We start from the raw sequence: 72,089 nt of genomic DNA on the forward strand, positions 1-72,089 counted from the left end.
AACAAAAGAACCCCTTTTCTTCCCCGTAGGTGCACGCACCACCACCCACGGTGGCCAAAATTGGGGCTGAATTTTAAAACTCATTGAGTTTTCATTAAAATCTAGAAAAATACCTTTGAAATCATTTAAAATCCACCAAGTTCAAGATCTGTAAATTTTTCTTTTTTATTAAAAAAACTAATCAAGAAATTGAAAAAAACAAGACCTTACCCTAGCTAGTCGAGAGAAACGGCAATGACACTTTCTTGGCAATGTTCGGGATCGATCTTGCAGCTCTAGATTTTAGATTTAAGGCTGATTTTAATGAGGAAAAATGAAACCAATATGGTGGAGAATATGTTATCAAATATTGTGGAAAAAAGAAAAACAAAGAAAGAGATGGTAAAACTAGGTGTAGGCGACGACAACAATGGGAGAAAGAAACAAAATTTAAGAGAAAATAGGATAGGAAGAGGGTTAACGACTAGGGTTAACCAATATGGTGGAGAATATGTTATCACACATGGCTTTCTTTATGCCAACATTACCTATTTTGCAAGTTATAGAAAACATAAATTGTCCTTACACTTGTACCTAAATCATATATTTTCTCCTACATTTTCCCATTAGCTACCTTGAAGTTTCTTCTTGTCAGTGCATATTTCTTCTAATAATTTCGCATAGTGTGGAACTTGTTTTATCGTATCGAGTAAGGGATATTAATTTCTACCTTTTGAAATGTCTCAAGGATCTCTTTCCCTTCTCACTCCCTTTTACATTGAGCGAGCCTTCCAGGGAATGAGGGTGGTACCATGAATGGTTTCAGTCGTGTCAACTCCGTGAGAGCTACTGATTCAGGTTTCTGTTCTTCCCGTTCAATGTTGTGATCATAACTCGTGCCAGGTACTAACTCCAAAATCGTTCCATCTTTTATGGTCATAGCACTAGCATTTTGTCGTGGGTTCGGCTCGATTTAAGATGGAAATTTCCCTTGGGTCTTTAAACTACTATCCATAAGCACAAGCTTACTTATTTGTTAATCTATTTCTTGGAAGTGTGCTTCAGCCTTTTGTTGGAACTTTTCGGTGCTAACAACTAACCTATCTACTATGGTTTCAAAAAATGACTTTGGGGGTTGATACTGTTGAGGCGGAGGTGGCCTTGGTTGGTACAGTTGGTTGTAATGTTGATTTGATCCATAACTTAGATTTGGGTGATCTCTCCACCCTACATTGTAAGTATTTGAATGTGGATCATAAAGCCTTTGAGGTGGGCCTCGAAAGTTCCCAACGACATCTACTTGTGTTGTTGTGTCCTTGTGTAAAATCGAACACGAGCTTGTTGGATGATTAGACATGGCACAAATCCTGTACAACCAAGTTGGGTTCATTTTTCCTGCAATCAATTTTTTAACTACATTAGTCAGCTCGTCAATTTTTATCTACTAAGGATGGAGTACTGAGCTCATGAACCCTTCTCATGGGTTCTGTAGTTGGTCAATATTGTTGAGAATTCGCGGCCATGGTCGAAATTAATTCCTTTGCTCTTTGAGGAGTCATGTTAAAAAATGCCCCTCCATTAGCGGTATCAATCATCTTCATTTCTATAGAGAATAACCCCTAATAGAAATATTGAATAAGTGATTATTCAGTTAGGCCATGTTGTGGATAATTTGCAGACAACTGTACGCCAAACAATTAAACAAATATAAATAAAATAACAACATAATTATGATTGCAAAATAAAGTTAAGGAAATTAAATCAAATTGGTAAATCAATATGTGAATGCTTAGCCTCAACCTCGGTACACTCCGAAATCAAACCAATCCTTAAAAGTAGATTTTCTTTTCCAAACGATAAGCTGGTTATAGCAATTAAGGTTGCCCTGACTGCCAACTTTTCCTTGTGTAGTTGGTTTCGGTATGACCTGTAAACCAACCATTACTGATTATCTAACCACGTAACGCATGTCCACAATTTAAGATCTCAGCAACTTAGCGATCTAGAAAAGTCCAACTCGAATTAATGGCCTCAATCGCGTGGGTCATTTAAATTCGATCACTATCTCCCTTGACGGAATCCACCTAGCTTTTTCCAATTGAACACGCCAATTTGTTCGGGAGAATTCGAACTCGGCAGACGACCATCTCGTTTTCCCAACTGTACTCCAAACAATTCCAACCCAACCCGTGCTTTTTGAATTGAAATTGAATTAAATTTAAGGGATGATTGTGACTATCTCATATATCGGAGAAATAGCGAATATCGTGTTGAAAAGGTTTTTAGTTTTGGTTTACATCTCACGATTTTTTGTCAAATGACAATCGAGCTAAAGCTAAAAGGAAATTAGTTGAGCATGAAATTAATCATACTTAATTGGGATTTAAAAGTGGATTTGAATGGAATGGTGATAGGTGAAAAGGAGAAAGGGCTTACAAAGCTATGAAACCAAAAGTAAGAAAAAGAAATGAAATGGCAGAATGGTTTTCCTAAAGCTACAGACGAATGGAAAAATATGAGAGAAAACAAATTATATTTTATTCACTCTCAAGTGTTTCTCAAAGCCACCATACAAGGTATTTATATACATTTCATATGCTAATTCTAGCTTAATTCATCTAACAACCAACCATATAAAATCAGATTTTATATCAATTTTTTTTTAATCTAGCTTTTACAAAGTTAAATAAAAAAAATTGATCAGACATAAATTTCTCAAAATTTTCAATTTGGCCCCCTTTTATTGCTTGTGCTCCAATTTAGCCCGATTTGCTTACTAACTCGAATTTCAATACTCCAACTGCGTACCTGATAAAATTAAACAAAAATCACAGACTCAGTAGCAAAAATTAGCGAATTTGAATGTGTTAAACATAAATATTCAACTTGCCATGAGATTTAATGTTTCCATGGACTTTATTGATAGGTTACCCAAATCTTGGGGTAAATCTACTTTTTTAGTCGTGGTGCACCAATTTTCAAAGTATGCCCATTTTCTTCTAATTACACACCATTATGCAATCTTTCCAACAGTGTAAGTATTTTTTGAATACATTGTTTGTTTACATGGCTTACCTGAGACTCTTTTAATAAATATACAGTATTTACTAGAGCATTATTGAAGGAGCTTTTCCATTTGAATGGAACCAAACTTCAATTTTCCATTCTTACCACCCTGAGACAGATGGGTAGACAAAGGCAGTCTACCGTACAGTGAAAATGTATCTTCAATGTTTTGTGGGATATTTTTCAAAGGGATAGGTGGCATGGGTACCGTGGGCTGAATATTTTTATAATACTTTTTCCCACTCTGCACTACAAAAAACTTCCTTCCAAGTTATCTATGGCCGTGATCCATCTCATTTGTTGTCTTATGAGGCAGGTTCATCCAATATCGAGGCTATTGACACTGCATTGATGGACAGGGATAAGGCTTTGCACAAAATTAGAGACAAACTCTTTCGAACGTAATAATGCATATAGATTTAGGGCCAGTTCTTCATTGTTTAAAAAAGCACTTCTGACTCCAAAAGCACTTTTGAAAGAAAAGCAGTGAAGAACAAGCTGCTTTTGACTGAAATTTCTTGCTTTTCAGAAGTGCTTTTGAAGAGCTGAAAAAAAAAAGCTAAAAATTTTAGCTTTTCCTCTCCCAAAAGCACTTTTGGTGGTTAATTACTTTTTTACCTCTCCAGTAACATAGTATTTTTCTTTTTTTTCTTGGTGCTTAATTACAATTATGTTAAAATCATTAATTAAAAATAAAAAAATATTTTTTAAAATATTAATTACAAATATTTAATGGTTATATTTAAATATTTAAAATATAGTTTATATATTCTAATTAAATTTTATAAATAATTAATATTTATTAATTAAAATATTTACAATTTATATTTTATATATTAAAATATTAACAACAAGTTATAATAATTTTTTATATTATTACTAAAATATAATAATATTAACTAATTTAAATATTATTTAAATACATATTTGTTACTTGATAATAACATGTCTAAAATGGACATTTTATTTCTCAAAAGTACTTCTTGACAGCAATGCTAAATACTCAAATTTTAAACCAAACTTTTCAAAAGCACTTCTCAAAATCACTTTTCCACAACACTTTTCAAAAATACTTTTCAAAAGCAATGAAGAACTAACCCTTATTAGGGTCATAGATATATGACATTTTATGTAGATGACTTGGTTTCGCTTCAGTTGCATTCACATAGTCAACGTTCTTTTGGACCCTCGAGTTTTCATAAGTTGTCTCCCCATTCTATGATCCTTTTTTAATTATTTATAAGATTAGTCTTATGGCATATGAATTACAATTATCTTCAGACAATAAAATTCATAATATTTTTCATGTTTCTTTATTGAATGCTTTTAAATGTGATAACCCTCCAACATCATATAGACTTCCACCGATAAAATATGGTTGTATTGTTCATACTCCTGCTTCTATTATCCAAACGCATCTTAATCGTAGTCGACAAGAGCTCTTGGATTGGTTTGCCTAGTTCTGATGCCTGCACATATGGGAGGAAAAAGGCGTTAGTTTAATCCTTAAAAGTGAAATTATTTGCTTCTTATTTTATGTTACTTTTACTTTATATTCAATTTATTTTATGCTATTTTTAATTAAATTGTTTTATACCCTTCTAAAAGCATATTTTTATTTACATGTAACTAGTCCTATTTAAGTACTTACTGGAGAATAAAAACATAAGTAAAAATTTCTATTTTTCTAGAGATCTAGATCTCTCTCAACGAGTCATAAGGGTGCTTGAGAACAGTGATAAAGGAAAGACAATCACTTACAACATTCCTGTAAATCACCCAATTACTTTATCCTAATCCCATGTTCTCAACACACCCTTCCCAAATTCATTTCTCCCGATTTCTCTCCCTCCAGAAAATAAAAACATTTATGGTGCTTGAGAACTGCAATAACCTTGCACTACTTTTAAATTAACTCCAAAGCAAGCTTCCTCTGCTTGTCCCATTTCTCACCAACGCTTTCGTCCCATTAAAATTTAAATATAAGGAAAACGAGCCAGGGCATATTCACTTCATTTATAAAAGAAAAAGGATAAATCACATTCAATAGCAGAAACATCTTATAGCGGAATGTGAAAAAATAAATTCAAAAGCTTTGCAGACTTTCTGCTCATGTACAATATGTATATATTTGACGACTACTTTACCATGGTCAAAATTTGTAGTTCTAACCCTCTACTGCTAAACTAAATTCAAAATATTTATCTATTAATTTGTCAGAGGGGGCCTACTTCTATTCCACTCCCATATAACTTTGTATTGGCATACCGAATTTTCATCCTTCAGACTGTCGTCATCCTCGGGTAGAAACACCCTTCTAAAGACGGCAATCTGTGAAGCAAATCCCGGTTCCAGATCAACAGCACCACCAACCCCACTGAATTCAACCCTATACTTGTGTCTAACAGCTAATTCAGATGCCCAGTGTTGAAACTGCTCTCTTGTCCACTCAAACTTGTGGTCATGGTTGCGAAATTTACATGATTGTGACTGAATCTTCTCCTCCGGATCATCTTCATGGCTTGTTAGATTGGATTTCTGGAGTACAACATTGTACTCATAGTTGGGAGTTGAAACAATAAGAATCCTTGGACGAAAAGAACTGAGCACAATATCACCAAACAGACTGGCCTGCTCCTCCTCCATATGTTCAATCACCTATTTATTTTAAAAATGTAAGCTGCAATCAAGAACAATAGAAAGCAAACTGCATTCTTTTTATTGTTAACATCAACATGATATGATTAGCTTTCAACACTAAAGTAGAAAATATACCCCGGATGCTGTTCAGACTCCTTTTTCAATCAACCCAATAGAAAACCTTGGATAAGTTACAAATTTTCATTTTTCATAAAATCTATTATTCTTTTAAACCCAAGAAGTTGGAACTAGTGGCCATTCCGTTTGTATTCAAGGATCACATAAGCAGTGGTGCTGCACCAATCTTATACACCAAACATTAGGACCTAAAGGATTTTGTCCCAGTAGTTACACCCATGACTTATGATTAATTACAGGGGCCAAAGAGCTTCAATATATAAGCAAATGTGCATGTAAACATGCATATATCTCTTCATATATAAAATAATAGAAATATATCACAAGTAAGTATACATAAATATATATATAGGTTATGAAATTTTCTGAATAGTCCTATCAAGAAAAACCTACGGTCAAATTTTCAAAAGTTAGGCACAACCAATAATGTGGCACAAGAAGAAGAATTATTTAAGGTTTCCTATAAATATCGTCATCCTGAATTTCAAATATTTCTATTACTTGATGGAACCACTTTTAAGAAATCAGCAATCAAATTTACACTCTGTGCTTTTCCATAGTCTATTACTTGGTTTTTCGGCAACAATGAAAGAGAATACTTTCTACAGTCAGTTCCTTCCTTGGTCTTCTGTCAACAATGTAAGGGAATACGTAGGCTATGGCACAATGATTTCTTTTCATTCCTTTCCTTCGGCCAATTTAAGTATCATGTCCAATTGGTATTCATCTTCCCAACAAGTATCCACATTTATGGTGTTCAATATCTATTTCAAACATTTTTAAAGCTCTTCACCATTTAATATGTTGTTCTACTGGTGTTGCCAAGTCTTGTGCACTCTAGGCACTAAGCCATTATATTGCTTGAGGCATAAGGCATAAAGAAGTGTTTCCCTAAGTAAGACACTGTATATGTATGTATTCTAATATATGTCTATGTAGATATAATATAAGATTACAAGAAATAATTTTGATAGCAACTCAAAGCAACAGTCCAATTTATCCTAAAATATGCAAAAAAAAAAATTCTTTTGTTGGATAATATGCATGATTTGTTCATGGTCCCCCAGGTTGTTGGATACTCAAATATAGAGTTTGGAATCCCCCTTTTTTAGTATTTAAGGTAGAATTAACGAAAGAAGATACTAAAAAGATAGTCAATCAGACTGATTTTTGCAACTAACGCCTGACATAAAAGCAAGCCTAAATGCACCAAGCGTGCACCCAATCAAATGTACCCTATCCGAAACAGAATGAGACACTTTGGTTGTCCACCAAGGCACAACACCTAGGTATATATATTAACAACACTAGAGTCTACATAACCTAACATATTCAAAATTTAAGAGCAATTCATAAAACTAAGAAAATATATTATGAACTCCAGAATTTCTTGTTATAGGTAAGACGTATGTTTTAGACAATCTTGTTCGTACAGAACAAATATGTGAAATGGGTAATGCAGTGACACCACTGACAATATTAGCTTTTACATGGAAAATAAACCTATCAAATCTGACAAGAAGTAAAATACGTCTAACCAATCCAAATCCAAATTTGATCCAACTTGATTTAACCCAAAAAAAATCAACGTCTGAAATCAATAGAACTCATATCACCCAAAAAATTAACTCAAAATTGCACAAACTTAAAATAAGAATAATTAGATTTTTAGAGAACATTAATTTCACAAAATAAGAAATATAACATAAATTATTAATCAATTTTGATTTTATGATTAAATAAAATAATAAATATAAAAATATTGTTACTCTAATTTTATAACTCTAAATTATCTTTTAAAGTGCTTTTTCTTTACTACAATTTTGTATAATCTGAATAATTTTATTTTAATTATGAAAAATAGAATAATAAAAATTACTTCTACTATTATAAAAGGATTTAGTTTTTATGTTTATTATAAATATCTTTTTTCTCTCTTATTTTCAATTTGCAAACTAATTAAATAGAACAATAATAATCATTCTAAAACAAAAATAATTGAAAACAGTTCGATAAACTAATTCTGATGCTTTTAGACATTCTATTTTAAACTTCATAAGAAAATGCTACTTTCTAAAATAGCTAAAAACAACAATCTAAAATCAAGTGAAAGATAGATTATAAACACAGTCACACCTACTAACACGTAACCAAAATGTTCTAAGATTTCAAATTACAAATCCACATAAAATTTGAATATTGTTTTTGACTTGTTAGGTAATAATTCATTCTCAAAATATCACCACAGAATTTCCTATCATAAACATTCATGGATCCATATGGCCTATTGGCATTTAATATATTACATATACGGCTCATGGTTGATTGCAATCTGCTAGATTGGATTGACTTCAGAAAAAAGTTGACTTTGAGAATTTGAAATTGAAATCTTTTAGTATAGAATCTGAAATTGAGATGACTGTGCAATTTGATTAAAAGTGAAGTAGTGAACCAATGATTACATATAATGGAACGTCAAATAAAAACACTTCAGTTTAGTAAAAAAGTAAAATCACATTCTTTTTCATCTATAAAATTAACTTCAATTGAAAGCACACAAATATTCTATTTATTTTTAATATTTTATTTTTTACCTTCCAATAAAATTATAATAAAATATTACTCGATCAAAAATTCTATTTAAAATTGAGTCTAATTTGGGCTTAAAAAATAAATAGTTTGAACTCAAATGGGTGAACCCATATTCAAAATGACCTGAATCAGAAATAACTCATACCTAACCCTCGAACTAACCCGATCCAAAATCCAAACCCCCCAGACTTGTCCAGTGACAGGTCTAATGGAAAGTATATTCCAAACACTAGGCTAGGAAGAAGAATTGAACATATGTTGGTGAGCTTAAGCTTTTTACAAAGATATAACACATAACAAATGGTTAGTGCAACCACAGTTTCTTAAAAACACAATCAGCAATTAGCAGTATAGCATTAATTACCAGTGTTTTTGCATGCAAAGGTTCACTAAAAGGGTTAGTTCTTAATACCTCTAAGCATGTGGCAAGATCGAATCCACACAACCGAGAATCAAAATCTGTGATAGACCCATCAAAAAGAATGGCAGATTTTATACTCCTACATGGTGCATCAAAATCTGACTTCATGACTAGTTTTGAATGAAGAACCTGTGTAATAAAGATATCAAAGATGCTTAGCCACATTTTAACTTGCGAGAGAATAATATAGAACACTGATGATTTAAAATCCTTATCCGCACATTTATGATATGCAACAATGGAATAATTTATTTTATTCATATCTTTCAGATAATGCTGAAAGAGACCTCAAATTCATTTGGCCATACATAAAACCAAAATACACTGGAACACACCTTTGCTGCACGACTGAGGCTCTTTTGTGAAATATCAACTCCGGCAATTGTTTCCAAAGAAGTTGGATACTCCAATAAAGACTCCAGTAAACTACCAGAGCCACATCCAAAATCAACCTGCAACAGAACATAGCATGATGTCAAGCTGAACTTGTTATTATCAACGCTACAAAAACGAGGAAACAAGTTAAATACCAAAGAAGTAGCACAAAATTCTTTAATGTGTTGCACTGCATATTCGACACGTTGCTTGGAAAGTGGTGGGTTGAAAAGTGCCTGCTCCATTCTGTCTTCCGGGGGTTCTGTCACCTGTAACAAGATGATCGAGTACTCCAAGCAGCAAGCTTATGCAAAGAAAACCATGTATAGCCATTTAGATCTCTCAACCATTTTAAAGCAAAATGCTATTAAAAGAATTATAAAAGCTCCATTTATTGCTAATAATATTAGTTGCTGCGTTAAAGCTTCAAGTGATTATAGATTACAAATATAGTTGCTATTGTACATACAACTGAAATTAATGAAGCGCATATTAACTGACATTAGCATTACCACGTGAAGTGTCTCATGCACAAAATATATTTTGTTTCCCTGCTCACGTAAAACAATTTTTAATCTAAGTGATACGTTTTTTCAACACACAACATGGATTTAGACACTGCCAAAGCATTGCAGGCAATCCACATCCCTAATCAACACAAGGAAATTTATCAACTATTATTTAGCATTTAAATAATGTATTTACTCACGTGAAGTTAAGAATGCAAGAGCATTTGCCAAATCCTTAGCTGCAGCCAAAACCAAATCTTCAGGAGGCAACTCTGTATAGAAACAAGCAGACTGGCCGACAGACATCTGGGAGACAACAGCTTCAAGACAGGGAATTACTGCTCCAGTCCCCATCTCAAACTCAAACTCCTCGATACTTTCAAGAAGCTCCTTCTGAAGTTCACCTTTTGTCACTAAAGATACAGAATAACATACGCACAAAAGGGATCCATTAGATGGACACAGACCAGAATCTGTACCTTCTATATTTATATAACTCGCATCATTTTCCACCACACCATTCAATTCAGGTTCTTTCCCTCCCAAAGTTTCATTATGCTGACAGTTACAAACAGATAGGCATTTTACAACTTCCTTGAAAAAGATTTGTCGATAAAACTTAATATCAAAGACATTGGCTAATTGTTTTTCTTTCTCCAAAGACATATATGTGTCCTTTAAATATGCATTCAACCATGATAAAACTTTTAAGGAAGCACTCTGGACAGCATCATTTTGCTTCTTATACAAAACATTGGGTGCACACTCCAAAATCAAATCTTGACACTTTGAGTATATTTTTACTTCACAAGTAAAACTGCTTCCCAATACCGCCAATTTTGGGTCAACATCAACAGATTCATTTTCATTGGCATACTCCCTCTCTTGCTCAGCTGATTCTGAAACCTCAGGTTTATTGTTTGATCTTGACAACTCCGATGATGCTTTTAAAGGAATACTTGAGACACAAAAGACAGGTTCTAATAGCCGGTACTGGCGACAGAATGAACTGAGAATTTCTCTCGGGAAGGAACCCTTCCAGTTTGTCTTTGTAGTAAACGTCAGGGGCAACTCAGCTGCAAGTATTGCCTCTCTGGACAACTTGTAAACTCCACTTGGTATTTTACTTATAAGCATCCTGCCAAAAAAATTATACGGCGAATAGTGACGAACTCAACAGAAGCATCATACAAGAAATACCACTAAAGGCAGATAACTGATTGAATAAGCAGCCAAATTGCAGGTGGTTTGGCCTGATTATCAAGGGCTTGGCTCGCACATCTAGAGAGAACCCCCCTCAGTCCCACTTCTTCCAATAACTTGACAGTTCATCACCGGTCAGCGAAGCATTCATTGTACTTTACTAAGCAACTGAGTTAATGAAAAGCTTTCCAGGGCAATTGATACCTAACTCCTTGGTTTTCAATGAAATTAAAATACTTGGAATTTTTTGCCACAACACGAGCAAAATAAAGTGGTTTGAGGAAATGTATACTGAAATTCCATTTATATATCTAGGTATTAATGATTTTGGAATTTTTTTAACGGAGTTTATTAATAGCGCTAGCGGCTGGTGCTGTCTATAAATTCCGAAGTTAATCTCTAGGCTTTAATTAGTTTTTTATTTCATATTTCCTTGTTTGGGTAGTTTCTATGTTTAAATAAAGAGATTAGGAAGGTCGTTCCTAAAATTTCTCTAGATCTATTTTTCCCTTGATTTAAGGGATTAGTTTGCTGCTAAAATTGAGGTCATACCTGTTGTCATATTTCTCCTATATATTCAAGCAGTCTTGTTTTATTAAAATGCAGAGCTTTGCTATTTGAAATTCTTCACTACCTTTCTTAGGTCAGTGCATTGAGGTAGTATTGTGCTTACAGTTGCATAAGCTAGAAAGATGACATGGGAAGACCTAAACGTAGCTGTAACTATCAAAATTTCCTATGGTTTGATCTTGAATTCTATCCGGAAAGCACTCCAAAAAAGATAAGAATGAGCTTGATTGCCCTTAAAATTCAAACATATCAAGGTAAGACATACTAACAGTCTTCTCAGCTGAGGTCATTAGCAGCCAGGGGTTTCAGAAGCCCTGTGTGCTAATTTGAACCCCCAACATAGAAAAAAGCCTTTAACAGATGAAATAGTTTCAAAAGGAAGTGTGTATGCAAATGAAGAAGAAACCTGTAATAAGATTGCAAGGTGACATCTTCATGGAAAATATCTTGGCCTTTCCAAGTGTAACCAATGGATGCCAAAATTGAATCCCCATATATATCTTGACCACAAAGAGAGCTGGCCTTTGCATTCAAAGGTCCTCCAAACGGAACAACTTTAGCATTTAAAAGATCAGATGACATATCTAGAGGATATGACTTGGGAGCAGCAAAGTAAAATCTTGTTTCAGATGAAGCTTTACCAATAGTCCTGTTGAGAAATAAAGACAGTTCCTTACAGAGGACAGATAATCTTAAGGACCATACTTCACACATAGAATTGCCATTTCAGGCATCATCAGTCATATAACAGTTTCAACATACCTCGAGATCAAAACCATGTTGGCATCTGATAATCCGAGTATTTGTCCAATAACATCAAGGTAATAACCTGTTGATGATATATTAAGAATCACCGGTTCAACAGCCTTTTCAGGTGAACATGGTATGTATATGGCCGTAGTTGTAATGCTTTCAGCAACATCAGACTGTTGAGATATTGATGATTCTATGACATTAGGTGGATAAGGATCTTTCCTCCAAATCGAAAGCTGTCCCTCAGCACTAACAACCAACTCAGGTAATCCTGCAGCAGCTCTCATAATATATGATAAGACCAAGAGAGGATGAGACTCCACAGTAGGATTAATTATTTTGCACAGATTATTAAGTTTTCCGTCACATATAGCAATAACAGAAGCAGGAACTGAAGCATTAAGATCACCAACTCTGCGTAAAGCTGCTTTGAAGTGACTGCTCAAAGGATGAAGAGCTGAAAGGAACTTATTCAATGATGAAAAAAAAATAAAGATAGAAAAGATCAGAATGAAAATTTTATTTAATTTAAAGAAATAAAACTATTCCCTGACAATATTAAAAAAAAATAGATAAAATTAACATAAATGCATGATAAAGAGATGAAAACTTCATAAATGAGTAAATAAAGCAGAGTCAAGAAAAGCTGGCCATTGCAACTACATATTTTGTGCTTGGAGAGAGGACCAGCAGAAAAGGAGGCGAAGAGAAAAACAACTCTATTGAACTCACTTATTAAAGATGAGTCGGGAAGCAAATGCATTCGCTAAAAATAAATAAATAAATAAATTTCACACTAGCTCATTAAAATTGGGATAAAGTCGGGAAAAGTTATCTTACCCAAGCTCCCTGCAAGCAGAAGTATGATAAATACTATATACTGTTATCTACAGTCCTTTCTCCTATTCTAGTAGAAAGTTGTACAGTTCAATGCAAACTGATTATTTCTTGATGTACAGTGAAACAAGTACAAAAGTCCAGATAATTCCATGTTTACATGTGTCATGGTTATTGGTTGTGTATAGTTTGAGAAAGAAAAAATAGAAATAGCATATACATGCATACAGACACACAACCCCCTACTAATGCACTTGGAAATGCACAAACCCACTCCAACACACCAAACAAAAAAATAGTCCACTAACCTCATTCGAGAATATATATTTAACACGAGCTATCAACTCTCTCCATGCTTCCTCTGCTGTGGGATTATCAGAAGAAAGATTGATGCCAAGCTGAAATTTTAAAAAAGAAAAAAAAAAGAAATATAAGAAGATGAAAATAAGAAGTTACACTTCAAATTGAAGATTGCTTGGATAATATGAGAAATTAACTAATAATTTGCTCTTAAGAGTGAAAACAAGCTTAAAAAATTATTCTTTACTATACACAAATAATAGAACTGCTAAAGCTTGAAATAAAATATGATCATGTCAAATTCATAAGTTTAGTTTAAGTTTTATGCAAACAAAAACGATCACGATTCAGTTCACACTATTCATTTCTGGAAAGACAAATAAAACATGTTACATCCACATAGACTTATATATCCCAAAGTTATTATAAACTCAAAGATACAGTTCAATGAACAAGGGTCTCAGTACAACAATCTGTAAAATTCCCTGACATTGTACCTTGATGGTAGCCCCGAGAAAATAGCTTAACAATTAACAATTTATATGATCGTGCAGAAGTGTACAGGAATATGCATGAGTTAAATGCCAGCTCCAAATGCTATGGCAGTTGATACCAGATTACTAAGAAATTGAGGTAATCAGTTTCTATGTTCCTTGCATAAAATTTGGTTACAAGCTTCCGAAGAGCAAAGTCAAACTTGAGTAATAACAAATACCTGTATCACTGGGAAAAAGCTTTGAGATATTTATTTGAAAATGAAGCGTATCTAGATGAGGAGGAAGAAGAAATTTGACATATTATCATCAAAGAAAGCAGATAATAAATTAAAGCTTAATAGGATGACAACAGGATAGCAACCTCTAACTAACAAAGACTCAGAAAGGGAATCAGACCTGAAGGGACATATTCAGTATTAAAAGAGAATATTGCATCCCCTAACAATCATTTACATGGTTATAAACTGACAATGGCATTAACCTAATTAATTTTAAATATCTGTGCAACATAAAATTTAGACAGAATTAACAAGTAGATGGTCTAACATAAAAGGTGCACCAACTGCCATTGTCTTTTGAGTTACATCTGGAAGAATTTGTAAACATAAGAAAATTCTGAAATGATAAGGATCCTGCCTTATGTTTGAATACCTAACTGTTCACTTTTAAACTTCAAGTGCTGAAATAAAAAATTGACGATAGTTCAAGTAAAAAAAACTATATATATATATATAATTTCTGAATTTAAATCAATTTATCCTCAAAAACTTTTCATCAAGAAAAGCTTACTTCAAAATAATGGCTTCCAAGATACAACCTTGTAACCCCAGCAACAAACCAAGGAACACCTATTCAATAGTTGCAAATGGCATAATGAACGCTCTTTATTTTTTATCGAATTTCACTATATATTCCACAAAATATCACCAAAACTCACAATAAAGCAATAGATGCAGCTACTGGCACGTCTATCAACCTAGAATTATAAGGAAATCAGTATGGTGAGCAATGTGATTAAAACCTTTTCCAATGCAATCTGAGCAGCAGACTGCTCAGCATCTTTCTTCTTCTTAAAGGACCCAGACACAACAGTAAAATCTGGAAGCTCCAAGCTACAGCGATAAAGGCAGGGCCCCTTCTGAAGGATAGCCAATCCTGGGCATCCATTTTGAGTAGGTTCCTCTACTTCCTCTACCGTATAAGAAGCTTTGCTTCCAAACTTCTGGTGTATAATAGCTTTAGGCGTAAGCGTGGGCTTTCTTATTGCCTGTACCAATGATCCTCCAGTTTCCATGTGACCTCCAGATGTTTGAATAAATTAATCTGGAAAAAAAATTAAAAAGTTCAGAAAATGCTAATTTATAACGTATGCAAAGAAAATGGGAAGAACAACAACTCAATAAGAGTTGCATTTCATCAATAGCACAAACAAAACCCTAAACCCTAAAACGAAAAACAAAGAAGAAAAAACTAAACACATTCTAAAATCAATTGAAAAAATCATAGAAAATGAAAACATAGAAAAGAAAGAAAGACCTGTTAATTTCTTAAAATGTGGAATATTGAAATCTATCGTCTTAAGGATATGAAGTTAATTCCTACTCCAGAATCAATGTTGTGAGAATAATGAACACGATATGAGAAGAAGAGATAAAATAAACAGAGAAGTGACGGGCATGGCCATGCAAAGAAGAGAGAAGATGGGGAGTCCTTAAAAGGAAGAAGACGGAGAAGGGAAATTACTTTGAAACAAAGTAGTAGACCCATTTATCTTTCTGTTTTTTTATTTTTTTTTAGTACTTTAATCTATATAATAATAACTTGTTGGAGAAGACTGGTTCTAAATTCATATACAATTCCTACATTTTGAAATTTAGTTTTCTATTTTTTTATTTTGGGTTCGAATTTGATAAATTTTTTTGAATAATTTTTTTAATAGATAATAAAATGATAATACTATATCAAATTAAAGTAAATAAAAAATATTTAAAAGCTTTGTATAGTCTAAGAGTGTCAATTAACTCCCTAGGCACATTTTCACATATCCTGCTTCCCAGCAGAAGACATTTTGCCTATAAAATCAGTAACTTGACTACACTCCCTAAACACATGTTTTATCAGCCATTGATTTTTACTTTATAGCATTTGCTGAACTTGTCAAAGCAAAGTCGAATTAGGACATAGAGTAACTTTTTTGAATAGTTTTAACCACCTCTAAGCAATCTCTCTAAATTAAATCTCTATCATGCCCTTTTTTGTAACAAAAGTAAACATAAAAAATTGAACAATCAGCTAAATTATGGTTAAACCCAACAATCCACTCCCCAGACTAATCTCACACCAAATTGCCAGCAGAGGCTAGCCTTGTACTCATATTCCTCGCCCCATCAGTATGTAGATAAACAAAGTTACCTAACAATGATAGAATACTTTAGATCTATAATTTACTTAATATAAATTTTCAACAAAAAATATTGAATAAGATAAAGTATTAAAATATTAATGATTTTATTTTATTAAAAATTAAATAAATTACTTTTTAAAATTGAAATAGTCAAATTATAATATTTATATTTTATCTAAAATTATTCAAAATAATATAAAATATTAGATTAATAAGATTAAAATTGGAAAATAAATAATTTTTAAAATAAATATTTATTTTTATCAAACAATAAAATTATATTCTGTAATTATATTTACTAATTTACCAAATAATTTTTATTATAAATTTATCACTTATAAAATTTAATATTAAAAATTCAACACTTAAATTTTCAATTTATTGAACATACCTTCTTTTTACGAGATATGAACTTATTTGAAAATTTTAAATTCAATTCTGAATTAAATTTTAAAATTCATTTTATGGATTAAATTGTAATAACATTTTTCCATGTAATATACTAGTGTGGTGTGTCTTGTATTATTATTATTATTGTCGTCGTCGTCGTCGTCGTTATGCATTAGGCTGTAGAGATATATATTAGGAAAATAATAGAAACTCTAATTTAGAATTCAAGTTTGGTTAATTTTTATTTTCACCAATCAAACTCATAATTACCAAAACTCTTAATATGTTTAAACTCATTTTATTTTCTTCACCTTTTCTTGTCCCAACATCCCGTCGTCCCACCGGCTCCATCATCCTTAGCCCATTACTCTTATTATGCCAATTACCAGTTGTTGCCTTGCATCGCCACTTTCGTCCCAGCCTTTTCATGTCCCTGTTTTTCTCCTGGCCTCACCTACGTTCAACGTCGCTTTAGCACCGAACCATGACACCTTCCATCGTCGGGCTTCCAGCCGTGTTTTGCTGCACCAGGCCGCTTGTCGCTAACCCAGCTCCCTAGCCTTCGCATAGTGTAATCGCCCTTTAGTTGCCCGACTTCTCTTTTCTTCACCATATACCGAGCTGTTGTTTTCACCGGCCATAACAACTCCATGCAGCCTTCTAAGCTAGTGGCAGACTGGAGTTTAATGAAAGGTTCGAATCTTTAAACCATGGTAAATAATCTTTGGACGTGTTTTTCTGTGGAAAAAGTTGTGAGATGGGGTTTTGGTTTTAAGATGTTTTTGTTTAACCTAAAGACAACAAATGAAAACCCAAAGAAGTGATCAGACTTGCCAAAATCATGTGAAAGAGTTATCGTTTGCTTTCTTTTGGGATAATTACATGTCAAGCTCTTTATGGTTTTGGATGTTTATAATTGGGTCCTCTAAGTTAACTTTTCAATATTGATAATTTTCTCCTTAAATCACTCATGATTTATATTTTGTAAGAAAATATAATATCGTATGTAGTATTAATATGTCAGTAACAATAATAATGCAATACAATGCAATAGTAGTAACACAACAAAATACCTGTAATTTTATAGAGTTGAAAATTAGAAGAAGAATTTTGTTGAGGCCTATATGAACAGTTTCCTTAAGACAAATTCGACAACTCCTCAGTACTTTGAGTAACGCTGGACGTCTGTCTCCTAGGATACCACAACAAATGATCACAGTAGTAGCACAACAACAGTGATCAATCGAACACAATCTTGCCTTTCTCTATCACCGGGAGGAATGAATTTAAAAGGAATTTTTTATATTGATGGTTTTTGAAGGTGTGTTTTGGAAGTCTCCTAACTTGGCTTTATATAGAGAAGAGGAAATGAATGAAGAGATTTAGACCGATTCATGAAGAGTTTTGTTGAAAAGTTAATAGATATAAGTGAACAGACACAATCACTACACCAAACAAGCTTTTAGCGGCGTCTTTAGCAGCGTTTTCTACTAAAACGCCGCTAAAGATCGATCATTAGTGGCGTTTTATGGAAAACGCCGCTGAGGATAAGAATTAGCGGCGTTTTATAGAAAGCGCTTCAAAAAACCTAATCCGAACGACGTCGATTGCCGAGCTTTTGGGGATTTAGCGGCGTTTCTAATAAAGCGCCGTTAATGCTCAGGGATTTAGCGGCGTTTTTGAGCAAGCGCCGCAAAAAGCCTAATCCCAACGACGCCGTTTTTCTGAGCTTTCGAGTGATTAGTGGCTTTTTTACTAAAGCGTCGTTAATTCTTAGGGCTTTAGCGGCGTTTTCGAAAAAGCACCGCAAAAAACCTAAGTACAACGACAGCGTTTCTGAGCTTTTCGGGAATTTAGCGGCGTTTCTAGAGAAGCGCCGCTAATGCTCAGGGATTTAGCTGCGTTTTTGGTATAGCGCCGCAAAAAAAACTAAGCCCAACGTCATCGTTTTCTGTGCTTTCAGGGATTTAGCGGTGTTTTTAGAAAAGCGCCGCTAATGCTCAGGGATTTAAAATAATTTAAAATATTTCTTAAAAAAGGAAAAATTAAAAAACTATTATTTAAAATATTTTTAAAGTTTTTTGGATACATTACTGATTTTTTTAGTTTATATATTAAATAATTTCTTATATAATCGTAAAAGAAGTAGTATTAAATTTAAAATATTGAATTAATTATCATTATAGTATATGGTTTAGAGTTTAAGGAGTCGGTCAGGGTATGGATTTAGGGTTTGGGATTTAAGGTTTAAGGGTTAGGTGTTATGCTTTAGGGGCTAGGGGGTTAGGAATTTGGGGTTTAGGGTTTGAACGGTAAGGTTAGAGTTTAAGTTTAGATTAAATAGTTTTTATTAATTTTTATATCAAATATGTTATTATATATTTCTAAAATAGATAATAAGAAATTTAATATATTTAAATTATGAGTATATAGTTTATATTATTTAAGAGATATATAATAGATAGATGATCACTTTATGCATGTAGATTGATACATGTATCAAATACTTTTAAATATTACTTAATATTTTTAAATAATATTTATTTACGTAAAATTTAAATAGTAAAATTATATAATAAAATTTTTTAGGGGTTATGCTTTAGGGGTTAGGGAGATTTAGGGGTTTAGGGTTTATGCTTTAAGGGTTAAAGGGGATTTAGGGGTTATGGGTTAGGAATTTGGGAATTAGCGGTTATTAATTTTTATATTAAATACTTTTAAATATTACTTAAAATTTTAATAATTATTTATGTAAAATTTAAATTAAATATACAATAGATAAATAAATAAATAATAAAATTTATTCAAATTTTAGCAAATATTTATTGCATTTTTATTTGTGGCGTTTTTCGAAAAACGCCGTAAATTATCTTTAAACTGGAAAACGGCGTTGTTTCAGCAAATATATTTGTGGCGTTTTTTATGAAAACGCCAGAAAATTTACTTATATTTTAACAAAACGGCACCGTCTCTCTCTGTACATGAAATTTTAGTGGCATTTTTTACTAAAACGCCGCAAATATGGATACAATATCCGCCAATACTTATAAATAAAGTGAATATTTAGTGGCGTTTCTATGGAAAACGCCGCAAATAATATTTGAAAAATTGAATAAAATGGAGCCGTTTCATTGACGAGTTCAGTTGACCCTCAAAATTTGTAAAATTTGTGGCGTTTTCTTTAAGCGGCGCTTCATGAAATGAAATTATACCGGCATATCTCCATCAACCCAATTTAACTTAAAAATAGAGCATAAATTTAAAATTGTAATACATTATTTGAATAATATCAATAATTTATAAATTCGAATGTTGATAAAATTTGAATATTTATTTACGTAAAATTTAAATAGTAAAATTATATAATAAATTTTTTAAGGGGTTATGCTTTAGGGTTAGGGAGATTTAGGGGTTTAGGGTTTATGCTTTAAGGGTTAAGGGGATTTAGGGTTATGGGTTAGGAATTTGAGAATTAGGGATATTAATTTTATATTAAATACTTTTAAATATTACTTAAAATTTTAATAATTAGTTATGTAAAATTTAAATTAAATATACAAGAGATAAATAAATAAATAATAAAATTTATTCAAATTTTAGCAAATATTAATTGCATTTTTATTTGTATGTTTTTAAAACGCCAGTAAATTATCTTTAAACCGAAAACGCGTTGTTTCAGTTAATCATTTGTATGCTTTTTATGAAAACGCTTAAAATTTACTTATATTTTTAATAAAAGCAGCCTTGTCTCTTTCTCAGATATGAAATTTTAGTGGTGTTTTTTTACTAAAACGCCGCAAATATGAATATAATATCCGCAAATACTTATAAATAAAGTGAATATTTAGTGGCGTTTCTATGAAAAACGCCGCAAATAATATTTGAAAAATTGAATAAAACGGAGCTGTTTCATTAACGAGTTCAGTTGACCCTCAAAATTTGTAAGATTTGTGGCGTTTTCTTTAAGCGGCGCTTCATGAAATGAAATTATAATGGCATATCTCCATCAACCCAATTTAACTTAAAAATAGAGCATAAATTTAAAATTGTAATACATTATTTGAATAATATCAATAATTTATAAATTCGAATGTTGATAAAATTTTAATTATACACTCTTTAAGATTTATAAAATTTATTAAATTTTAACAATTAAAAATAATGTATTAAATATGTAACATATTTTTAAATAATATTATTGAAATAATATTAATAAAGTCATAACAATGTATTGCTTAAAAATAGTGTGATATGAATGTATCAAATTCATAAATCTATTAAAAATTTGAAAACTTATAAACTTATTAATATATATTTTAAAAGTGAATAATTAGTGGCGTTTTCCTGAAAAAACGCGACACAATCTAAATATTAGTGACGTTTTGCCAATAAACGCTGCAGATAATATAATATAAATTGAACGAAACAGCGCCGTTTCATTGACGAATTAAATATTAGTGGCGTTTTTTCTCAAAACGCCGTAAAAGTTGGAATTGAAAACGGGGTCGTTTTAAACATATATCAGTTTTGGACTAAATCCCCGCTCCCAGCACCAAATCTCCAATTTGTCGAAGTCCCTAATTCTTTTTTCTATCTGCGATTTCTTACATGCGATTCTTCAATTGAAAAGCTTCAGTGTTCCGTTGTTCAGTTTCTTGCAAACTTATAAGGATTATTTAGCTTCATTGTTTCGGTTTCTTGCTAACTTACATAACCCAGACAGAGAAGACGGAGAAGGTGGCCAGACATTCGGATTCTGTCGTCGGGGGAATCAGTATTTAGGGTTCGATTTCCCGATTCTGCGCATTTAAACATTGGGTTTTCTTGTCTTTGTTAATTTTTTTGTTTGTTATTTGTTGATGACCCTGAAATGTCTTGAAATCGTCTTCTCTGTGTATAGGGTTTTCGATCGTTTCATTTTTCTTCATCGTCGCGAAGGTACACTATAGCTTTCACTTCTTTTATATTGGGAATGCTTTCATTGGTTTGGAGTAAATGTTATGTTGTTGGTGACGACAGTCTGGAGTAAATGTTATGCTTTCATTTCTTTTCTGTTGTTGTCGAAGAAATCATGTACTTGTTTTTTTAGATGAAATTTTGCCCGTGTAATTTAGGTTTTATTTTATTAATTGATAAAAAAAGAAGTATTTACAAGTTTATGATGATTACATTTGCAGGTAATGAATTCGATTTTAATGGATTTTTATGAGACTATGTTTCTCAAGATTTTAATGATAGATTCCTTCAATTTAGGTTTTGAGGTTCGTAAGAGTAGTATAAAATCTCAAAAAAGAAATTCAAAAAATCATTCAAGAAATCAAAAAAGAAATCATGAATTTAGGTTTTGGATGTTAATTGGTTTTTGCAGCTAAGATGGTACCTTCTATGCGTTTTTGCTGCTAAGATGGTACCGCTTCTATTGATTTCTGCTGCTAAATGGGAAATAGCTCATCCATACCATTTACTTTCTCATCATAATCTTGTTTGCACATTATGCATAATCTGGTTTTCCATATCATTTAAGCATATGAGTGTATTTAAATCTCTATTTTTTAATTTAAGAATGTGAGTTAAAATATAATGTTGGGTTCTTATCTATTTTCTGGTTTGTATCTTAAATTATAGTGTTCTAACTATGACTCGTAATTGGATGTAAACTTATTCATAATCACATTTAGACTTTGCTTAAATCACAAATTGTACCTCATGTGTTCGGTTTTCTTTGTTGAAAATCAATTCTTTTACTTGGTAACAGTTCTTGTAGCTTAGAAAGGATTATGAACACAGAATTTTCCCTTTCTCTAGCATGTTTTTTCTGCAGCAGCTTCGTGCAAAAAATGCAATCATATAATTAATTGAAAAGAACTATGAGTTTTTTTAAAAACATAGGACTATGAGTTTTGATTTTTTATTTCACATATGAAAAGAACTAATGTTATAAACAATGGGGTAGTTTTTATGTAAAATTTGAAGGTTTTATTTCACCAAAAGATTGCTATAAATAATTAATTTATTAAAGAGTATACCTTATAATTAATTTTTGTTATCATGTTATCATAAAAGATAAAATAAAATATAAAAATATGTTTTCTATTAAAATTGACTATTAAAATAAAATGTTATTAGAGGATTATCATACCGTATGTTAAACTCATTTTCATATTGGCTATTGTGACTTAAGAGAACAGTGAGATGCTAGATTGAAGCAAATATATTAGGCAATAAAATATTCTTAATAATAATATTATATTAAAATTATTATTAAATATTATTAATAATTATATTAGTAATGTTATTAAATTATATATTATTTTATTAAATTGTATTTAACAATAATTATGTTAAAATATAATTAAATTATTTTTTAAATTTTATTTTTATTAAAATATATTTAGCAATAATCTTATTAAAATTTAATAACAATTACGACACTTGTACATTACAAAACTTACATAACCTACATAACTTACATAATACAAAACTCACATAACTTAAATATCTTACACAACTTACATAACCTACACAATACATTTAACTTACATAACTTACATAACTTACATAATACATAATAACTTACAACTTACATAACATACATTACTTTGATAACTTACATAACTTACATAATACACAACTTACATAACTTACTTAATACACAACTTACATAACTTACTTAATACATAACTTACATAACTTATACACGTACATAACTTACAAAATGCATACACGTACATAACTTACATACACGTACATAACTTACATAACTTATACCCTTGTAATTTCTGGTGAAAATCAGACTTCAAGATCTAAGAAATGGACCGGTCTTGGATGAATTTGTCAAGGGTAAGCGACGGTTATCGAAATGGAGTACAGACTTTTCTAAATTTTGCATTTCAATATGCAAGCCAAGAGAACATGATTCTTTGCCCGTGTAAGAAGTGTGTCAACATAAACTGGCATTATCGTGAAGTTGTATACGATCATCTAATTGTTGATGGGTTTGTTCGAGGTTATAAACAATGATTATTTCATGGAGAATGCCCGCCTAGTACTTCCTCTTCAAGGATGGATGTAACTTACCCTGATACTGCTTACCATCAATCTGATAGAGGGGATGACATGGAAGGTATGTTGCGGGATGCATTTAATATGCACAATCATGGTGTCCAGTCGTTCCCAGCGGGCTTTATGGCCTTTGATGATTGTAATATTGGTGGAAATGCTTTTACCGAACCGGGAAGTAGTGTACGTCATGAATAGCCGAATGGAGAAACGGCGAAGTTCTACACGCTTCTTAATGACATGAACGAAGAACTATATGAGGGATCAAAATTTTCAAAAATGTCCTTCTGTGTTCGTCTTTTTCAATTAAAGTGTTTGGGAGGGTGGACCAGAAACTCGTTGACAATGTTGTTAGAGTTTTTGAGAGAAATGTTTCCGTTTGCAAAAATCCCTCGGTCATGCAAAGATATGAAGAAAATGATAAAAGATTTAGGCCTTGGGTATAACAAAATCCATAGTTGCCCAAATGACTGCATGTTGTATTGGGGCGATCGGAGAAACCAATAGTGCTGTCATGTATGCGGCCACTCCCGTTGGATAAGTAGAAACACAGAAGATGGGAACGACGATGAAAATGATGCACAGTCACGGAAGAAGCCAGTCAAGATTTTGCGGTATTTTTCGTTGATACCAAGGCTTCAAAGGCTTTTCATGTCGTCGAAGACAACGGAGTCAATGACGTGGCACCATGATGGACGAACCGATGATGGATTACTAAGGCATCCGGCAGATTCTTTAGCTTGGAAATCATTTGACAATAAATTTACAAGCTTCGCAAGTGATCCTAGGAGTGTGAGGCTTGGGCTAGCATCTGATGGATTTAATCCTTTCAAGATCATGAGCACCGCCACAAGATTTGGCCATGAGTGCTTGTTCCTTACAATCGCCTCCGTGGATTTGCATGAAGCAATCTTCCCTTATCTTATCTATGATTATCCCTGGAGAGAAAAGGCCCGGGAATGATATCGACATTTATTTGCGACCACTTATTGAAGAGTTAAAACAATTGTGGGTGGTGTCGAGACATACGATGTCTTTGAGAAAGGAGAACTTTAATTTACGTGCAGCTTTGATGTGGACCATTAATGACTTTCCCGCTTATGCCAATTTATCCGGTTGGAGTACCAAGGGTCGTTATGCATGTCCTTGTTGTGCTGCACAAACATGTTCGCAATGGTTGTACAATGGGAAAAAGTTCTCTTACATGGGGCATTGTCGGTGGTTACTTGAAAATCATAGATTTAGATTTCAAAGTTCAGATTTGATTAAGATCAAGAGTTCAGAGAAGCTCCTTCGCAGACCAGTGGCTCTGAAATCTTGTTCATGTTGGAAGATATGAATTTTATTTATGGGAAGATGAACCAACTGGCAAACATGCAAAGAAATAGAAGATCCAATGATGAAGCTGATGATGACTCTGATGAAGAGGACGATCTTAATGAGGCGGAGTTGTGGAAAAAAAGAAGTATTTTTTTGAGTTGCCTTATTGGGAGCATCACCTTCTACGACACAATCTTGATGTTATGCACATTGAGAAAAATGTCTGCGAGAACATTGTGGGTACAATTTTGAATGTCGACAGAAAATCAAAGACAATCTTCAGAGTCGACTTGATTTAGTCCAAATGGGAATCTGACCTGATCTTCATCCCAATCCACTTCCGAATGGGAAATATCGGTTGCCGCCTTCTATTTTTTCAATGTCGAAGACGGAAAAAGAAGTGTTCTGCACGGTGTTGAAGGATATAAAGGTTCCAGATGCGTATGCATCAAATATATCTCGATGTGTTAGTGTTAAAGATCGAAGATTATATTCGCTAAAATCACATGACTATCACATCTTGATGCAAGATTTATCGCCAATGGCTCTCTACGATGTTGTATGTCCAAGAAGGTGACGTCTTGTATAATTGAACTATCCAACATAATGAAAGCCATTTTTGGCAAAGTTTTGGACGTTCAAGAACTTCAGAAGGTACAGGATCGAGCCGCTTTGACTTTATGCAACATGGAGAAAATCTTCCCACCTTCCTTCTTCACCATTATGGTTCACTTGATAATCCATCTCCCGTACGAAGTAATTCTTGGCGGACCCGTTTTCTATCGATGGATGTATCCCATAGAAAGGTGTTAATTAAAATTTTTAAAGTTTTCCTTCATTCACCTCTATGCCTTTAGTTTCAATAATTAAGAAATGTTGTATATTGTATTTAGGTTTCTATCCAAATTAAATTCTTACTGCCGCAACAAGCGATATCCAGAAGGATCAATTGCTGAAGGCTACTTGGCAGAAGAATGTATGACCTTCTGCTCAAGATATTTGGAAGATGTTGAAACAAGGTTAAACAGACCAAATAGGAATGCTGGAATCACGGACCATAACTTAGTCGATACTTATTTGTTCCAAAGTTTTGGAGAACCAATCGGAAAAGTTGAAATTGCAGAATTAGATCATTTATCGTGGGTACAAGCACATCGATATGTTCTGTTTCACCACGAATCATTGGAACCTTTACGGAAGTAAGTTCTACAAATTTGATAAATATTTATCAAACTAATAACTGTTTATCTTCTAACAAAGATCACATTTTTTTAACATAGTGAGTACAAACAAATATTAAGATCTCGTTCGCGCTCCCGAAGAACACAACATCGAGATATCAATAAGTTGTTTATAGAATCTTTTTATGAATGGTTAAGCCAAACGGTATGCAGTTCGAGCTTCCACTTACAAATAATAATGTTTTCTCATAACATTTTTAATTACTCAGTTTACTTTCCATTCAATAGGTTTGGAGTGGGAAGAACGTAAACGACGATGTTAAATGGCTCTCCCAAGGTCCAAATCGAGTGGTTAAAAGATATAGTGCGTTCCTCATCAACGGATTCAGATTTCATACAAAATATCGCGAGAGGTTGAGGAGAATGCAAAATTGTGGAATAGTTGTCAATTCGCAATTACAAGTTATGCTAGTGCTAGGGACAATAATCCGTCGAGGAAATGTGGAATATTTCGACATCTTATCGACATAATTGAGTTGGATTACTACGGCAAATGGAAAGTTGTCTTATTTCCTGGTGATTGGGCCGATGTTAATACAGCTCGTGGAATTAAGCAAGATCAATTTGGTTTTACAATGGTGAACTTTGATCGATTGATTCACACAGGACAACAACTGATAGATGAGCCGTATGTATTCTCATCTCAAGTCAAACAAGTTTTTTACTCAAAAGATCCAACTGGTGAGGGTTGGTACGTTGTACTTCGTAACATCCCTAGAGACTTGCTTGACATGAGCAGTGGAAGTAGAGAAAACATCGACGACAGATCAGTAACTTTGCCCTTTCCAGAACAAAACTTAAACGATAATATCCCTAGTACTAGTGCACAATTTCAATGGGTTCGTCAGGATACCGATAAAGATATTTACGAATAATGATGTAGTAAGATTTTACGATTGTTTAATTATATGTAATATTATAATTTAAATCTTGGTCTTATTATATATTTCAACTGTTTTATATGTGCTGTTATTGTTGTAATTAGTTATTAAGTTGTAAACTATTTTATGTGTATTGCAGATAAAATGCCTAGAAGAAAAATTCTAAGGGGAAGCATTGTTCAAAATGATCCAAATTCCACAGAAACAAATAGTACTGAACAACAGACAGCAATTGGATCTTCGAATGTTCCGATTACAGCTGAGGATCCTACAGAAGTTCAAAGTAAATTTAAATTTAATTTACATGCGTGTTTCTGTTATAATTGATTTATTTTTCAAATTGTTATATTATAATATACCATTTGTAGCTGAAAATGGTGGGACGCGTAGAGGTCGAGGACGTACGCTACTTAGAGAGTTATACGAGTTAGATCCAGTCGAGCGTGTCAAAGTTGGACGAAACAGTTTTGGTCAGCCTGTTGGATCAGAAGCTCGACTTCTAGCATGATACATGGGCATTTTAGCACGAAATCTGAATATGTTGCCTATCAACTACGAGTCATGGCATCAAATGCCCGATAGCAACAAAAACCAAGCCCTCGATAATATTAAGGTAACAAAATGTTAATGTCATATGTAATGCTTGGGAAATAGTTTCATTTATATTTACTTTATTAACTTGTGTTTTTTGTTTTTTGTAGGCGAGGTTTGCTTTAGAGGTCTCGGATGCTTATGTAAAGAAAGCATTGGGAAAAAGATGGAGAGACAACAAAAGTACTTTGAAGAAAAAATATTATAAGACAAAAACAACCCTCATGAGAAATTGCAAAATGTCCCACCGGGTATGTTGAGGTACCAATGGGAAGATGCGGTTAGATTTTGGCATTCGAAGAAAGGCGAGGTATGACGCACTTCCAAACTATTGTAATTATTTTGGTTTATAGTATTTTCTATTTACGTACTAAAAAATTTCATAACGTAGGATCGTGAACAAGTTGGAAAAAGCAGCAGGCAGAAACAAAAATTCACCCACACAGCCGGGTCGAGAAGTTTTGCATGTGTAGCTAAGGCGGAGGTATTTTTAATTTTTTTAATATTGTCGAATATATATAACTTTCTATTAAATAATATTTATACTACTATATTGTAGGAACTGTAGTCCGGTCAAAAAGTTGGACGCCTTCAACTTTTTGAAATTACACATAGGAAGAAAGATGGATCTCCCATGACTCCTGAAGCTGGTGAAATAATGGTACGTTTACTTAATACGATTTGACTTATTTTAGTTATTTATAGTGTTTATTTTCTAATGGTTTAATTCATTGCTTGTAATGCGACTATTGTTATGTTGCATATGTTTTTCAATATATAATATTGCGTTCCTAACTATATGATATATTTATTAGGAAAAACTAAAGGATAAAAAGGCGGAGTATGAAGCGATTGCTTCTAGTGATAGTTCTGTTCATCTTGAAGACATTGATAACCGGATTATTACTGAAGTTTTGGGTCCTGAAAGGTATGGTCGGGTTCGATTTCAATGATCTTTTGTTAGCCCAACCCAATATTTTGGATCCAGCTCCCACCAATACATGGCTTCGGGGAGTCAGGCTCAAGCTGAAGTTCAGAGGTTAAAAGACCAGATGGCTCAGATGCAAGTGACCACAGTTGAGGTTCAAAGGAAATATGAAGAACTCCAGCTACAACTTAAAGTAGAGGCGGAAGCGAGGGAAGCAGCGGCTGCAACGAGGGAAGTGGAGGTCATGAGAGAGAAGCGAGCGAGCAAAAAGTACGATTTAACTCCAAAGAAGACTTGATTATGATGAAGATGTTTCAGTTGCAACTTCTGCCTTCATAGTGTATGACATAAATATTTTTATCATTTTAACAGTTAACACTTTTTGCAAAAATAATATGAATTCGCTTTTATTTGTTGATATTAATATTATTTTATTCGTTTAATTTGAAATGTTATATAAATTTATTGTTTTTGGCTGGTTTAGTTCTGGTTGCTTTTGATTTGTTGCTACAGGAGGGCCGAAAAAAACGAAAAATTTATTATAAAAAAATCCCAAAAATAGTGGCGATTTTGTATCTTAGAAACAAAAACGCCGCTAAAGAACATGTTCTTTAGCGGCGCTTAGAAAAAAATGTCGCTAAAGACCATGTTCTTTAGCGGCGTTTTTGTTTGTAAACACCTTAAACGTTCTGACGTTTTATTATGTTTTTTGGCGCTTTTGAAGCGCCAAGAATAACTTTAGAGGCGCTAGAAAGCGCCGCTAAAGGCCTAAAAAACGCTGCTAAAAACCTGTTTTGGTGTAGTGAATGAATGAAAATATGAAATGTTAAACCAAAAGCAATGAATCTGTTCACCAAGAGATACAACTGTTCAAAACATACAACTGTTTATCAAGAGACGAACTATTGTTTAATTTAAGCATAAATTTATCATTCACCACTCAACAATTTTGAGCATATTATATAGAATATAAATCCATAATTTATTATTCAAACCTTCAATTTTATCAATAAAATATATGCCTCAAAGTTTCAAAATATCTATTATTTTCCAACATTTTTAGATAGGTAAAACACGATCTATATGTTGTCCGATCTTGATATTAATGCTTTAGCATGTTTAGTTTAGATTTCTTTTTAATGAATTCGTACATCTCTATTAAAATGAAAATTAGATGAATAGTTGAAAGCAAAACTTGTTCTAGATTGATTGCTTTTTAAGCAACAAATGCTTAGAAATAAGTTTTGACTTCTAAATTCAATTGTATTATATTGTGGTTAATTTAATTGTTTAACGTTTTTTTAAATTGCGATTCTTTGCATTCTAAAGTTATTTTGTGAATTAATTGATTTAATGTTATTTTTCTTAAATGATTAAATGATACTTTATTTAAATTGCTATATTTATTAAATGATAAAAATGTCCAATAAAACTAGTGGGAAATTCTATAGATATAGTCAACATACTATAGAGTGTAGGGGTACCATCATTGCTTATTGTTCATTGAGTGAATTGCCTTGAACGTCCAAAAATATTGTTATTGTTGCACTTTGCGCATTTGGTGTTTGGTTGGTCATTGATTAAATTGCATTTATCGTGTAATGGAGAATTGTCATTGTTTAATTAAATTCCATTTATCACACTCATGTCACGTCAAGATATTGCAAAAGAAAAAACTGCAAAATTCGATCCAATTTTTTAAGGAAAATGACTTGACAAATTGTTAATAACATTTTTAAGGAAAATGTTTCATGGATTTATTTTTGTTAAGCTCGAATTGTTTAATAGTGATTTATTGCTTTTATATCAACTTTAATATTTAGTAAAATTAGAAACTCCATATCACTCTTGAGTTGTGAAAAGCTCGGTGTTCAAGAGCAAGATATAAATAGTTCGTAAGTTCATTATTGAGTAGCATCGTGAAGAATCTTCACACAAATATTTTTTAATATTCTCCTTTTAAATGAATAGTGTAATTTGACATGTACTTAGGACATATTGTCTTATTAGGACTTTTTATCTATAGTTGATGTGTGTTCAATTTTGCTTTAATTATAGGTTTGATATGTTTTTTTATAAAAGCTTTGTATAACTTGATTTTTAAATATTATAATATTTATGTTTCAATGTGTATAATTGAATCTTTGATTGAGTGGGTAGCTCCAGCGACCACTGTGACACTCCAAATTCGACCGGACTTCTAGGCCAAGTGTCGAGGTGTTACAAATTAGTCCATCTATTTTTCAAATTTAAAAATTCAAATCCAATTGCTACCACCATTAATTTTTTTATTAAATTAATTGGTGTAACAATTTGAAATTGAAAAAAAATTATATTCACTTAACCATGTTACAATAAAAGCAATGTTGAAAATATTGATATGGGTTTTTTAAAAGAAAAATATATATTCAAACTCATCATGATAAATATTTTTTATTGGAATAGTGTTGTTAAGAAAAATTGACATCATCATTTTGACTAAAATAATTAACTACACCTAGACACACAAATGTTCATTTTTGTTTTTCCATCTCAACTATTCTCTCCTCTCTATTTTTATTCTCATCATTTAGCCACCATTCTTTCACTTCTTGTCACCTAAAACACCACCGTTGGCCACCACTCATCATCGAACCACCACCTCTACTCCACTAAATCCTCCACCTCTTCCACTCCCTACAACTGCCGCACCACCGTCGAACCTCCACTATCGTTGTGTCGCCACACTACCACCACTGTTAGTCACCATTTCTCTACGTTTCTATTCCTCTTCTCATTCTCTTGTTCGTAATTAAATTCTCATATACTTTAACACCTATATTTTAATTAGAAAGGAATTATTGACATTCTTTTACTAATCCACTTTCTTTTTATTTTTATTGTATTTTGTTAGTCACCATTCCTCCTCCTTAATCGAACCATCGTGGAAATCATGAACTCTCATATTTCTCAATATAACGTAAGTAATTGGAAATTTCTCTAATCTCAATCTTTTCTTTTCCATCTCTTTAGGTCGATTCTAACATTAATTTTTTCACACTCGTAAAGAGTTCCATTCTGAATCGCTCAGATCTGTATCCTTACTATAGGGGCGTAGGTTTACTTGGACAATTGATTAAGTAAGATTTCTTGTTTGATCTTCAATATGAGATCTACATGAAATGTCTTATTAATTTAACACATGGTATTGGTTTTATCAAATCTAAAGGATTTAAGGTCAGATCTTCTTTGGAGTTTGGAAACGGAATCGATGTAGACAGAGTTACTAATTAAGGTATGTGTCTAATCTAATACTGTAACACCCCTAACCCGTATCCGTCGCTAGATTAGGGTTACGAGGCATTACCGAACAAAATATAGTTCATCACGATCATTTATTACAATTCATGCACAAAATTATAATTACTTCTTTACAATAGTTATCAAATTCAAATAGCAACCATTCACTCATTCATATAAGTCAAATTCATATATATAAAGCACATAACCAATTAATTCAAACATGCATTATTAATCATATTACAAATATGAACCATGCTTCAAATTCAATCATATCAATGTCCTCCATTCAATCAAATTTTCAAATCAACTAACATGCATCAAAGTCACACAACACGTGCTTTATAAATATAATTTTCGAACCATATGAACATCACATTCATGGTATTCGACTACCTAAATTAAAACCAAGCATGTATCATTTCATATGTGGTACCTAGCACATAGATTATGGTATTCAATTTTATAAATCTATTTCATTAGCAAATTGTCAAACGTACATTTTACATACCTATGCACATTCGAATTATTAAGTCAAAACAAGACACACCATATGGCTTAAATATCATCCATACATGAGACATTATCAAACATTACCAAACAATTAAATATGATCTTGTACTTTTCTAATTCATGTGCAATGTACCATTTATGTCCATACCTAGATAACTATCCAATAAATTATAAAATGTATTCGTATTTTGCCATCACAAATCGTACCTAAACAACCAATATGCAAGAAATCACTTATACATAACTTAGCTTATGGGAATATATGCGTTATAGTAAGAACACATCCATCAACTAAATCGTTACTCAACCAAAACATATAACCAATACACCATACATATATACCATGAAACATACTTCCCAAAATAAGCTTATATCATGACTGAGTATACACAAATATTAGCATCATTATCAAGCCATTTTCGCATGGCCACATATATACAGATCAAAATGAACCATATCGAAACTAGCCTATACATGCCATATGTCAAAAGTACAAACTCTTAAAGTACTGAAATAGCAATCGATACTGTGACGATGATCCTTGACGATCCCCGAGCTCAAAACTAGCTTTCAAAATCTATAAAATAATGAAAAGACACACAAAGTAAGCTTTGAAAGCTTAGTAAGTCATAAGAAATTAAATTATCACAAGAACATTAATAGGTCAATTCAAATAGGCCAAATTTAATCAATCTCATACGCATATAAAATCATCTTATCAATTTCATACACATATAAAATCATCTTACTTATATAATTACATATTACCACATTAAATATTACACTTACCTTGATCTTTCATGAATATATAAACTTCTTACATACCTGAACCATTTAGCTCAATTTCATCTTTGGTCTCGTTTTGTGAATGCCCGATGAACCATTCAGAATTGTTAAGGATACACGAAAATCATATAAAGCTCGTACAATGCCATATCCCGGATATGGTCTGACATGTTAACATATTTCAATGCCACTGTCCCTGACAGGGTCTTATACGACTTATATACGATGCCAATGTCTCAGACATAGTTTTACACGTTCTCTCACTTTGATGCCAATGTCCCATACATGGTCTTACACGAAATCACATCTCTGAAGTCCTTACCTCGTACGAAAATGAACGGATCGGAACGACTATTCAACAACTTTCGACTTCCCCCGATCCAAATCCGATTTCTTCCTTTCTTGATCTAAATCAATTCAAATTTAACTTATTTAGAGACGTATTCATTCAATTTCATCCAAAAACACATAAATGGGCATTTTTCACTTTAGCCCCTAACATTTCACATTTTCACAATTTAGTCCCTATTTCAAAAAACACAAAATACTCAAAATTTCATTTAACCCATGTTTGGTCGAATATTCCTTAGGTCCCTAGCAGTCCATTAATTCTATATATTTCACATTTAAACCCCTCAATTTACAAATTTCACATTTTAATCCTTAATAAGCATTTTTATCAAAAATTACTTAGTAACACATGATAATCTAACATCAAATATTTATTTTTCATCATCAAACAATAAAAAAATTAATCTATCATCAATGGAAACTCACAAATTCATCAACCAATCCAAAAATTAAGGCATGGGCTAGCTAGAATACGAAGCAACGATCTCAAAAACGTAGAAATCATTAAAAACAGAGTTAAAACCGTATCTATTTGAGCAAAAACACCATGGCCGAATGTCAAGCTCTTCAATGGTTGTTTTAAACCCTAATTTTGATTGTAAAATGGATGGAAGATGATGATATTTGGCTTTTTTTATTAACTTAATTACCTATTTACCCTTTTACCCTTTAAAAACATTAATAATAACACCAATTGCCACTCCGCTATCATCCACTATCTCATAAATGGGATATTTACTACATAAGGACCTTCAATTTTAAGTTCTATAGCTATTTGATACCTTTAGCTTATAGAACACAACTTTTACGCTTTACGCGATTTCGTCCTTTTTACCAAATTAAACACTTAAACGATAAAATTTCTTTACGAAAATTTCACACAACTCTAATATCATGTCAGTAAATATTAAAATAATAATAAAATAAAATTTAAGACCTCAAATTTGTGGTTCCAAAAAAACATTTAATGTTGATTTATATTATTAACACTCTGAAAATATGATTGTACACGAATACATTAAATATTCAAAATGGATGATAAATCCTTTGAAAGGATGATACCCAAGTAAGTATTCATAACTGTTAAAATCTGTGATATGTTGGCTATGTTTGTGTGATATATTGTTGGATGAAATATTACGTAAATGTTCCAATAATCATGTCATGTGATTTTACGGTAATGTCTGAATAAGTGAAGACTTGATATCATGATAAATCATGAATATGGTGTTTCGTTTGATAAGCATGAAAATAAGCATGCCCATTGTATCACTTCTGTTAATAAAGATTCTGATTAGCATGTTAAGCATTCCCACTGAAATATTTGTATCTGTATGTTCACACGCATGGGGTTAGGATAGTATTGAAAGGAGGAATATTCTAACAGTTTAATGATCTGCATATTCTAGTGGTTAAACCACATTTTTTTGGTAGCTTGTCTGCAATATTTGGTGGCTTGTCTACATTATGGTGTGTTATTGGATGGATGAGTTCTAGGGAACTCTTTTATGATGTGTAGCGGAGTTGGGTAGGAATATTTTCTAAAAAACCTTACACTGATTTCTGAAAAGCTCTACATTTACATCATTATGCATACAATTATCTGTGATATTGTGTTGATCTATAAATTCTGGTGTGCTTATGAAATATATGTCTTAAATTCTATTGTTATTTAAGTTCGTACTCACACTAGGCTTTAATAACTCCCCCTTAGTTTCCTGAAATTTTAGATAATCCCTAGGTTAGACATGGATGCTGCTAATGGAGGAGTACTCAGATGAATTTCGAATAAACATTTTTGTAACGCCCCAAAATTTGAATGCTTGAGTGTTGGATACTGTCGTAATTGAGTCTCTGTAACTGTGGTTCTGTACTCTACTTATGTGATCGATGTTAGGAGTTCGAGTTGTACTTTTAGAAGTTTTGTTATTTTATTCTAAGCAACCTCAAATCCTTGAACTTCATAATTAAGTTTAATTCAATGTAAACTCGTGTCAAGAATGAGCCTATTGGTTCACTTGTTAAGCATCTGTATTCTGTTTGGTCCTGTGTTCGACCCCCGGAGTATGCAATAGGAAACATTTTTGCTAAATGCTAGGAATCTGGTTGGTGGTAAACTTAATTTATTGTTTCTATCGATGTTATTGTCTTTTGTTTTTCTTATTTTTCCCATTTTGTTTTCATTTTCTTTTGCTTGCTTCTATAAATCGTTACTAGGTTAATTGGGAGTTCTTCGTTGCTCATTGCGTCAATTGCATGGTTGTTATGCGCGGATCTTACAAAAGACGTTCCTTCATCGCACTAGATCGATTTTTCTCTTTTACGTGTAAGGTTTCGAAATACTTCTACGTTGGTCCTACTTTGAAACTATATCAGGTGCATACTGAAAACTCGAGTTTTTACAAATTTTGGATGCCAAAAAAATGACTGTTGAGGCCACACGACCGTGTGCCAGGCCATGCGGTAGGGCGTGTGGTTGGTTGTGTAACTCATTATTTTCAAAAAATAAACCACACGGGCAAGGGACACGGGCGTGTGTCAAGGCCGTGTGTGATCAGGTTAGTGTAGGGTTCACACGAGCGAAGGACATAAGTGTGTGTCTAGGCCGTGTAAATCACTGAGTACAAGATAGGGATCACACGGGTTAGGGTCACGGGCATGTGTCCAGGCTATGTGACTCACTGTTTGCAATTTAGGGCTACACGGGCTGACGACACGGGCGTATGTTAAGCCGTCTGGGACACACGTGTAGGCACACGGGTGTGTACCAGGCTATGTGGGGTTATTCGGGCATGTGGGCTAGATCTGAAATTTATTTCTAAGGCTGTAAGTGTTGCCTAACGTGAATGTCAGCTTTCTGTAGTGCATTGATGACCTGTATTAGACTGTATGTGTTGCTATCTGATAAATCTAAAACTGAACTGTGAGTATATAAATGGATACTAAATATTATGACTGTTGATAACGTTGATCTGTGCCATCTGAATATGAATTGATCTGAATGACTGCATGTACATTTTGACATCTGTGATTTACATTTGCATTGGGTGAGAATTGTGAAAAGAAAGAAGTGGCCTGTTCTAATTTAGCGGCTAGGCTACAATCTATATGTAATCTAGCACTTTAGTGCAACTTTGATCTGGCAGCCAGTCTACACACTATATGATGTGTAGGGCTGGAGGGGTTTTAAACTCCCCTATAGGTGTGTTGGGGTGGTCGGAGATAGTGTGTAGCGGATGGGGGTAGGAATCACTGTGTTTGTTTCTGATATGTTTTGTACCTGAACTGAACTCGTATTGTTATTTAATTGATGTGTACCATTGTACTAGAAAGTCTCTGATTCTGAATAAAGTTTAAACTTAGGAATTTATCGATATACTGTGCTTCTAGTTAAATCTATATTGGATATATATATCGAGTTCTCTACTGATTTCTTTAATAACTAAATTTCAGGTAACTCACAGTCCTGATTGGGCCAGTGTTGTGGGAGCTCGGTCCAACTGCTTAATCATCTCTCTTATCTATATTAATTAGTAGTTCAATAGTCTTTTATATTATGGCTTTCCAAGATTGTTGGTTTTTTTCAACTAAAGTTTATGGTTGTTCAATTTGTCAGACGGTTTTAACTATGTTATATAAGTTGGTTTTCTCAGTAACATTGGTGTAACTCCTTGAACTTGGCCTTGATGCCCAGGCTGAGTTTTGGGTGTTACAATTTTATACTGTTATTTTGGTATTTGGACTATTTTTTATTATTTTTAGAACTGTGGCATTGGACATTACTTTGGGAACTTTTGGTTAATTTCTGCATGACTTAAGTTAAAAAGAATTTTTACAATAATGCATAGTTTTGACGCGAAAAACTGATTTTCCAACAAAATACTATTTCCATAAAAATGACTCTATTTTCAACTAAAATTACTTTTTTACAAGACTTGAATTTATTTTATCCAAATAGGCGATGTTTTATTGGGATAAACTAAATAATGATTTTTAGCAAAAAGTATAATTTTTATCAAATTCCGCTGCGATATTTTGAAATCAAGACATTTTCTTCAAATGTTCAAATATAGTATTTTTTTTCTAAAATATTCAATTTTTGGTGTTATAACTCCAAAGTATGAATAAAAAATATTACGATTTATAAGAAAGAATTAAATCATTTTTTTCGTGCCAACTCAATGGCCAATGTAATCTTCGAGATTCGGTCATAACGTCTAGGCCAGATTTAGGAGGTTACATTTAGTGGTATCAAAGCCTGGTTCCAAATCAGACTGTGTTTTTTTTAAGTTTGCATGCATATTTTAATAAGGGATATTTTGGGAAAAAAAATCCTGCCACAATTGAAACTTATTTTTACAAAAGTTGTGCTTTCTTCAAAAATCTGAAACTTCAAAGTCTGTCCAATATACGTAATTATTATATATTGAAACTATAGGCTGTGAAACTATAGACTGTGAAACTGTAGATAATGAAACTATGACTAAACTATTAGACTGAAAACATTCAAGATTGATAACGAAAACTCGTTTTTAAATTATCAAATAATCGCATAAAACTTAGGAAATAGATAGCAAAATGAACACTCGTGGAGTACGAAACGGGGGTATGAGAACTCGTAGAGAGCAAGGTTATGGGACCTAAGTTGATTCGTCTGCATCTCAAGTGTGCACTCTCGAGCCAGTAGCTGAGCATGTCAAGCACGCACCTAATGTTAATGAGAGCCATCATGAGCCTGTTGACGATGTTATATCACAGGCCATGCTTAGGGTGCTATAGCAAGTGGCTGGAGCCTAATCTAGGTCGAGTAGTCGTGGGACTATCGCTGAGAGGCTTCGATCTAATGGAGCCAAGTTGTTTAAGGGCATTGCTAGGATGACCCCTACCATAGTTGACTATTGATTAGAGGCTATAGAGAGAATTTTGGATGATCTAGAGTGTACCCCCAAGCAGAAATTAAAGGGTACTATATCACTACTGAAAAATAAGGTTTACTGAGTTGGATTCCATCAAGAGAGCTAGTGATCAAATTTAAATGACCCACGCAGTTGAGGTCATTGATTTGAGTTGGGCTTTTTAGATCCAAGGCTGTCAAAATCTTGAATTGTGAATGCGTGTATCACGGTTAGACATTCGTCAAGGGTTGGTTTGCAGGTCGTATTGGAACCGACTACACAAGGAAAAGTTGGTAGTAGAGAAATTCTTGGTCACTATCACCAGCTTACCGCTTCGAAGGGGAAATCCATTTTTCAAGGATCGGTTCAAGTTCAAAGTATACCGTGGGTAAGGCTAAGCTTTAATATACATGTAATTTACCAATTTAACGTATTTCACTTTACTTACTTTATAATCACAATTTTGTTTTTTACTTTTCTTATATTATTATCTTTATCAACTAAACCCCATTTTTATTTATTTATATTACAGCTCCGCACATTGAAGTCGAGGGCACGATAGCTACCTAGACTTAGAAATTTGGCCACCAAAAATAGGAAACTAGGAATCAAAATCCCTGTGGGATCGACCCTACTACTATATATTACTATTTAGTATTATTTTGTTGTAGGAATTTATATTTGGTGGTTTCAACACCCATCAACTTTTGGCACCGTTGCTGGGGATTAGAGATATTTTTCTAATTTTCATGTGATTTCTTTATGACCGGGTCAAAACCAGGGGCTCTTGGATTTGAACCGAAAATAACAACTTGGCTCGAACACTGCAAAGAAAAGCTATTCGGCGCTATAAACAACCGCCACCCGACTTCAAAACAGGATCGTATATGGAAGATATCTTTTCATTCGATGAACTAGATGGAATGGCAGATCAAACTATACACCAGCTTGCAGTAGCACAAGATGAACAACAAGCACTATGCATAACTTATCTGGTGGGAGGAACGCCATTCAAGTTGAAATCTAGCTTAATTCATCTTTTACTGACCTTCTACAGATTGCAAAATTAAAATCCACATACCCATCTTAAAGAATTTCACATGGTTTGTACAAGCATGAAACCTCAGGGAGTGACCGAAAATGAATTAAACTTCGTGCTTTTCCATTCTCATTAGCCTAGTCTACTAGAGAGTGGTTATTTTATTTACCTCATTGTTTAGTTAATACATGGTCTGATATGTCTCGTTTAGTTCTTGACAGATTTTTTCAGCCAGCTCGGGTGGCTGAATTAGGACGAGACATAGGAATTCATTTTTCCTGTTGATTTCATTGTGTTAGATTGTGAAGCTGACAAAGATGTACCTTTTATTCTGCGTATACCTTTTCTTGCAACAAGTAGGATTGTGATTGATTTTCAAAAGGGAGAAAAAACTATGAGGGTGAACGATCAACAGATCACTTTTAATGTTTCCATGGTTCTAAAATGTGTTAATGATATTGAAGAGTGTTATGCTGTCAATTTGTTCGATTCTGTTGTCAAAGAAGAATTTGAAAAAGGATACCATGACAAAGAGCATAATGAAACCGATGATACGACCACGCCCTGAGCACATTTTTGGACCAGCTCTCTAAGCATTGTTTGCAATTTGTTAGGAGCTGAACTAGGCTCCATTTCAGCTCAATGAGCTCGAATCAGCTCAAATTCTGCTCAATTCCATTTAGACATTAATATAGCTGCTGTAATAATGATTTGCGTTAGTTAAATTAGTTAAACACAACTTAATTAATAATCGTTGTTTAATTGGTCTAAAATCTGGATAGATTTAATTATTCATGTTAAATGTGTTTTTATTGCATGTTATTAAGTTGTCTTAAGTATTCAGCTTATAAATATGTTTTTGTTATTGCATGTTTTTAATATGTCTTGTCCAATCGAATTAATTGTGTCTTAACTTAATTAATTGTGTCTAATTTTAATTATGTGTATTTAAATTGTCCAGGTTATGTTTTTAGTTATGTTCAGCTGAATGTGAATTAATTTAAATTGATTCATCTCTTTTGTAGGTTGGCTGAATGTGGGAGAGTATTTAAGCAAGATGCATGCACCCTAGACACAACGAACTTGGTGATACATGCAAGTGAATGTTCAGCTGATTCATTTCTCAACAAAACAGCATAATGCTGTTCACACTTGGAGTTCACACCAATGACTATTCGGTTGGGCATGTTCACACCTAAAGGACTCTTCAAGGCTGACTTTTCACACTTATTTTGGCCATTCACATTCTCCTTTAATTCTGGTATTTTTTCAGCCAAGAGTTTCATCTTAATGAGCTCATTTAAGCTCATTGGCTGAACCTAGCTGCTGCCATGCACCTTTCCAAGCATTCCAAGTTCATTTGCTTAGTCTAGAAGCTGCCTATTGGACTTCAGTCAGCTGAATTTAGCTACAGCAACTTAATGCTTCAATTCTGGAATTTTCTAATTTAATTTGCTTAGCCATGAAGATGACCATTCGGCTAGCTAGTACTTAGTCTATAAATAGTTTGCTATTTTATTTTGTGAAAGAACTTTTGGCCAGATTATTGAATGAACTTTGTTCAAAGAGTGAGTTTTCTCCTCTCTAAATTTGTATGAGTTTCGATCTGACTTATCTAGCGAGCTAGTGGCGTCTATCGTTCTCTTTTTGAACTTATCACCTTATTTTGGTGTGGCGTTCAACCCTTCTACAATTTCGCAAACCTACCTTAACCAAGTAGAAACCGGGGTGACACTCTTTCGTGTTGAATCGTTTCTGGAGTTAAGTCTATTTTTCCATTCCCATAAATTATCCCAAATTAACTATCCTTTGATTCATTTATTAAATTGAACCTACATCTTTCTAAACCTTCTATCATTTCAAAATTCACTTTGTAAGCTTCCGCAAAATTTTAAAACAAATTTACACCTTTTTTGGCTGCTAGAACTTCTCATCGTCGACGATCGGGCAAATTTTGTGAAACGACTCGATTATCCCAGGCCAGATCACATCATTTGGTATCAGAGCTTGCAAAACGAAGAGCACCGACGTTCGTGTTAATCCCAGAGTAGGTTCGTAAAGTGAAAAAAAAATTGAAAAAAATTTCAAGTTGTAATTTTTTTCTTTCTTTGTATTTCATCTATTGTAATTGAAAAAAAAGAGGAAATTACGAAAAAAAGAGTACGAAGTAAAAAAAATTTCGAAGTATAAAAAAAAAGAAGAAGTGAAAAGTCTTATGAGTTTTATTTTGTTATTATTTTTTTGTTACTTCCGAATATCCATTCATTTTACCATTCCTTCTACCCCCCAAAAACGCCACACATACTTTGATTTTTATTTTCCTTGTTTCAGCCTACCCTATACACCCTAAGTTATCCTTTGCACCCATTTAAAGCCGACCCTCGAAGCCGCAATAAGTATTCTTGAAACAAAATATGAATTTACGAGAGTGAGATGAGCAGAAAAAGGCACGAGTGGTGAGTACATTAGAGCGAGCAAAAGCCATTGAACGAGCGTAAACACGAGTGGAGTGCTATCCAATTTTCTTTGCAAGTGAAACGTGAGATTTTTGTGGTGAGGTATTTAATTTTTGTTTTGTTTTAATCACTATTATTTTTTAGCAATTAAATCATGTCTCGAGAAGAATTCTCTATCGATAAATATCAATACTTGGTGAACGAGATGGGTCGAATGTTGGAGGAAAAACTAATCCCATTAAAAAGACGTTTGGACCGAGTGGAGGAAAAGGCCCGACAGAAACAAAATCCACCAAGTCGAGAAACGGAGTCGAGATCATCACGACGATACGCGTCCAAAGACTACTCACTAAAAGATTCTTATCGGGATTCCTATTCGTCAAGGAATTCAAGACGTGACAGCTTTGAGCTTGCGACTTTTCGATATGACGAACGAGAAAGGACAAGTTATTCCTCGTATGGTTCAAAGAAGTCCTTCCCAAAGGATTGTTCCCGAAGAAATGGACGAGAAGCCTATGAAAATATTTTCTCTTTCTTTGAACCAAATGATTATCTTTTTGGTTCTTTTGTGTCGTCTGCACATTGTAATAAAAATGAAAAAGAAGAAAAAGAAAAAGAAAGTGAAAAAGAAAAAGAAATTGAAAAAGAAAAAGAAACCAAAAAAATGAGAGAAAAAGAAAATGAAGAAAAGAAAATTGAAAAAGAAATTGAGATTCAGAAAAAAAATTGAAAAAAGAAAAAGATGTTGAAAAAGAATCGAGAGAAAATGATGATAGTGAGCGAGAACAAGAAAAGGAGAACGAAATTTTAACTAACCCCCGTGATGTTTGCTTTTGTTCTGTTCCTTCTTTTCAGGTTCCGAGAAATCCCTGTAACGAATATCAACTTCAATATCTTCCTGACGAGCGACATTTTTGCATGACCGAAAAAGGTAAAAATGAAGTTGAAATCAAACCACACGAGCCCAAAGGTAAGATAGGTAAGGAACACTTAGCACTTGAATTTCCACTATCTTCCTTGGATGTGGGTAAACATAATGTCGAAAACTTCATCTTTGTAAAAGCTCCGTGCCAAAAATTGGTTGATTTTCCTTCATCGATTCGTGTTGTAATCTCAAATGGTGGTGAGACGAGCTTTTCCAAAACAAATCTTTGCGTTGACAAGTTTAAAGGTGAAGTCGTGTTTAATCGGCAAATGCGAAACTCGATTCTGCGTAACAACGAATTTTCATATAAACATCTCAATTTAATTAATTGTGGTGATTATGTGAACCCTTTACTATTTTGTTTGAAATCTTCGAGTTTTTGTAAATCTAGTTTGAAGGACGTAAAGAGATTTGAACATTTGTTTCTGTGGACACAAAAATCCTTTTGGGTTGACAAGTCTGGATTAATGAACTCTTTGCTACACTTTGGCATGAATAATCAAAATCAAGTTTTTAAACCTGTAATCTGTTTTGATACATTTTATGGGAAAATCAAGCATTATCGATTGTGTGCGAATAATTTCTATTGTTTTGATACTTGGTTGTTGAATAAGGAAACGAGGTATGATAAATTTGATTTCAATTTAAATTCTTTCCTTAATCCATTTCTGTGGTTGTACCTGAAGTTCGTATTTCATTTCGACAAGGTTAATTCAGCCACGAAGCTTCAACTAGACTACCTTCCCGAGGAGAGAAGGTTTGTATTAAATGAAAAAGGTACAACCGACTCTTCTTTTCCTACTCTTAAAGGTAAACAAGAAATGACTTTGGAAAACTCTAAGAAATCCTTGTCTTATTTGCATGTTGATGAACACTTTGTTGATGCTTTGATCTTTGAAAGATATTATTTTCCTGATGGTATTAGTTGTTTGTCTTTAACTTGCAATGAAATGCGTGTTTTGAATGCGCAAGATGAAAGCCCGTATAAATTGATCATTCTGACTGATCATGTTGAAAAGGTATGGAAGTGTATTGTTGAGTTTGACTGTGTGCAAAGATATTTGATTGACTATCATATGAATCAATTGAGTTCACTTGGTTGTAATAATGGCATATCGAGATTGTTTGAAAAATTGAAGTTTGCAAGTTGTGATGAAATGGAACGAAGGGTTCATAATCGAGTGACTAATTTTTCCAAGTCTTGTGGATGCAACTTGAGCTTGATTCATTTGTACTTCCTATTACAAAATATGGGGAATCAATTTGAGGAGGTAAGACCTATTTATATTCTTGAACTCAACAATGGTTTATTTGTTCAAGTCCTGATTGAAATCTGTGAGCGAGCTTGTAAGTCCTTCATTCGATATGACCCCAATTCTTTTCTCTATTATGTAGATCACATATTTAAATATTATATCCCAAAAGAGGGAGGGACTGCTAACTTTATTCTTTATCGAGAAATGTGTGATTTTCAGAATTTTGGAAGCATCGTCGTCAACCAAGGGGATTGTGATGAGGAAGATTTTTCGCGAGTAAATGGCCCGATTTGGGGACAAATCGCTTAAAAGAGGGAGGGGATGATACAACCACGCCCCGGGCACATTTTTGGACCAGCTCTCTAAGCATTGTTTACAATTTGTTGCGAGCTGAACTAAGCTCCATTTCAGCTCAATGAGCTCGAATCAACTCAAATTCAGCTCAATTCCATTTAGACATTAATATAGCTGCTGGAATAATGATTTGAGTTAGTTAAATTAGTTATACACAGCTCAATTAATAATCGTTGTTTAATTGGTCTAAAATCTGGACAGATTTAATTATTCATGTTAAATGTGTTTTTATTGCATGTTATTAAGTTGTCTTAAATATTACAGCTTATAAATATGTTTTTGTTATTGCATGTTTTTAATATGCCTTGTCCAACCGAATTAATTGTGTCTTAACTTAATTAATTATGTCTAATTTTAATTATGTGTATTTAAATTGTCCAGGTTATGTTTTTAGTTATGTTCAGCTGAATGTGAATTAATTTAAATTGATTCATCTCTTTTGTAGGTCGGCTAAATGTGGGAGAGTATTTAAGCAAGATGCATGCACCCTAGATACAACGAACTTGGTGATACATGCTAGTGAATGTTCAGCTGATTCATTTCTCAACAAAACAACATAATGCTATTCACACTTGGAGTTCACACTAATGACTATTCGGTTGTTCATGTTCACACCTAAAGGACTCTTCAAGGCTGACTTTTCACACTTATTTTGGCCATTCACGTTCTCCTGTAATGCTGGTATTTTTTCAGCCAAGAGTTTCATCTTAATAAGCTCATTTAAGCTCATTGGTTGAACCTGACTACTGCCATGCACCTTTCCAAGCATTCCAAGTTCATTTGCTTAGTCTAGAAGCTGCCTATTGGACTTCAATCAGCTGAATTTAGCTACAGCAACTTAATGCTTCAATTATGGAATTTTCTAGTTTAATTTGCTTAGCCATGAAGATGACCATTCGGCTAGCTAGTACTTAGTCTATAAATAGTTTGCTATTTCATTTTGTGAAAGAACTTTTAGCCAGATTATTGAATGAACTTTGTTTAAAGAGTGAGTTTTCTCCTCTCTAAATTCGTATGAGTTTCGATCTAAATTATCTAGCGAGCTAGTGGCGTCTATCATTCTCTTTTTGAACTTTATTACCTTGTTTTGGTGTGGCATTCAACCCTTCTACAATTTCGCAAACCCACCTTAACCAAATAGAAACCGGGGTGACACTTTTTAGTGTTGAATCGTTTCTGGAGTTAAGTCTATTTTTCCATTCCCACAAATTATCCCAAGTTAACTATCCTTTGATTCCTTTAGTAAACCGAACCTACATATTTCTAAACCTTCTATCATTACAAAATTCACTTTGTAAGCTTCCGCAAAATTTTAAAACAAATTTACACCTTTTTTGGCTGCTAGAACTTCTCATCGTCGACGATTGGGCAAAATTTGTGAAACGACTCGATTATCTTGGGCCGGATCGCATCAACCAAGCTAATTATCGATCAATCTAGAAAGAGGTTTGATGCACTAGATTTATCTGCTCAAACTTTCAGCCCTTCTAAATCATCCATAAAAGAACCATCCACCTTGGCGTTAAAACCTCTACCTTCACAATTATAGTACGCTTATTTAGGAAAGGATAACATGCTGCCTGTGGTCATGTCTACTGAGCTAACTTATGAGTAAGAGGTTAAGTTGTTAAATGTGCTTAAGAAATTCAAAAAGTCGTTAGGATGGACATTCGTAGTCATTAAAAGAACCAGCCCCACACTCTACATGCACACAATTCTGGTAGAAGACTACCATCGCAATTCTATTGAGCAACAAAGGAGGTTGAACCCGATTATGAAAGAGGTAGTGAAGAAAAATATTATCAAATGGTTGGATGTTAGCATTATCTACCCAATCTCTAATAGCTTTTGGGTGAGTCCAGTCCAATGTGTGCCAAAGAAGGGAGGTGTCAGTGTTGCGTGTGAATATGTAATGTGAAGTAATAAAGTGATCAGTGAGATCGTTTACACATGGATCGGAATAGGTAAAAATATGGTTGATTTATTACTATAAGCTATACGAATTAGGCTTATGGCTAAGTAAACAAAATAATGATTTGAAGTGAAGTATTAATGTATGAAATATAAAAATCAAGTAATGAATAAAATGCTGTGGTAATTCTACGAGACAAAGTTGAGAGGATTGAAGCTATTGAGCGGGAAGGTTGGAATTACTTGGATTATACGTTATGAACATAATAATGTCATGCTAAAATATTGACCAAGTTACTCTTAAGTGTAAAAATATTGCATTCCGCTTCTTTCGAGAGCTAGAATTAAAATTATCATTCTAAGTTTTTGTATGTCTACAAGTTTCATGAACAATACCTAACAATATTCTTCCTTACTCTGTACAGATCACAACTTTATGTCTAGAGTGCTACGAGTATTCGCTTGAGTACTCACTCGTATCATTCGATTATGATCCAACTTATTTAACCTTTTTAGAATTAAATCAATTCTAAGGATATACCATGCATTCATTTATGTTTAGATCTTGCATGCATATATTTAAAATAATCAAAACTGAATAAAATAGTATATCTACTCAAAATATCACCATGATCATCAATATATCAAGATAGATCTAGTAATTCCAACCCAAACGAAATTAGCTCAAGGGTTGGGATTTAAAATCCAAAACCAGAATAACATTCAACATCATCATTAACAGTTTAGAAATCACAGAAATTAATTAACAGAATGAAGGTAGAAATACAGGAAGTTTTTGCCACTCCAACTTTCACTTCGACGCGGATAAATCGTGCAGGACCCAAGGTTGATTGCTCATCCCTTTCTTTGCGTCTCTACTCTTCTCTTAAGCTACTACCCTCTCAATTTTGGAATTTTTCACGAGTTTTTCTGGAGAGAAAACTACTCTCCAAATCCCCTCCGAAATCCTCTTTTTTTCTTTCTTTCTTTTCTCTTTCCTTTTTTATAGGGTAGGCCCTCCTCTCTCAGCACACACTTTTCTCCCTCTTTTTTAGGTGGATTTATCTAGTACAAGTCCAGTTGGCTAAGAGTGAAGAGAACTGAGTGTTGCGTAAGCATTTTCCTGGAATTGCCATGACATTTATGTTGGCAATCCATCCAACCTTGTAACAATGTATTTTTTAGTGGTGTCAGAAATAGTGGTGTCAAGGCCACAAATTCGACGAGTAAGTCCGTAAATATTATCACTTAATCTTTACGAGTCGAATATAGTGTAATGATAAAATTTGATTTAATGATTTATGCTATTTGAACGAATAAATAGGTTCAAGTGATATGACCCAAAAGTCAAGTGATTTTAGAAAATGAGGTATTGGGACCTCGTTTCTATAAACTGAGTCGTAAATAGTTTACTAAATATTTACAGAGTGTTACTAAGGTTGTACTAAAATTTGGTGAAGAAATTTTAACGTTTAAATGGTTAATTAGGTGAAAAGGACAAAATCGTAAACGATGCAAAAGTTGAATTCTATTAGATGAAGGTGTTAAATACTAAAATTTATAAAGTCGTAAGGTTTTAAGTGGAAAATATACCAAAATCAATTGGTATAAGCGGTTGGTGCATTAACTTTTAACTAATTCTATGTTATTATTAAGAAAATAACGTTAAGTTAAAGTAATGATAATAAAATAAAAGCCAACATTTGTAACTTCTTTTATGTTCTTCTTCTTCCCCATAACCGAAACCTCCATGGAAGGATAGAGAGCATTTGGTCAAGTATAGTTCCATTGCATGTGAGTGTTTTTCATTCCCTTTTTAATGATTTTTATGTTTTTGTTATCGTATTAGTTTAATCTAGCTAGCCTGGGGGTCAATTTGTAAAGTTTTTAAAATTTTAAAGATTTAACATGATATACTTAGCATGTGTTTTGAACTTAGATGATGGATTATTAAATTTGGTTGCTAACTAAATAAGTTTTTTAAGTGATGTTTGATAATTTTAATGTTTAAGGATTAAATTGTAAAAATAGTAAAATTCAAGGTAAGTATTGTGAAATGATGATAAAAATGGGCTGATTATGAACCCTATGAAAATTGGCTAGCATTAGTTTTAACTAAAAATTGTAAATTTGCAAGTTTCGGGTTTAGGGAGTAAATTGCGTAAAAGGTAAAATATTGGGATAAATTTGTAAAATGATTATGGAAGGACTTAATTGTATTAGACATATTATTTAAGTGCTAGAATTGTATTTATTGAATGAAAAATTATTATTTAGATGCATAAACGAATCAAACAGATCTAAATAGAGGAAAAACTAATTTGTCGGATTAGTCGTCGGCCTTGTTTTACAACTGTAATTGTCGAGGTAAGTTCGTAGGTATAGAATTGTACATATCTATATATGCATAATGTTACTGCTGATTTATGAATGTATATATATATATATATGATATTTAATATGTGAGTTGGAAATCGAAATATTACAACTGAATATAAGGTGAGAAAGGATTTATTTGAAAACTATTGAATATTTATGAAATATGATATAAGTGATTTTGGAATGATTATGAATTGTTGTAGCATGTGTATTGAGAAATATGGAAGTGCCTCTGATTCATGAATGTTATAATTTTGTTAAAATGCCCGTTTGGACATAATAAATGATTAGGATACAATTGTCATGCCAATAGGGTTAGTATGCGCGCTTGTACAGGATTTGCACTTCGACGTCCCTGTTCATTCTACGGTGCCCCTATTTGTACATTTGTGCCCCTGTTTGCACTTCGGTGCTCTTGTTATGCATCTATGATGCCTTTGGTGTGGTGTAGTTACCCAAGTATCTGAGTCAAGTTACTTGTTCATCAGGCTAAATGTGAATAAAAATTTACAAAATTATTTAAATGTAAAAGGCTAATGTATAGTCAAGATATTAGTAAATGTTAAATATTCAATGAATTACTTGATCATATATGAGTATCATTATATTTAGGATTATTCGATTAAAGATAGATGTTTATACACATATATGTATGAGTTTGGATTGAATTATTACATTATAGGAAGCATTCGATGAACTATTTTCAAGATTAATCCTATAAGTTTTTCGTAAATGAATAACGTATGATTAATCTATTTATTTAGCTTTCACATTGTTTAGCAAAAGCAAATGATTCTTGGATGTTATGTTTATATGAAAGTTTAAAACAAAAGATGAATTACGAGAATGATTATATGTTAAATGTGTAAGTGTTATGGTAAGAAGAAACGTTTAAATGAAATGGTTATATGAAATTCTTATAAGGAAAATATATACATGTATATGCAAGGCTACACCAATTATCCATGAGAGGTACAGTGAATAAAAAATGAAAGTTAGCTTAAAATATCATAAAAATTATGCTTAGTTGTTTATTCTAATATGTTAGCAGTTAAGTTGCCTTTATACGAACTTACTAAGTATTATTGCTTACGTTAGTTGTTTTCTTTTCCTGTAGATCATCAAAAGTTTCGATTTGGTTGGAAGCTCGTCGGAGACCTATCACACTATCCATCAGTTAATTCAGTAGTTTTTGAGCATTTTTGGCTAGGGTTTATAATGGCATGTATAGGGTGGTTTATAATGGTGTTTTGATCATTATGTAAATGGTAATTTGGTATGTTTGTGCCTTGATGTTTATGTATGGTTGTTGGACTTATAGTACTTGTATAGGTAAGTCCTTTTGGTCACTTTTGATAATGGATGTATATGGAATTTTGGTATAAGATGCTGACTTGGAAATGGTCATTTATGATATGTATTAGGTACATAATAGAATGAGGTTTTATACATGGAATTAGGTAATGTTAACATGTTTTGGTAAATTTTGTTTCTTATAACTGTGGTGCCTTTGAATGACATATTGGTTAGTTGAATTAGGGTTTTGAATTGGTATCTTTATGTATGCGTGGATGATGGTTCGAACCCTTGAATGTGTGTTTAAATGATTTGAATGGTTATGCATGATATGGTTTTGAAATGTCTTGATTTTAGGTAATTTTGGGTTCACACGGCCTGAGACACGGGTGTGTGAGTTAGCTGTGTGTGACACACAGACTAGCGACACGGCCTTGTGTCATTTGAGGTTTTCAAAGGGTGCAAGTCAGTGAGTTATATAGCCTGGCACACGGGCGTGTGACACGATCATGTGACCCTACTCAGAGAGTTACACAGGGGAGGACACGGGTTGGGACACAGCCGTGTGTCCTTTATTTGAATGTTACATGGCCTTGGGGTGATTCCACATGGCCTGACCATACGCCCGTGTGACCCCTGTTTTCCATTTTTGGAACTTTTTCCTAAACTTTCCAGTTTGTTTCGAATTAGTCCCAAATTGCTCCTAAACTATTTCTAGGGCCTCGAAGGCTCGAATTAGGGAAGAAATGTTTATGAATGATTGCTTTATTATATATTTAGTTTATTCATAGGTTATAATTTTGTATGGTTTTTGGTTGATCGGTAATACTCTGTAACCCTAATCTGACAAAGGAGACGGGTTAGGGGTGTTACAAACCTTTTGCCATGGCAATATTTCACTTCCTTCATTCTCTTATTCCTTTTTTCTCCTTTTCTTCATCCTTCCTGCTCCTACCTGATACAACAACCAATTCCCTTCTTCCCAATAGTAAAAGTAACATGAAATGACATTTAAGGCATAATCCAAGCGTTAGTATGCAATGTTCTAAAAATAACCTAAAAATGAAAATATATCTACTTAAGTACATTTAATCAATCTTAGAGGTTCGAAATATAACTCATTTTAAGATTTATCACACCCCAAACCCGAGTTCTTGCTTGTCCTCAAGGAGAATAAGTATGAATGCATGAATGCATGAATTTTCCATAAATACACAATTGCCTCTTTACTGCTAAACCAAACGAAACATATTTTATACCTCCATTCTTAACAGTCTAATGTTTAAAAAGAATTAGTTCAGATTTTATATGCTTGCTTAGCATACGAAGTGTAGAAAATGCTAACTAAATATACAAGTTCCTAAATATTCATGCAATTTTGACTATAGCAAGAACCTCCTAATGTACTTAGTTTATCTTTCCACTAAACTCAATTTTTCTTCTTATACTTATCCTGTCATTGCATTATATAAAATTTTCTCTAGGGAATTCATCTTGTCAGATGATTTTTTTACTTGAAAATCTCAATGGAGCATACACTAGATTGCCAAGTATTACATCACGCCTTAATTTGAATGTAATTCACTCCTGAAGCTAAGGCTTTTGACTAAAAAGATGGATACATCAAACAACTACCCCCTTAGCTACTCAGCCCACTACTACAGTGGAGTGCGCCCAAACTATTTTTTTTACTCGCTCTTATTTGATCTTGCTTTTCTGATCAATAATACAATGGAGCAAACAGAGTATTACTGGCCTACTCAACAATTTCAAACATTGGAGTGCTTTATAGTGTCTTTTTAAATTTTATTTCATTTACCCTCAGCTTTGTCGTGGTATTTATTATTACATAATGCTAATTTACTGATATTAGTTTTAAGGCTTCTAAGTGTATTAAAAGAAACCTACTATAGAATAATTGTAATTATACTTAGGTCATTCTACTTTTAGACATCAATTTTCACACGACTATCCTAAGCTAAACATACCTAATCAATTATCACAATTTTCACAGTTTGAAGAGTTATTATCCTCATCAAACATCATAGATAACAATATACTTCTCATGGTCTAATAGTCATTTAGCATTTGTATATCATGGAAAAATGAGTGAAAAAATGATCTAATGTTCAAACAAAATATCTCATGCATGCAATATGTGCAACACACCCCCAAACCTAAGGGATGCATTGTCCTCAATGCATGATCAGATAGAAAATTTCACTTGTGCAAAAATAAATAGATATGTAGAAAATGCAACGAAAACAATTATAAATGCATGAAAAACACATATAAAAATGAAAAAAAAATATGCAAATGAAAAGTAAAAACAAAAGCTTTGAAAGGATTTGTGTTACTTTTGTTGGATTGGGTAGATTTCCTGACAGTGTGCTTGTAACGTTGCTTTCGTTTGAGCAGATTGATTGGCACCTCATCTTCATCATCATCTGATTTTGTGAGATAATCAATTAGTTGATTAATCTCACAATCTTGTTCCGATATGGGTGCAGTGGTTTGATGTGCGGTTCTTATGGTGCAGAAGTTTGATTCATGTTATCTCTTTCCTTATCTGAGTCAATGTTCATCGATTCTGTTTTCTCTTCTCCTCCTCTGTTTCTTTGTTATTCTTTTCTGCAGTGGCTGGATGTGTGGTAGTGTTCGTCACAGTGACTTCAACTTCATACTCATCTTCATCCTCTAGATTTGATAACATTATCCCTCCTTCTGACATAGCCCCAAAATAAAGCCATTTCATCTTGAGCCCTTCTTAGATCAGTAGCTGTCCTTAGTTGTTACTTCTCCATCAAACAAAACTGTTGTTTCAACATCTCAAGAGCACCGAACACTTACTGCTCGAAATCATTGTGAGATGTGGATAGAGTGGGATGGGTACCAATAGGTGGAGACAAGGTTGATGCAAAGCCAGGATCCCATGGCACTTCTTCCCCTAAAAATTTCATGACAATTTGTTTAGTGATGGCTCATTTGTTAGGGATTTTGTTCTTATTGGCTTGGATATGGACATTGACCCATTGACAAAGTGCAGTAATGAGAGATGGAAAATTCAAGGTGCTTGCATCTTTTCTGCGCAACGATGAACTTCTCTAAAAATAATTTTTCCAACATTTATCTTTCTTCCAGTCATAATAAAGTGCAATAATAACATGTGCTCCATTGAAATAGTAGAGTTATGAGTTTAAGGGCCCATGCTAGATTTAAGAAAATGGTATTATACCCTACAATGAGGCTTCAAAAAAACACGGTCGATGGTGTAGTAGTCATTTCGAGAAACTATCCATTTGGTCCCTTTCACGCATAAATCGACAAGAACTTGATTGGGTCCTTCTACTGTTATTATCTTGACAAATTGAGAATGTTCATCAGGGCCTTTAGGTAAACCATATTGTGCATTGATGGAGTATTCATTGACTAACACTGAACCACCACGTACATAGATGAAAGCATTATCTGGAGAGGTTAAATGGGCATAAAATTCCTTTACAAATTTCGTGAAGATTTGCTAATAACTCTTGAAAAGAGTTATATTTCAGGCCTTTAGATTGAATTAATTATTTGTAGTTAAGTAAATATGTTTGCATTTTTAGGATATTTTTAAAACATTGCATAACAAAGCTTGGATTGTGTTATAAATGTCATTATTTTGTTACCGAGGAAGAAAGGTCTTGGTTATTGCTGGCAGTAGGTTTAGGATGAATAAGAGAAGAGAGAAAGGAGAAAGAAAATGAAGGAAGTGAAATATTGCCATGGCAAAATGTTGGTTAGATTGCCAACAAGAATGCCATGCCAATTCTAGGAAGATTACGTAGTACTCAGTCAACGTCACTCTCAGCGAACTATACTTGTACTAGATAAACCAACCTGAAAAAGAGGAAGCAAAAGGTGTGTTTTGAGTGGGAAGGACCTACCCTATGAAAGAGGAAAGAGAAAAAAAAAGAGGGGATGAGGATTTTGGGGAGAGATGAATTAGAGAGTAGGTTTTCTTTACATTGAATTCTCATGGAAAATTTTAGAGAAAATAGAGGAGAGGGTAACAACTTATAGAGCAAGAAGTCACAGACTCAGGGAAGGGGAAGAGAAATCTGCCTTGGGTTTTGCATCAAATTTCAATATTAAAGTGAAAGTTAGAGTAGCGAGAGCTTTCTGCAATTTTGCCTTTACTTTCTGATTTGAACTTTGTGATTTGTAAACTTGAATGATGATGTTGAATGGTTTTATTTTGGATTTGAATGTCCAATCCATGAGCTAAATCTTATTGGGTTGGAATTATTTGGGTGAATTTTTACTATCTTTAATACCCATGGTCTGATTTTTAGTAGATTACTATTTCATTCGATTTGTGATTATTTTAAATGCATGCAGGCAAGCTCTAGACATAGATGATTGTATGGTATGTTGTTAGATCTTATTTAATTTTAAAAAGATTAAATAAATTGGTTTATTATCGATTGGTATAGGTGAGTATTCGAAAGAATATTCTAAGCACTCTAAACGTAGAAGTTGTGATTTGTACGGGGAAAGGAAGAACAGTCTGGATATCATTATTGAGTTCTTTAGACATACAAAAAGTCAAAATGATAGCTTAAAGTCTGGCTCTCAAAAGAAGCAAATTGCAGTAGTGAGTCCTTGAGCAGTAGAATGGTCAAGATTTTTCCATCGCATTATTATGATATAAAAATAAAACTTGAGTAATTCAAGCCTTTATCATTCAACAATACAAATCCTCCCCACTTACTCTTTGAGAATTTCCATAGCATTTCAATTTCCCTAGCATTTTTTCATTCATAATTGATTTTATTAATCCATTGATTAATTCTCTTCATCAAGTTTTCATCTGTTTCTTTTGCACTGTTTAATTAGTCAAATTCATTGTAATAGGATAACCATTTTTTAATCAATTTTGATCCCTGTGGAGACGATACTCATTCATCACTTTATTACTTGATTCGACGTGTATACTTGCACATTCGCATTACACATTCACATGCGACAAGTTGTCGGTATCGTTGCTGAGGATCGACAATATTGGTGATAATTTGGTTTGTTATTACCTCTTTAAGTTTGTTAGTTTAACTTAATTAGTTGTTTTGATTTTTGTTTTTCAGGATTTTTGTTGGTGCATGAGTAGAGATATTTCTACAGTTGAAGAGTATTCTTTTGATCTAGAAATTGAAAGAAGCGCCATTACATCAGAATGGAAGGGATGTTGATATTCCTGAAATAATAGATGACAGATACAGACCCATCAGAGAACATTTAGTGCCTATCTTGGAATTGATTAAAAAATCCAAGAATTGTCAGGCTGCATATTCAAGCTCAACATTTTGAGTTAAAGCCGGTGATGTTTCAAATGTTACAAACTGTAGGGCAGTTTAGTGGATTGTCTACTAAAGATCCATGGTTGCACTTAAGACTCTTTTTGGAAGTCTGCAATTCATTCAGGCAGCAAGGTGTTCCTGAAGATGCTTTGAGACTGAAGTTATTCCCTTATTCATTGTGAGATCATGCCAGAGCATGGTTAAATGCATTGTTGTCAGGTACAATGGCATCTTGGAATGAAATTTGTCAGAGGTTTCTGCTAAGATATAATCCTCCAAACATGAATGCCAAATTGAGGAACGATAGTACGTCCTTTCGGGAATCTGAGGATGAAACATTATATGAAGCATAGGAGTGATTCAAAGAGTTAAGTAGAAAATGCCTACTGCATGGTTTTCAACATTAGATGCAAAGGGAAATGTTTTACAATGGATTGAATGCTCATACAAGGATGGTGGTTGACACATCTACCAATGGGACTTTGCTCAATAAATCATATAATGAGGCATATGAAATTTTGAAGAGGATAGGAAACAATGATTATTAATACCCTACTACAAGAGTAGGGATTGGCAGAAGAGTTACTGGAGCAATGGAACTTGATGTGAGTACTTCCCTAACAACTCAAGTATCATATTTAACGAATATGATTAAAATACTAAAAAAACTAGTTGCAATGCAGGAAATGAAAGCAGTTGCGTGAACATGTGTTTATTGTGGAAAAGATCATGTTTTTGATGAATGCCCATCGAACCTAGCCTCAGTTTATTATATGGGAAATTTTAATCGCAACAACAACAACCCATATTCCAACACATATAATCCGGGGTGGAAGCAACATCCCAATTTTAGTTGAAGTAATCAAGGGGTGCGAAATTCTAGCAATGCTATTTGACAGAATGTTGCGAGTGCACCACCTAGATACATTTAGCCCATGCCATAGCAAAATGCTTAGCAAAATTTAGCTTCAAGTTCTTCATCTATGGAAGCTCTATTGAAGGAATACATGGCCAAGAATGATGCTATCATTCAAAGTCAAGCTGTATCTTTAACAACTTTAGAAAATCAAGTGGGGCAAATTGCCAAAGCATTAAGCTCAAGATCACAAAGAGCATTGCCGGGTGATACCGAAAATTCACCATCTCAAGGGAAGGAACAATGAAAAGCCATTACACTCAGAAGTGGTATGCAGTTACTAGGAGTTGTTAATGACACCACTGTTAAAGAAGGTAGTTCGGATTTCACAAATAAGAAGAATTCAGAACCAGTAGTGGAGCAGGCTACAAAAGAAAAGAGCAACAGGAAAAATGTTAAAGCAGATTCATCTTGTATTGCCAATAAAAATGCCACGAAAAAAAAAACCTCAACAAATAGAAGGAAGGCCTCCACCACCTTTTCCTCAGCGTTTCCAAAAATCTAAGCACGATTTTCAATTCAAGAAATTCTTTGATGTCCTAAAGCAATTACATATCAACATACCATTTGTGGAAGCATTGGAACAAATGCCAAATTATGTGAAATTCATGAAAGATATCTTATCAAAGAAGAGATGGTTAGGGGATTTTGAAACTATCACTCTCACTAAAGGGTGCATAACAATGCTGAGAAACAAATTGTAAGAGTATGCCCAAAGATCGATCATGAGATGGTTGTAATAACGTACTTGATTTACCATGTTTATTAATATAAGGCGTTGCCATTATTATTTCAGTTTCTTTTCTGTATGTATAAATAAACTGTTTTATAATAATGTCCTGAGAATAATATGGTTATTCTTAAAAGATTCTTAGTTAAGTATTATTGTTGACTAGGACAACAATAATGCATTAAGACTAACATGTAGTTGATTGATGATAAAGAGTTGTCATTGATATGGAGTGTCAAAATCAATGCATGAATATGTGTGTTAGAGAACAACATATTGGACTGACCTGCTGTGAGTATGTTTCTTGGATTATTATGTAATTGTCACATCATTACTCATAGTGATTAATATGTATATGATCCTCAGACTTGAGATTATCATTATCCCAACATCGTGAGCTATATATTTTGATACAGTCAAACGTACACCGTAACTGGTTGTTCTATAAATGCTGATGTTGTATATACCACAACCTATGTAGAGGGATATGGTTGATCAATATAGGATAAGTCCCTCCTACATAATGAGAGTAATATCTTAGGCCACTTGATTGAGTGAGACTAGAAATGCATGGCCATGTTCAAATAAATTGATATGAGATGTCATACTTATTTATATATCATAGTCTACTCAAGATATCAAGAAACATGGGATGGACTATGCAAGTGTGACTATTCCATGACTTGTGTCCATTCCAAAGATAAAGGACTTAAGGATTAATGCGTGAAAGGTTAATCACAAAAAGGTTATGTCGAATCATGACTTCTTGTAACTTAGGTAGCAATGATGCATGCTAGATGCCACTCATTCTTTGTAATATTAGAACCATTCTAGTATTACTGCTAATATTACAAGAACCTACAGGGTCACACCCTATGGTTGAAATGAACGGAATAAAACATAGTTGGTATTGTGTTTGATTGTTACATGAATTAAATTAATTATAGAATTAATTTAATTGGGAAATCAAATATTGAACATATTATATGTACAAAGATGTTGTACACATAATGAGAACATAGTTCTATTAATATATGAATTTGGTTCGTATATAAATTTAAATAAATATAGTTTACCGAAATCATTGTTATAATTAATGTAATTATAATTTTTGGTTAAAAATATTATTAAATTTATTTATTCTTAATTATGATTATTATGTTCGGATAAAAAATTTTATGAATTATGATTCATTATATATATACCAATTATAAAAGGGTGAGAGAGAGAGTTTTTAAAAAAACCCTAAAAAAAACTTTGCTTGTGAGGTCTAGTAGCCGTCAAGCAAAGAATTCTCCAAAAAACATTTTTAGAGATTTCTTCCATTCATTGTTTAACTGGGTGGATTACGTAGAGGTCAGAATCATAAAAGGTTGCGGCTTGGTTCGATAGTATATCAGAATTCTCATTACTGAGGCATCGCTATCTACTCAGATTGAAGTTTCAGTAATTTTGAAGCCATTATTTCACCCTGATTCATTCCTCGCACATGGATCCATGGGTTGGATTGCTAGAATTATTTTTTTATTAATTTTTGCGGTGCCATGGGGGTGCCAGCATTCCAACCCAAATTTCCACCAAAACTGAAGGATCTAGGGAGTTTTACTATACCTTGTTCTGTTGGAAATCATTATGTAGGCAAAGCATTATACGACTTAGGTGCAAGTATAAATCTAATGCCTATGTCTGTTTTTAAGAAGCTAGGAATAGGGAAGGCGGGACCTACAACTGTCACATTGTAATTAGCTGATTGTTCATATGCACATCCAGAAGGTAAAATCGAAGATGTGTTGGTAAGAGTAGCCAAATTTATTTTTCCAATAGATTTTATTATTCTAGAATGTGAGGTTGATAAAGAGGGACTAATCATACTTGGGAGACCTTTTCTAGCAACTGATAGAACATTATTTGATGTACAAAAGGTGAATTAACAATGAGAGTTAATGATTAGCATATAACCTTTAATGTTTTTGATGATATGAAGTGTGCAGATACAAATAAAGAATGTGTTGAGATTGTTGACACAATAGTTCAGGAAAAAATTGTAGAATTTTATCACAATAATTGTAATGATGATGCAGACTCATTTAAGTTAGTTGAAGCAGAAATGATTGAAGAGCTTGGTGAACTAATGGAAGCTAAACAAATTGAGAATCTATCAAGGAGAAGTCTTGAATTATTAAATTTATTGGACAACTCTTTTAAACCTTTTTGACCATCCATAGAAGATCCTCCTACGTTAGAATTGAAGCTTTTGCCAGTACATCTGAAGTATGGTTACTTAGGAGATAACAACACATTGCTAGTAGTTATCTTAGCGGCAGTGACATTAGATCAAGAGGCTCAATTAGTCCATTAATCTGCATGCAGAAGATATTACTGGAGGATTGCCATGACAACTTCCTTCATATTGACATGTCCTTATGGAACATTTACGTTCCGATGAATGCTGTTTGGATTATGCAATGCCCCTACAACATTTCAGTGTTGCATGATGGTAATATTTTCGGACATGGAGAAATTTTTAGAAGTTTTTATTGATGACTTCTTGGTGTTTGGCGATACTTTTGAAGACTGTTTAAAAAATCTGGAGTTAGTTCTTTGTCGTTGTGAAGAAACCAACCTTATTTTCAATTGGGAGAAATGTCACTTCGTGGTCTGTGAAGGCATTGTTCTGGACCTTAAAATTTGGCAGCAAGGGATTATCGTCGACAAAGCAAAAATTGAGGTTATTGAGAAATTGCCACCACCTTCCATAGTTAAAGTTATTCACAGTTTTCTTGGCCATTCAGGATTCTATCAACGATTTATCAAATATTTTTCGAAAATATCCAAACCCCTATGTACATTGTTAGAACATAACAAATCTTTCAATTTTGATGAGCCCTGCTTACAAGCATTTGAGGAATTGAAAACCGGTTAGTCAAAACACCAATAGTCATAGCACCAAATTGGACTTTACCTTTTGAAATTATGTGTGATGCTAGTGAATATGCCATAGGAGCAGTACTTGGGCAAAGAAAGGACAATGTTTTTCATGCTATCTATTATGCAAGTCATATGTTGACAGATTCATAGCTAAATTATATCACCACTGAGAAGGAGCTGTTAGTTGTGGTATTTTCTTTCGACAAATTTAGAGCTTATTTAGAGGGCACCAAAGTTACGATTTATATACCACTCTACTATTAAGTACTTGGTGACCAAGAAAGACACCAAGCCCAGATTAATTAGATGGATACCACTACAAGAATTTGATCTGAAAATTAAAGATAGGAAAGACACAAAAAATCAAGTGGCTGATCACTTGTTTCAAATTGAAGCAGGAAATGAAGACAATAATATTCAGTGCATTCAGGATGATTTCCCATATGAGAAACTATTAGTTTGCATGGCATTACCGTGGTATGCCAATTTGTAAATTTTTTGGTCAGTGGAATGCTGCCACCTGAGCTCACCAATCAAAGACGAAGGAAATTTATCCATGATGCTAAACAGTATATTTGGGATGAGCCATTTTTATTCAAACATTGTGCAGACTAGATAATTCAGAAGTGTGCTCCAAATGACGAGATTCAAAGTATTTTATATCATTTTCATTTAGCATCGCATGGAAGACACTTTGAAGCCATGAGAACTGTTGCAAAAGTTCTCCAATATGGTTTTTATTGGCCAAACATGTTGAAAGATGCTCATGAATTTTTTCAAGCTTACGATCATTGTGAAAGAACTGGAAATCTATCGATAAGGTATGAAATGCCATTGCAAACTATTTTAGAAGTGAAACTATTTGACGTATGAGGAATTCATTTTATGGGTCCATTTCCACCTTCTTGGGGCAATGTATACATAGCTGTTGATTATGTCTCTAAGTGGGTTAAGGTTGTTGCTATACCAACGAATAATGCCAAATCGGTACTGAAATTTCTACATAAGATTATTTTTACCAGGTTTGGTATCCCTTGTGCTCTAATTAGTGATAAAGGTTCACATTTTGACTCCAAATTAGTTGCTAATGCTCTGAATAGGTATGAAGTTAAACATAAAATTGCCATGGCATATCATCTTCAGACAAATGGTCAAGCAGAAGTCTCTAATAGAGAGATTAAAAAATTCTGAAGAAGGTAGTCAATCCCACCCGTAAAGATTGGTCATCTAGATTAGATGAAGCTTTGTGGGTATATCAAACTGTATTCAAGACACCATTGGGGATGTCACCTTTCAAGCTTGTTTATGGGAAACCCTGTCATTTGCTTGTTGAACTTGAACATAAGACATATTGGGTAATTAAGAAATTGAATATGGATTGGAGTGCAGTTGGTACTAACCACTTATTAGAGTTGAATGAGATGGAAGAATTCAGAGCACAAGCTTATGAGAATGCCAAGCTGTACAAAGAAAAGACCAAATGATGCCATGACAATAAGATTTTGCCACGACAATTTGTAGTTGGACAACAAGTCTTGTTATTGAATTCCAGGCATAAATTGTTTCTTCGCAAATTAAAATCTTTTTGGTCTGGCCCATTCAAGATAGTGCATGTCTATCCTCATGGAGATGTAGAAGTCAAAGACGGCAAGACTGGTTCTACTATCAAAGTCAATGGCCAAGGATTAAAGCATTATTTTGGAGCTCCTATAATTTGTGATAAAAATTCCATCACTTTTTGAACTGCTTAATATTTCTCCCATGTATTGTTTTATTCGTTTACTTTTTTTTTAATTTCTTTGTTTAGTTTATTCAATAAGTTTACTTAACTTTTATTTTCTTTTGTTGCAGGCACATTATGGCCCAGGTTTGTAGAAATCAGCCCATTTAATATATTAGTTAATTTTAGTTTAATAATTTTTTCAATTACTTTTCTTTTCCCATTCAATTTTTATTTTTTCTGTGTAAGGATAAAATTTCATGTTAACCTTATCCCCCACATCATTGCTATATTTTCTCTCACGTTTTACCCTAGTCGATTCACTTCTTTTCTAACTTGCTTTCTGTTTCATCTCTCCACCCTTCTATATTTTTTACTCCATAAACTGTAAAGGTCTCACCATTTTTATTTTACAGTTACTATTTTCTCTCAAATGGCTCACCAAGCACTATCTTCTTCCACCTCTATGCATCCACAGACATTCTTTAGCAAAATCGTTGAAGAAAAATTTAACAAGAACATAACAAAATGACCTTTTTGCATGGAAAAAAATTTCATTTTCCAAGATGTCCCCTGTATGGGCTATTCTGAAGCCATCTCATCTATCGTGGAGAAACATGGGTGGCAAATCTTGTGTCTCCACCTTGATGACGTCCTCACTAAGGTAGTTAAAGAATTTTATGCACATTTAACCTCTCCTGAAAATGCTTTCATCTATGTGCACGGTGTCTTGGTGTTATTCGATGAAGACTCAATAAATGCACAATATGGGTTACCTGAAGGCATTGACGAGCACTCCCAATTTGTCAAGGCAATGACGATTGAAGGACTCAACCCAGTTTTGACAGATTTATGTGTAGAAGGAATGACATAGACAATTTCTCAAAATGATTGCTACACCATCGATTGTGTAACTTTGAAGCCTCAATGTTGGGTATGGTATCATTTCCTTAAATCTCATCTTAGCCCTTCTATACACAACTCTACTATTTCCAAGGAATGCATGTTGTTGCTACACTCGATTATGTCTGGAAGAAAGATAAATGTTGGAAAAATCATTTTTAGAGAAGTCCAACGCTTTGCACAAAAGAACATCGGTTCCTTAAACTTTTCATCGCTCATTATGGCACTGTGTCAAAGAGTAAGGGTTCCTACTCAGGCAAATGAAGACAAAATCCCCAGTAAAAGAGCCATAACCAAAAAAATTACCTTGAGATTTTTAGGGGAGGAAATGCCAAAGCTTTCTAGCTCTGCATCCATAGGTTTTCCACCTATGACTGCTGATGCTACCCTATCAACATTTCACAGTGACTTTGAGTAGAAAGTGATTACTGCAGTTGAAAAGTTGCAACAACAACTTCAGATGATGGAAAAATAACAACTAATGATAGTCATTGATCTTGGCCGAGCTCAAGAAGAAATGGCTCTATTTTGGGGATATGTTAGATGATAGGACAAAGCCATTAAGTAATCTCTTCGAAATAACTTTACCCGACCTATGCCTACATTCCTTGTTTTTCCTAAAGAATTGTTGTTAGAGCCAGAAGATCATGATGAAGATGGAAAAGAAGCTACTGCTGAGAAGAAGAACATAGAAAATGAGGGAGAGAAGAAGAAAATTGAATCCGTGCATATTGAATCTGATAAGGATAAAGCTGATATGACTCAAACTTCTACACATGCTACAACTACCACTACACCGAAATCCACTACCTCTATGACCGAGCAAGAGCATGTAATTCATCAACTGATTGATGATCTCACAAAACCATATATTGATGATGAAGAAGAGGTGCCAATTAACTAGCTAAAAAAGAAGGGTTACAAGCAAGCTGCTAGGAAATCAGTTTGAGATGATGTTGGTGAAGTGGAAAGGAAGTAACGGTACAAATGCACTGCTAGAAATCAACCCAACCTAATTAGAGTAACCCAAATTTCTTCCAATCTTTTGTTTCTATTTTCATTTGCATCATTTTTCATTTTATAACATACGTTTTATGCGATCATATTTGGTTGTCATTGCATTTTTATATTTGTAAGTTGTTGTTTTTGCATTTTGAAATGTTCCATTGTTCATGCATTGAGGACAATGCATCCTTTAGGTTTAGGGGTGTGTTGTGTTGTAAATATAATATGCATTAGATATATGTTTTTATATTCATGCATTTTTTCATTTGTTTTGCCATTACATGCAAATGCCAAGTAACTGCTAGACTATAACAAGTATATTGTTATCTATGATATTTGATGAGGATAATAATTCTTCGACAAAATTAGAAAATTGTGATGGGTGAATAGGTATGTTTAGTTTAGGATAGTTGTGTGAAAATTGATTCCTAAAATTAGAATGCCCTATTATAATTGTAATTAGTCTATAGTAGGTTTCTTTTAATACATTTAGGAGTTCTTAAACTTAAATTCAAGAATCGACAGTGTGTAATAATGAATATCATGGAAAAATGATAAGAATCACTTCAATGTTTGAAAATGTTGAGTAGATTAGTAATACATTGTTTGCTCCATCATATTATTGAACAGAAAAACAAGTTTAAGTAAGAGTGAGTAAGGAAACAATTGAGGGACACTCCACTATAGTAATAGGCTGATTCACTAAGGAGGTAATTGTTTGCTCCATCCATCTTTTTAGTTAAAAGCTTTAGCTTCATGTGTTACATTCAAATTGTGGAATGATATAATACCAAGCAATCTAGTGTATTCTCTATTGAGATTGTCAAGTAAAGAAACCATGTAACAAGATGAATTCCCTAGAAAAAAATAATATTTGTAATTAAAATTTTGAAATGACAGAATAAATAAGAATAGAGAAACTGAGTTTAGAAGAAAGAGAACCTAAGTGCATTAGGAGGTATTTACTACAGTCAGAATTGCATGAATATTTAGGAATTTTTATTTTTAGGTAACATTTTCTACACTCCATTTGCTAAACAAACCTACAAAACTTGAATCATTTTTTTTATTTTAATAGAAGACTGCTGAGAATGAAGGTATAGAATATACGAAAAATGGTTTAGCAGTATATATGGTAACTGTGTGTTATGGCAAATTCATGCATTCATGCATACTCATACATATTTTGCTTGAGGACAAGCAATAATTCAAGTTTGGAGGTGTGATAACTTTTGAAAAGAGTTATATTTTAGGCCTCTAGATTGAATTAATTGTTTGTAATTAATTGGTTACTGGGGAAGAAATGTGTTGGTTATTGTTGGCAGCAGGTGCAGGATGAAGAAGAAAAGAGATAAAGGAGAAACAAAATGAAGGAAGTGAAATATTTCCATGGCAAAATGTTGGTTAGATTACCAACAAGAATGCCATTACAATTCCAGGAAGATGATGCGACACTCAGTCCATGTCACTCTTAGCCAGCTGTACTTGTACCAGATAAACCACCCTGAAAAAGAGAAAGCAAAAGATATGTGTTGAGAGGGATGGACCTACCCTATAAAGGAAGAAAGAGAAAAAAAAAGAAAGGACAAGGATTTTGGGGAGAGAGGAATTAGAAAGTAGTTTTTCTCTGCATTGAATTCTCGTGGAAAATTTGAGAGAAAAGTGATGAGAGGGTAGCAGATTACAGAGTAGAAAATCACAGACGCAAGGAAGAGGAAGAGAAATTTGTCCTGGGTTTTGCATCAAATTTCAGTATTAAAGTGAAAGCAGGAGTAGCGAGAGCTTCTTGTAGTTCTGCCTTTATTTTATGATTTGAACTTATTGATTCGTAAACTTGAATGATGATGTTGAATGATTTTATTTTGGATTTGAGTGTCCAATCCATGAGCTAAATCTCATTGGGTTGGAATTATTTGGGTGAGTTTTTATTATCTTTAATGCCCATGGCTTGATTTTGAGTAGATTATTGTTTCATTCAATTTGTGATTATTTTAAATGCATGCATGCAAGCTCTAGACATAGATGATTGTATGGTATGTTGTTAGATCTGATTTAATTTTGAAAAGATTAAATAAATTGGATTATTATCGATTAATACAAGTGAGTATTCGAAAGAATATTCGTAACACTCTAGACATAGAAGTTGCGATCTATATAGGGAAAGGAAGAAAAATTTGGATATCATTCTTGAGTTCTGTAGACATACAAAAACTCAGAATGATAGCTTAAAGTCTGCCTTTCAAAAGAAGCAAACTGTAGTAGTAAATCCCAGAGCAGTAGAATAGTCAAGATTTTGCCATGACATTATTATGATATAAAAATAAAACATGAGTAATTCCTGTAACACTCCTAACCCGTCTCCATCACCAAATTAGGGTTATAGAGTATTTCCGATCAATTGAAAAACATTTAACACCATAAAATTAAATAAATTAATCTTATTAAAAACCAATTAATTATATGCATTTTGTCCCTAACTCGAAGCTTTGAGGCCCTAAAAATAGCTTAGAAACAATTCGGGACTAATTTGAAACAGCATAGAAGATTTGGGAAAAATTACAAAATTTAGAAATAGGGGTCACACAACTGTGTGGCCAAGCCGTGTAACAATCGAACAATGGACACACGACCATATCCCAACCCATGTCTTCACCCGTGTAACTCACTGAGTAGGGTGACACGGTCGTGTCGTAGGCCATGTAACTCTCTAAATTGTCACACACGACCGTGTAACTCACTGATTTAAAATATTAGGATTTTACAAATGACACACGACCGTGTAGCCAGGCCGTGTGTGTCACACGGCCGTGTGACAGCCCCTATCCAAGGCCGTGTGATCCAAAAATTGACCCTATATTCAAGCCATTTCAAGGCCAAATCATACCTAACTAACCATTCCATTTGAGCACACATTCAAGGGATTTAAACATCATTCAAACACACCTAAACATGCCATTTCAAACATCCTAATTCATCTAGCCAATATGCCATTCAAAGGCACCACAATTGCATGAAAACATCATGGATCAAACCAAAGCAACATAGCTACTCTTCAAGCATAAAACCTAGTTCAATTATCTATCAAATCATATCACAAATGATCATTTCCAAGCCATAAAAAAATACCAAAAAACCTTGCATTTCAATAACCTAAATGTGGTCAAAATGACTTAACTTAACAAAGCATTACAAGTCCATTAAACCAAACATAAACATTGAGCATAAGCATACCAAAACATCCATTACACCTTCAAGCAACACCATTACAAAAGGTCCTGTACATGCTATTTATAACCACGGCCAAATGACTCAAAAACTATTGAAATGGTTGTTGGATAGTGTGATAGGTCTTCAACGAGCTTCCAACTGATCGAGCTTTTGATAATCTATAAAACAAATGAAAGTAACTATGTAAGGAACTAGTGCTTAGTAAGCTGGTATAAACTCAAACAAAAATTACCATTTCATTAGTTTAATCTATAGAATAAGCACAATATCATAACCAAGACCATAACCTTAGCACAAGCCTATACAGGCACCATAAAAAACACAAGTTAGTATGTTTATCCGTGATACAAATGTATTCAATCATACAGTAAGTTTCACATATACATCATTTAATTCATCAATTTTTTCATATATCATGAACCATTTCATTTGTATACTTACCATTTCCTTTTCTTTTCTTACCCATTGAACCATCTATAATTGCATCAGATACTTGAGAGTATTTATGTAACAACCCATTTTTAGTAATATCGAATAATGGTTTGAGACCACAAATCCGATTAGTGAATTATTATATTATTATTATTTTAATGTCTATGGGATTATAGTAAGATCGTATTAAAATTTCGTTAATAAATTTTGAAGTTCATATAGCTTATTAAGTAAAAGGATTAAATCATAAAGAGGGTAAAAGTTGAGTTCTATTAGCTAAAGGGCTAAAAGACTATGGAAAAGAAATCTAATGGACTTAAAATAGTAATTGTACCATTCATAATGTTAGTGGACAAAGATAGGCATGAGTTTGATGTTTTGTTTAATTAATAAACAAGGTTAAAATGGTAAGTTAATAAATAAAATCTTCAATTAAACTAAGTAAAAGATGGTATCATCTTCCTAAAATAAATTCATCACTGAAAACTGAAGGAGGATAGCCATTTTTGAGCTTTAAGTTTCGGCTAGAACTATAACCTTGCATGTAAGTGATTTTTCTACCCGTTTTTAATGATTTTTTTTATGTTTTTGAGATCTTTTTAGCTTAATCTAGCTAGCCCAAGAATTAATTTGCAAAACTGTTAAAGGTTGAGGGACTTGCCATGAATGTTGTTGAATGAGTTTTGATGTTAAATGATAGATTATGAATCTTTGTTGAAAAATAAACAATTTTTGTAAAGTGATTTTTGATGAAATTTGGAACTAGGGAGTAAATTATTAAATGTATAAATTCTAGGGTTGTAATGTGAAATGATGATAATCATGGGCTGGTTCAAGGTCCCTTGCATATTTTCTTAACATGGATTAATATTAAAATGGTTAGATTTGAAGTTATAAGCATAAGGACTAAATTGTGAAAAAGTTAAAATATTAGGGGCAAAATGGTAATTTTAAATAATGATGAAATGTGGACTAAATTGAATACTATCATGTTAAATAGATTGAAATTGTCTATTTAGATCAAGATAAACCACGTACGAACCTAGATCGAGGCAAAGTAAAAGCTTCGGAATAGTTCGATTTAACTTCTACGCCCCAAATAGTCCAGGTAAGTTCGTATGAACGGTTGTTATGTTCATGTTATTTAAATTGTGTGTTATTATGTTATATATAATGTAATTGAATGATTGATAGCACTAGAAAGAACATAGGTTTTCCCCCTTACTTATTGGTTAAATTGTTCCCATTTAGTTATCCTTAAGATATATTTTAGCATTTTCAGTTTAGTAAATTGCATTTTATAACTCAGTGAATCCTAGCCTATTTTATCCTTAATTTTTCTATCTTATTGCATTAATGTCGCTACATGAGTTAATTCCAGATTGCGTCCAGAATTGTCGCCTCATTTGACAGTTGTCCAGATAAGAACTAAAATTGCGTGAGCTATCTAATCTGGTACAACCGACCTGTACATACAAACACAAAATAATTTTGAGGAAAGGACACCTGTACTGTTGGAGAAGGACATAAAAGATGGACGTGAGAAGAAAAGTAAAGCTTTTGTTTTCTAGATCATCATCTTCATCATCCTTCCTTGAAGCTTGTGGCCATGGCAACTTAAGCCTCTCACAGGTAAGCCAACGTGAAAACCAAATGCAGACTAGCTTCTGATGAGGAGACCTAAGTGCGAGACAAAATGGAATAGAGAGATTCAGTCAAGTTGTCTAGGAATAGAATTCTTCATTCTATTTTTTCTTATTTCTTTCTAAATGCTGGTGATTACTCTTTGTTTTCTATTTGTATGGAAGTACACATGAATTCTTGGTTAAAATTTATCTTATTCAATCTTGCTTTTATTGTTTAATCTTGGGGTTTGCATGTTTTTTAACACGGAAGTGTTATTGCAGTCATTGACACTAGAAAGTGCAGTGACAGTTTGAGCCAACAAGCATTTCAATGGAAGTTGAGTGAGGATTAGAGGGATTTAGTCCACTTGTTCTTAAGAGTGTCATGTTGCCATCATCTAAAGGGGGTTAACGTGCATGTTTAAGTCTCAGATTAAATAGAAGAGTGATGCTGGGTAAGATATACATTGAATTTTATTGCCTCGACAATCACCTATCCTTTTATAGCTTGTGAGCACTTAGTATTCTGCTGAAGATTCATGTTGGGGATCCCAGTTTATCATTATCATATTTTATTTTATTATTTTCAAGTTATTGCATCGATAACTATTCTCACATTTTATCTCGTTTCTATCTAGTTATTGCACCGACATTAATAGACAAAAGACTGCCATCCATGTGGGATTGATATCCGATAGACTCACATCTGTCTACTATACTTGCATCGACAGTGTACGCTTGCACATTATTAATGTGTCATTAAGTAGTCGATCAAGTTTTTAGCGTCGTTGCCAGGGATCGAACCCGAGTCGCCTGCGTGACAGGCAGGAACATCGTCAATGTTCATGTTATTTAAATTGTGTGTTATTTTGTGGTATATAATGTAATTGAATGATGTATAAAAAAATCAATGCTATGACGGTTATCGAGTCCCGATTGAACGTTAGGAATTCGATGGATACAAATGACATGTCATTAGGGATTTCATGTTTCAGGTGCTGGTCTGGACTGTCCTACCGATGATTAAGGTCCTACATTTGTTGCGGATATTTACAAATGTGCTAACTTGTATATTGATGGTGATATTTAGGCTTGTACCAAGCTCATGGTTTGGATTTTAATGTACTATTTCTTTATATTATGTAAATGAAATGGCAAGTTATGTTCTTTTTCTACGAACTTACTAAGCATCAATTGCTTAAGTAGTTTCTTTCTTATGTTTCCTTTTATTTTATCGAAAGCTCATTCAGTTTGGAAGCTCGTCGGAGATCTATCACACTATCTAGCATAAATATCGATATTTTTTTGAATGTTTTGGCCAAGGTTATAGTGGCATGTATAGGATTAATTGTAATGGCATTTAGTTGAATTTTTAGTTGGTGAATTGGCATGTATAAGTTGTGTAAGTTAACTTTGTTGGTACCATTAGATTCCTTGCTATATTGTGTCATTTTGGCTATCTTATGATGCATGTTTTGAGTGGCTCATATGATATGTTTTGAATTGGTATGATTATGGTCAAGTTATGGAATGTTTTGGAAAGTATTGAACTAGAATTTGATGTTTGAAATTTGGTAAAATTGACATGTTTAGGTAAATGTTGATGAATGCATTTGAGGTGCCTTTGAATGAAATATTGGTTAGTTAAATTAGGATTCTTGAAATGGCAATTATATGTATGTTAGGTGGCTTAGCCCAAGCACAATTCCTATGGAAACGATAACTCGATACTTACTTATTACTTGATAATGACTGTGTACACTTGCACAAACCCAAGCGTTAAAAGTTTTTGGCGCCGTTGACGGGGATTGTCAACTATTGCCATAGTCATTTGTTTTCATGAAATTATTTATTTTCAATTTTATTTATTTCTAACATCACTAACTTATTCTTTTTAATTTTTGTGATTTTCTTCTCAGGTGTTTATGAGCATAGATCGAATTATCGATTTACTCCCTGTAGACCCTAAAATTGAGCGAACTTTCAGACAAGGAAGACGTGAATGAACAGCTCAAAGACAAGTCGAGATGGACCTTGGAAGTTAGAACCAAGACCAAGGTAATGAAGCTGATTATGTACGAAATCCTATCCTCATTGCGGATGATAGGTATCGATGTATCAGACAATATGTTGTGCCACTTTTCAGTGAGTTAAACCCAAGAATTAAAAGGTCAGATATTGAAGCAACCCAGTTTGAATTGAAACCAGTGATGTTTCAAATGTTACAAACGGTGGGCCAATTTAGTGGTATACCCACGGAAGATCCACATTTCCACCTTCGATTGTTTATGGAGGTGAGTGATTCATTCAAGATAGCCAGTGTGACTGAAGATGCACTGAGGTTGAAGTTGTTTCCGTACTCGTTGCAAGATCGAGCACGAGCATGGCTCAATTCATTGTCACCAAGTTCCACATCTACATGGCAAGAATTAGCAGAGAGATTTTTGGTTAAGTATTTCCCACCTAGCAAAAATGCTAAGTTTAGGAACGAGATCACAACTTTCCAGCAACTAGATGACGAGTCTTTGTGTGAGGCTTGGGAGCGATTCAAGGAGTTACTTCGTAAGTGTCCTCATCATGGGATTCTTCATTGTATCCAGTTGAAGACATTCTATAATGGTATCAATGCACATACAAGATTGATGGTAGATGTTTCTGTGAATGGTGCAATTTTGTCTAAGTCTTATAATGAGGATTATGAGATCATTGAGAGTATCGCGAGTAACAACTATCAATGGCCAACAAATCGAATAGCTTTAGGAATACGAGTAGCTAGAGTCCATGAAGTTGACTCTCTCACTTCGTTATCGGCTCATGTATCATCTATTTCCTCTATGTTAAAATAGTTAACCGCTAATAGTACTAATAATTTTGTAGCTCAGCCAACAAGTCCGTTTGAAGTAGATTCCTGTGTGTACTGTGAGGAAGATCATTCTTTTGATAATTGTCCATCAAATCTCGAGTCAGTGTACTATGTGGGGAACCAATATCAAAATAGGAGTGGATAAGGACCACAGTCCAACTTCTACAATCCTTCATGGCGTAATCATCCTAACTTTTCTTGGAGCAACCAAGGAAATGGACCAAACAACAACTCATTGCAGCAAAGACCCAACCAGTCTCAGGGGTTTA

The 72,089-nt window shown here is 33.4% G+C and overlaps 1 protein-coding gene and 2 non-coding genes across 4 annotated transcripts; all 3 read right to left on the reverse strand.

Annotated features, from left to right (window-relative positions):
* Positions 1 to 5,028: 5,028 nt before the first annotated feature.
* Positions 5,029 to 15,674, reverse strand: LOC105773492 (small RNA 2'-O-methyltransferase). Of its 2 annotated transcripts, none has more exons than XM_052632536.1 (10): positions 15,624 to 15,674; positions 14,902 to 15,203; positions 13,392 to 13,481; positions 12,256 to 12,713; positions 11,900 to 12,142; positions 9,921 to 10,858; positions 9,367 to 9,515; positions 9,172 to 9,288; positions 8,828 to 8,965; positions 5,029 to 5,703 (listed from the first exon to the last, which is right to left on the reverse strand). In XM_052632536.1, the coding sequence occupies exons 2-10, from the start codon at positions 15,172 to 15,174 to the stop codon at positions 5,254 to 5,256; spliced, it is 2,856 nt and encodes a 951-aa protein (XP_052488496.1). In that variant the 5' UTR covers positions 15,175 to 15,203; positions 15,624 to 15,674; the 3' UTR covers positions 5,029 to 5,253. The 2 variants fall into 2 exon arrangements, with proteins under 2 accessions (XP_052488496.1, XP_012450903.1); XM_012595449.2 differs by lacking the exon at positions 15,624 to 15,674 and adding an exon at positions 15,417 to 15,617.
* Positions 15,675 to 55,760: 40,086 nt separating this feature from the next.
* On the reverse strand, positions 55,761 to 55,867 carry LOC128042142 (small nucleolar RNA R71). Its single transcript, XR_008197348.1, has one exon. It is a non-coding gene; the product is annotated as a small nucleolar RNA R71 (small nucleolar RNA).
* Positions 55,868 to 71,434: 15,567 nt separating this feature from the next.
* LOC128042088 (small nucleolar RNA R71) lies at positions 71,435 to 71,541 on the reverse strand. The gene has a single exon (XR_008197296.1). It is a non-coding gene; the product is annotated as a small nucleolar RNA R71 (small nucleolar RNA).
* Positions 71,542 to 72,089: the final 548 nt, after the last annotated feature.

The sequence above is a fragment of the Gossypium raimondii genome, chromosome 6 (assembly GCF_025698545.1).
Source record: "Gossypium raimondii isolate GPD5lz chromosome 6, ASM2569854v1, whole genome shotgun sequence".
In the NCBI taxonomy this organism is placed as follows: domain Eukaryota; kingdom Viridiplantae; phylum Streptophyta; class Magnoliopsida; order Malvales; family Malvaceae; genus Gossypium; species Gossypium raimondii.

Excerpts from the sequence above, each read along its gene's own strand:
- LOC105773492 (XM_052632536.1), bottom strand. The coding sequence starts at position 15,174 with ATGGAAACTGGAGGATCATTGGTACAGGCAATAAGAAAGCCCACGCTT. Across the intron at positions 9,516-9,920 it reads TCTTGCATTCTTAACTTCAC|CTTGCTGCTTGGAGTACTCG; the intron begins GTGAGTAAATAC and ends TCTTTGCATAAG. Across the intron at positions 8,966-9,171 it reads GCCTCAGTCGTGCAGCAAAG|GTTCTTCATTCAAAACTAGT; the intron begins GTGTGTTCCAGT and ends TTTATTACACAG.